Source organism: Rhinatrema bivittatum, chromosome 16 (assembly GCF_901001135.1).
Source record: "Rhinatrema bivittatum chromosome 16, aRhiBiv1.1, whole genome shotgun sequence".
Lineage (NCBI taxonomy): Eukaryota > Metazoa > Chordata > Amphibia > Gymnophiona > Rhinatrematidae > Rhinatrema > Rhinatrema bivittatum.
In genome coordinates, this window is record NC_042630.1 from 13,493,352 (window position 1) to 13,565,440 (window position 72,089).

Sequence of the window (72,089 nt, forward strand, 5' to 3'; positions counted from 1 at the left end):
GGACCAGGTGGATGGCACCCAAGGACCTTCTTAAAAGCTATCTAATTAATATTTGGGGACTTTCAGAATAGTCTATCCTGTCAATTTCTAAAATATTTTACTTGCCCTCTAAAGATGAAGAAATGAGAAAACAGGACCAACTTCAAATATCCTCTGATAATTTAACGGATATATTGGAAAAATCATATGAGACCAAGATAAATTCTAGGGCAACTCCATTGGTGTCCTTTACACAGATATCAGACAGAGACGCTGTTCTTAGATTATTCTTTCGCAACCAGAATCAACAGTTTTACAGTCAACAAATTAGAGTGTTTCCAGATATTGCAAAGAAAATGCAAGAAAGAAGGAAGTCCTTTCTGATGATGAAGAGCAAAGTAATTTCAAGAGGAGCTAAGTTCTTCTTAAGATTTCCATGTCGTTGTATTATAGTATATCAAAATCATAGATATATTATTGCTGAGTCTGAGCAATTACGAGTGTATTGAGATTCCCACTCCTAAAATAATCTCTAAGGGGGTTTGGCAAATGAAATAAGTTATATGTTATAACCACAGTGCTGTAGTTTGATACTTTGTTTACATTTTTTTGAAATCTGCTTTAATATTTGTGTTCCCCCCATTATTCTTATAATATTCGGATAATCAGAATATTCCTAACAAGGTGTAATAATTAGAATGATGTTTCCTTTCTGTATTTTTTTGAAAAACATTGTTTTCAATGTAATTTGATTAAAGTTCAATAAAAATAAAATAAATAAATAAATAAATAAATAAATGTATTGTGAGCAGAAGTGGTCACCACATCTCAAGAAAGATATAACAGAATTAGAAAAGGTACAAAGAAGTGTGACCAAAATGATAAAACTGATGGAACAATTCCCCTATGAAGAAAGACTAAAGAAGCACGGAGCGGCAGTAGCCACAGAGGCATTCACGGAGCGGGATGCCAGTGGCCAGTGGTTGGTGTTCCACCTTCACGGAGCGGAAGGATGAAGGGCTGCCATCTCAAAAAATTAAAAAAAAACAAACAAGCAAACAAAACAGGGGTGGGTAAGGGGCAGGGGTGTGGCCTTCTGGTTGCGGCGGTTGCTACCCCTGATTGAGCTGGATGTTCACTAGGATGGCACTGCTCTCTGCATTGGTGGAGGGGTGGAAGGGAATTGGGGCCGGAGGGTGCTGGAAGCCAATAGAGACGGGTGGGAGGGAGAAAAAGGGGGAAGAAAATGGATAAACTGCGTAGCTTGCTGGGCAGACTGGATGGGCCGTTGGTCTTCTTCTGCCGTCACTTCTATGTTTCTATGTTTCTATGTAAGTTAGGACTCTTCAGGTTGAAGAAGACATGGATGAGGGGAGACATGATAGAGGTCTATAAAATAACGAGTGAAATTGAATAAGTAAATATTAATTCGTTCTTAACGCTTTCAAAATTACAAAGACCATAGGACACACAATGAAGTTACTGGGTAATACATTTAAAACTATTCAGAGATAATATTTTTTTTACTCAACGAATAATTAAGTTCCAGAATTTGCTGCCAGAGGATTTGGTGAAAGCTATTTCTGTAGCTGTGCTTAGAAAAGGTTTGCACAAGTTCCTGAAGGAAAAGTCTATTTACCATGATTAAGGCAGAGTTGCAGAAATCCACTGCTTATTCTTGGGATCAGCAGCTTGGAATCTATCTACCCCTTGGGATCCTGCCATGTACTTGTGACATGGCTTGGCCACTCTTGAAAACAGAATACTCGGCTTGATGAACCTTTGATCTGATCCAGTATGGCAAGCCTTATGTTCTTGTGTTTACTCCTGAAAATATTCAGTTTCATCTACTGAAAAACTACCAAGATATAAAAAATATATTTGAAATTCTATGCATCATTTCACCAGCTTGCAATGAAACACCGGCGGCCTATTTTGCATTGGCCGCCGGTGCGCGCGTAAGTCCCGGGGCTTCGTAAAAGGGGCGAGAGGGGGCGTGTCCAGGGGGGTCACGTCGGCAGGCCAGGGGTGTGTCTGGGGGCGTGTCCAGGGTCAGGGGGCGGTCCAGGGTGGGTCCGGGGGTGTGGCGACGGTTCGGGGGCAGGCCAGGAGGGTGGTCCCGAGTCCCTCGTCACTGCGGCCTATGCCGGGGGATGGGGAGGCGGCGCACACAAGTTAATCCTGCCTCAAGCAGGCGTAACTTGCACAACAAAGGTAGGGGGGGGATTTAGGTAGGGCTGGGGGGTGGGTTAGATAGGGGAAGGGAGGGAACAGAGGCAGGCTGCACGGCTCGGCACGCGCAGGCTGCTGATTTTCCGCAGCCTTGCGTGCGCCGACCCCGGATTTTATAAGATACGCGTGGCTACACGCGTATCTTATAAAATCCGGTGTACTTTTGTTTGCGCCAGTTGCGCGTACTTTTTTAAGATCTACCTCGTTGTTTTTAAACTAGAGTTAATATAAGTTATCAACCAATTCATCTGGGTTTGAATATCTGGCCAGCCCATGTGTACTGACTTGCTAGACAAACTGAAATAATGTGTCTGCTTTTTCTATTTAGAGAGCAATTTTAAATAATGTTGATGTTAAAATATAATTTTCTGGCTACTTGAAAAATTTGCATGAACAACAGAAAATGGCCATAAAAATACAAGAATCAATGACTGGATACGTACACAGGTGGACCTATGAGGATCATTAATAATGGTACTTATTTAGATCAGGCTGTGATAATAGAATCAAAGTAGCAGCTGGGTCTGACTTGTAGACTACTAGTTCTGTAATAACAAGAAGGCCCAGCGGAAATGCAGGCGCTCACGTAGCCAGGTCTGTCTGGCAGACTGTGCAAGGGGCCTCGAATACCAGTTATTCTGGCAATGTCAAAACGTGCAATGCAGACTATTCAGATTATTACTGAGCTTTCTGGTTAGGCATGGGAAGACATTCTCCATGTGCTCCTCCTATCTCATTGTTGTGGTATTGCTCAATGGAAGTTGTATTTTCATGTATGTGATACCCAACATGGACTTAAGAGGTTAAAACAAAATGGTAACAATATTAATTGCTGTGGTAACCCCCTTTTCTAAACCCCTTCATCTATGCTATATGAAATGATAAAGTTAAATCGAATTATAAAAGACACAATTGGTAAAAAACAAAGGTGCTTTGATTGGGAGATTTAAATTTGTTTCTTGAGGACATAGAAACATAGAAATGATGACAGAAAAGGAACAATGGTCCATCCAGTCTGCCCAGTAAGCTTCCCATGGTAGTATCTGCCGCGCCATGCAGGTTACCTCAATGAATCGGTCAGTAGGGGTGTGACTCGTGTGATCGATCATCTTAACGATCGATTTTGGCTGGGGGGGGGAGGGAAATCTGATTGTCGTGTTTTGTTTTGTTTTTTAAATCGTTAAAAATCGTAAATCAGGGGACGGCAGGAAAACCGGCACACCAAAACAACCCTAAAACCCACCCCGACCCTTTAAAACAAATCCCCCACCCTCCCGAACCCCCCCCCCCAAAATGTTTTAAATTACCTGGGGTCCAGTGGGGGGGTCCTGGCGTGATCTCCTCCCACTCTCTGGCCACGGCTGCATTGAGAAATGGCGCCGGTGGCTCTTTGCCCTTATCATGTGACAGGGCAAAGGTAGCGCCAGCGCCATTTTGGTTCCTGGCTCCCAACGTCACGCGTGCGGGAGATCGCTCCCGGACCCCCGCTGGACCCTCAGGGACTATTGGCCAGCTTGGGGGGGCCTCCTGACCCCCACAAGACTTGCCAAAATTCCAGCGGGGGTCCAGGAGCGACCTCCTGCACGCGGGCCGTATTGCCAATCTTCAAAATGGCGCCGGCGCTACCTTTGCCCTCACTATGTCATACGGGTCATACGGGTCATACGGGTCTTTGGAAAGTCTGGTGGGGGTCAGGAGGCCCCCCCAAGCTGGCCAAAAGTCCCTGGGAGTCCAGCAGGGGTCCAGGAGTGATCTCCCGCACGCGTGACATCGGGAGCCAGGAACCAAAATGGCGCCGGCGCTACGTTTGCCCTGTCACATGATAAGGGCAAAGGGCCACCAGCGCCATTTCTCAACGCAGCCGTGGCCAGAGAGCGGGAGGAGATCGTGCCGGGACCCCCCCCCCCCACTGGACCCCAGGTAATTTAAAACATTTTGGGGGGGTTCGGGAGGGTGGGGGATTTGTTTTAAAGGGTCGGGGTGGGTTTTAGTGTTGTTTTGGTGTGCCGGTTTTCCCGCCCCCTATTTAATGATACAATACAAATGCCCCTGACGATAAATCGGGGGCATTTGTATTGTATCGTGCACTCTAACGATTTTGGACGATTTTAAAATTATCTGATGATAATTTTAATCGTTCAAAAACGATTCACATCCCTATCGGTCAGTGCTGCTTGACGGGCTTTGCTTAGGGACTTAGAAGCATCCCTATGTTTTTTCCTTAATATCTACCCCAGACTGTAAAAATGTCATAGTTTATGTTGGTTGTCTCTGAATCCAAATTCCTCTTTCCTTCCAGCCCCCATACCCCTGGCTTTGAAGCAGAGCGTGATGCTGCAGTTGCATCTAAAGCATCAAAGCTTATTGGTTAAGGGTAGCAATCCCATGCCTTCTATTAAGGGTAGTAACTGCTGCTGGGTGCTAGTTACCTCCATGCTCATTAGTTCTATAGACCGAAAAAGCCCTCATTGATTGCTGTGTAAATCCAATTCCTTTTCCCCCCAGTCACTGAAGCAGAAAGCAATGTTGGAGTTATATCAAAAGTATCAAGACTTATAAGTTAAGGGTGATAACCACCCCACCATGCACACTTTCTTCCTCTCCTTTAGGATTTGACCTTAGAACCAGTCCTGTGCTTTTCCCCTTATGTCTGCATAACACTATCCCAAGATCATGGAAGTCGGGGCTCTCAGTTGTCATCTGAATTAAATTCCTCTTTTCCCCCTTTTGCCTAAGCAGGGAGCAATGCGGCAGTTGCATTAAAATATAATTCAAATTTCACTGAAGTCCTGCAAATAACCACAGGGTGTTTCAGTGTTTGAAGTGACAGGGTTCCCGACTGTTGTTTAACTTTATGTAGCATTCTTAAAAGCTAAATAGAGATGCTGCTGGCATTTCTAAGACCTGGCTATTCAAACAAGCGTACCCCCAATAACTTCAGCCCCGCTTCCCTTTAGTCCTGACATGCCAGCTCTTCGAAGTACCTTGTACATATCTCTGTTACAACCTTTGTTATAAACTGGTCTGTGATTGTAGTTGCAATCTTAGACCAGGATTTATCAAAATGCGGTAAATACCGCATGCGATAGCAAAAGGGGTGTGTTTTATGCTACTATAGCATTTATTGCTAATTACTTGTGCAAAGAGCTAAGTTAGTGCAAATTGCAATACCATTTTCAGATTCTGCGATAAGTGCCAGACCTGTTGTATTTCCTACATTCAACCATGAGAGAGAGAGAGAGAGAGAGAGACTGGCCATAATGTCATTCCCATAGGTAGGTATTTGTATCCCTATGGCAGGCCCACCTAGAGATTCGAGGTGGGGTTTAGGTAAGAGTGTAGGGGGTTAGGGGCCACTTTGACATTCTACGTGACACCTACGAACAGAACAGTGGTCTCTAGTGAAGATTTGATGGCCTTCGGAGTAAAGAAACTCACTCCAAGATGAGTTTTGGGCAATGTTCTCTCCACCTAGCTTGATGTTACCCAGGTAGAGAGTCCATCAAGCTAGGTTGAGAGAACCATTATGGCCAGGCTCTCTCTCTCTCTACCCTTCAATTCACCTGAAATAGGCCTTATGGGAGACATCGCAAAGGGCTATGAAATCTTACCGCATGGTCACGGCAGCTATCGCACAGCCTAACTCCTCCTATTTTCTGAATTTGCATTGCACCATACGATATGGTGCTATCGCATGCGTTAAACACGTTTTCGCATGCGGTAAGGGCCTATCGCATGCGTTAACGGGGCTTTTCGAATGTGATAAGCCCTTAACGCATGTGAAAATGCCTTATTGCATTTTGATAAATGACCCCCTCAGTCACAATTATTTCTACCGTGATGGTGGTTGCAATTTTAATTACAACTACAATTATTGTTGAATATTTATTGCCTCTGTTATCTCTTAGTTGTTGATGTTATTACTTGGTTCACTTTCTTCCCTTACTAAGTTTATTGTTCCTATTTATCCTTTGTATCCCCCTCCCCTGTTCAATGTATTTTCCTCCTTGCTGTTACAATGTAAACCGATATGATGTTGTCATGAATATCGGTATAGAAAAGTTTATAAATAAATAAATAAATGTCTTCTATCAGTTCAGCGAGCAACAAGACATAGTGACAGCTGAAATATTGGCTAAAAGGCAAAAACTGAAATAGTTTGGACAGTGTCGGGCAACTGCTTTCGACAATTTGAATTTTGGAACCTCTTGATGGTCCTTTCAAGTTAAGTTCTTTTGCTCACAATATTTAAAATTTCTTTGTATAATATCTAAATGATGGCATAATGAAAATTTCTCAACAAAATGTACTCTAATGACCAATGATTATATTTCCAAGACGAAGTCAGCGTAAGATCACCCAGCAGAATTTCTACAAATTGGTGGAGATCACCGTCTTATATATGATGTTCATTCATGCATTTTTCATTATATGATTTATGTTAGTGTGTCTATGAAATGTAGGTGGATTTTGTATTGTATTTTCAGTTTGGCAGTTTTGGTTGACAACTCTGACAGCTCATTTCTCCTGTTTTGATAGCTTCACCGTTTCCAGCTTTGACGTCGCTACTATTTCCTGCCCGTTGGTTGGCCCCATGTGATCATGTGATCTTGTTTCTGATTGGTTCTGTTTGTTTGGTGCGAAAGCTTCTTAAAATACCTCTTTTTAAATGGTTCCTGTAAGAGCTCCTAATCCTGCTTGAATGCCATAGGAATCTTATTATTTTTGAACATTAGGAGCTTCTTGTAACAATAAAATAATTTTGTTACTAACTTTATCAGTTCTTACTTAAAGGACGGGTAACCTTTTTCTATGCCAACATTTTGTGTAGTGAACTAATGACATACCTTGAATAGTTCCACACTCCAAGTCATCATCCCTAAGGGGTGATAGCAAGAAAAGAGACTCTCTGTTAAGAGTATAGCACACAGTACTCAATACTACTCAAGGCATGGTCTCACCATGGAGCGATACAGAGGCATTATGACATTCTCCACTTTATTCTCCATTCCTTTCCTAATAATTTCAAACATTCGATTTGCTTTTTTTGACCATTGCAGTACACTGAGCCAAAGATTTCAATATATTGTCCACTATGATGCCCAGATCTTTTTACTGGGTGCTAACTCCTAATATTGAACCTACAATGTATTGCTTTTCCCTATATGCATCACTTTGCACTTGTACACAAATTTCATCTCCCCTTTGGATGCTCAGTATTCCAATCTCCAAGATCCTTCTGAAATTTATCACCATCTGCTTGTGATTTAATTACCCTGAATAATGTTTTGTCATCTGAAAATTTGATCACCTCACTCATTGTTCCCCTTTCCAGATCATAAGAAGTTGCCATACTGGTTCAGACAGAGGGTGCATCAAGCCCAGCATCCTGTTCCCAATAATTGCCAATCCAGGTTACAAAATACCTGGAAAGAACCCAAACATTAAATAGATCCCATTCTGCTATGGCCAATAATAGCAGTGGCTATCCCCTAACTCAGGGCAGGATTCATCATTTCTCGTGGAATGATGAATCCCGTGAAAATGGGGGTAGGGGGCGGGGGGCGGGCCTGCGAAAGGCCGCAGCCGTTTGCACCGCGGCAGAGAGATTTCGCCGGCCGCAGTGCGGCCAGCTGCAGCCTTTCACTAAAATAGCGCCACCATAAAAAGTGGTGCTATTCGCTGCGCTACTGCCGGCGAGAATGTTCCTCACATTATCGCCGGCAGCGGTACCGTGGCCGACTCCTCCCCATCCTGGTCATTTACATCCTATCGCACGCGAAAAGGCCTTTAGAAAATAACCCCCTCAATTTGATAAACAGCAGTTCCTACAGGAACTTATCCAAACCTTTTTTAAACCCAGCTACACCAACTGCCCTAATTACATCCTCCAGTAATGAATTCCAGAATCTTAATTGTGCGTTGAGGGAAATTTCTTTTTCTCTAATTTGTTTTAAATACGCTTCTTGCTAACTTCATGGAGTACCCCATATTCCTTCTATTATCTGAAAGAGTAAATAATGAATTCACATTTACCCTATTCCTCTAGTCCTCTAATGATTTTATAGCCCTCTGTCATATCCCCCCTCAGCTCACTCTTCAACAAGCTGAACAGCCCTATCCTCTTTAGTCTTTCCTCGTAGGGGAGCTGTTCCATCCCCTTTATCATTTTGGTTGCCCTTCCTGTACCTTCTCCATCGCAATTATATCTTTTTAGAGATGCAGCGACCAGAATTGTACACAGTATTCAAGGTGCAGTCTTACCTTTTAGCCACATGTTTATCCACAATTTATTAACTCCTTCAAGGAAATGTAGCAGATTTGTGAGGCAAGATATCCCTTGGGCAAATCAACCTTTATTTACACCTGGTAAATGTATTTCAGAGCAATAAATTACCAGAAGACAAAGGTTTTTGCTGCTGTTGACACTTGTTGGTGTGAGCAGAGAACACTGTATGTGTTTGGAAACTTTAAGGCCAAGCAGCAATTTGAGACACATAAGCGTCTATGAGCTCACATGGACGGTAACTTTAAAACGGGCGCGTGGCTGGATGCACTGAAATTTTATATCGTGTGCGCAGGTACGCGCGCATGTTACAAATTAGGCCCGGTATGTGTGCTCTGAATTATTAGCATGCGCCTGCACAGTAGGAAAATGTCGCCTTTGAGACGCACAAATGTGGGAAATTTTATAACGTGTGCGCATCCAGGACATGACCAGTTTTACCAGTTCCTCCACCAGTTTTACCAGTTCCTCCCAAGGTCTTTAGCCTTGGTGCTCCCTGGTTAACCCCCGATCCCTCAAGCACTTCTTCGATGGCTGTAAATAGTTTTATTCAGACTTATACCTGAGCCATAGAAGAAGTAGCTATGCGCTGAAATGGACCTGGATGTGCATCCCACCCCACCCTTTTTTTTTTCCCGATGCAAGATATTTGCGCTCCGGTACTTGTGCCCATATGTGGCTGTTTTTTAAAATCAGGTGGAGACACTCGCATATGCTAGTTGCGAGGGCATCTCCCGGTTTTGCCACGCTTATCACTTTTAAAATTCACCTTTAGTTGCTACAATTTGAGTGAAGAGCTATTTCCTGTGAGGTCCGAGGCCTTGATGTTTCCCCCGTGTAGCTCCTAATGAATGCTCATGACACCCCCACTCACAGGCCAAGTTCTAACTGAGTAATTGAAGTGAGACCCCCCCCCCCAAGAGAAGCAGGAGGAAACATCAAGGCCTCGGACCTCACAGGAAATAGCTCTTCACTCAAATTGTAGCAACTAAAGGTGAATTTTAAAAGTGAGTCTGCTGGTAATGACCTGATCCACAATGTATTTCATGGTAAAATGAGCATGCTATATATGTGGAATCTGATTATTTAATTTAAAAAACCCATTATTCATTTTTTTAATTAGTTCTTGTTCCATATATTCAAAATTAAGCTTCAATACAATTTACCCATTTCACTTTACTAACTCGCTGTCAGTGAGCTTGGGATGTAGAACCTGAATCAATAACAGCTTATTTTCTTCTATTGGAGTTATGACAAAGCACGGGTGATCAAGCCCACTGAAACCTGCAATATGTTTTCCCAGTCAACATATGCCTTATGGCATCCTTAACTTCTCTGTTTCGTAGTGTGTATATGAAAGGATTTAACAATGGAGTGACAATCACATACCAGACAGCTATCAACTTATTCATATCTAGTGAATAGCGCACAGATGGCCTGACATACATGACACTAACTGTCACATAAAATATACTGACTATCAGGAGATGGGAGGCGCAGGTGGAGAAGGCCTTTTGCCTTCCTGTGGCAGAGGAGATGCTTAGTATTGTTAAAATGATGCAGAAGTATGACACTATAGTCAGGCTAAATGAGCTTATCGCTACTGTTACTGCTAAGAGAAAGTTTATCATCTCAATTATCTTTGTATCAGTACAAGAGAGTCTTAGCAAGGGGTCAGCATCACAGAAGAAGTGATTTAGAACATTGGAACCACAGAAGGATAGCCTGAACATCAACGTTACTGGTAATAGCATAGTTAGAAAGCCCACCATCCAGCAGGTGATGACTAATTTCCAGCAGGTTCCACCATTCATGATCACTGCATAACGCAAGGGATTGCATATAGCCAGGTACCGATCAAAAGCCATGCCACCTAGAAGGAGACATTCTGTAGTCCCCAGAGAAAAGAAAAAATACAATTGAATAATGCAGCTGGTGACAAAAATGGATTTACTATGCATGAGAAGGCCTGCCAGCATATTGGGTGTAACCACTGTTGTGTACCATACTTCTAAGAATGCCAAATTACTGATGAAGAAGTACATGGGCTTGTGTAGACGCCAGTTCACTGCTACTGTCAGAATGATGAGAAAGTTGGCCAATAGAGTCAAGGCATAGACCACGGCAAAAACCATAAACAGCAGAACCTCCAGTTTCCGAGGACTGGGAAATCCAAGCAGTAGGAGTACTGTCACTTCTGTGTGGTTGGCGAGGTCCATGGACACTCCATAGCATTCCTGCATATGTGGCAAACCCAAATTAGCAGCAATGAAGCAAGAACTCTGAAAACTACCATCTCTTTATTGAATTGTTCTGCATTTAATGTGATTGAAAGAACACACCAGTCCATTTATTTGTATCATCTTTAAATTCTGAATATTTGGATGATTATATGGTGATAAGATAAGAGGAAAGTAAAACACACCTTAGAATAGAATGCTAGTTCATTTTGTTTTCCAAGTTAAATGAATGAATGTATATTATATGCATCAATTCATTTGATTCTGAACTCCCTACAAAAGTGATCTAATTGAAATCAAATCAATACGGCACCTTCTTTCAATCACACTACACAATTGAGATATTCTGTAATTCTGCATGGAGGTATCTCTGCAACAAAAGTACTATACATCTACATACTTTCTCATTCAGTAATAATGTCCCTATAACTACTGATGGCTCAGTTCTTTCAAATTCAGGAGACGATGGAAGAGGGTGAATTTAAGGAGAAATTTGATGTTTTACACATTCTCCATACAGTTTAGAAATGATTAAAACTGATAGTTTACATATTCAGCAGGTACACACATGTACATTTAACATTTTGCTAAGGTGTGGGCATCATAGGCTCGCCAGATCTAACCTTGACTTGTCCCCCTCATCTGGAATTTCAGAGAGATTCTGCAGATTTCCTAGTTGGTCTTTGGAGACAGAGCTGGGAGCATCTCTCTAGTTCTCTCTCTCTCTCACGGAAATATTGTTATTACTGATTGGGCAAGAATTGACAGTGGCAACCATCTATAGGAGCTGCTTTTTCTTCTTCTACCTTTACTTCCTTCTCCCCTCCACTCTTTCCTCAATCATTTTTACTACATTTTGAATTTCTACTCTTTAGCCTCACATTTCTTTCCATACAATGCCAATATCACCTATATGGGATGGCCTCCTACTCACACCAAGTGCTTTTATTTCTGTTGCTCGTTTACAGCCTTCTACTTGTCTTCATTCACCTCCTTTTCCACCTGTTTTTCTTTCTTTTGTTTTTTCCTCCTATTAGCGCTGCTTTCCTCCTCTACCAACTCAGGAAATTTACCTTCATCTGGAATACGCCCCCACCACCACCTCTGGATATCGCTCTTTCTTCACCATCATCTTTTCCCACCAGCCTTATCTTACACACTTAGGGCTGGATTTACTAATACCACCGGGCTCTTTGAATCCCGGCGGTAACGGGGGGGGGGGGCTGTCCTGCGCTAGCAGGCAGCGATCGCACCTCGCAGTGCGATCGCTGCCGGCGTCGTGCCGAATAACTACACCATAAAAGGTGTACACCATAAAAGGTGTAGTTATTTGGCACAAAACTGGCAGCGATAAAGGTGCTTACCTTTCGCTGTTGGCGTAGTCTTCGCGGCGTGAGTCCCGGTGCGGCCCCGACTCCTCCACTTCCGGGGTTGACTCCACCACGAGCTAGCTATCGCATGCGTGCATAGCTGTAGAAAATAATCCCCTTAATTTTCAAAATGTTATGTATGTAAAAATGAGCAATATAAGCATGTCAGTAACCTCTACTCACATATTCCGTATTTTATAAAAATAAAAAAATACACGTTTTCACTTTTACGTGCACATATAAGCACTATCATATAAAAAAAGATGCAGTCTAGGAGCTTTCTGCAGTTGGACCAATACTTAAAGCATGCAGATTGCTATTATAAAAAACACGTGTACATTTTCCAACTTCTTTGCATATTAGTCACTTGCTAATTATCTGGCGTTGGTGATATTAAACGTGTTTATTGTGCAGTGCTGACTGGGTGAGTGGACTGGGGGAGGGGGGAGTTGAAGCTAAAGAACCAGAAAGGTCTTGATAACCTGGAGAAGGACTGGGCAAACTGCTGTACTAATCTGTAAACTGGCTAATTTCCGGGACGCATGTATGTTTTAGGATTGGTCGACCTATGCGTGTACATAGAGACTTCAGCAAGTAAATGTGTGTGTGTATTTTTAAAATGGGTGTATAAAGTATACATGCTCAGATTACTGAAATAAATGGTTTTCATTGCTTGTCTGTATGTTGACCAACATATGCATATTTTCAAAATTGCGAACATGTTATAAAATACTATGGTAAAACCATACACAGCCACATGCATTCGTCAATACCACTACACACAGTTGTTTGACAGTTATCCACTTAGAATGGCTCACTGTGCTTCCTGTTAGCTTTCCACTCACCCTACATCCCTCCCAAGCTCTTTTAGTTGGCCTAATAACATCTGACTGCATCTCCCTCATCCCTTAACCTAGCTCCCTGGTGGCCCTGTTCAAATCTACAATCACACATAATCCTTCTTCCTGTCCATCTCACAAAATCTTATCACAGAGCTCGAGCCTACACTTTGCTGGAATTCTGAGCAAGATATTCCACATTCAGCACACCTGCTAACCTCTGCACCAAGACACAAAATGTCAAAGAATATTGTTCATATGCATTTGTTTCCTTTTTATTTAAATGTTTATCTTCTTAACTCTAATAAAATAGCTTCCAGTAAATCTGCAGAGCGGAATGTCTTGTTCCTAGGTTGACAAAGGTGATGCAAACCAGCATTTATTAATTTAGATTGCCTTTTCAAAGCCCACTCCAATTTAAAAGGATATTCACTGCAGAATTGTACCTGTGAGCATTATAAATAGAAAGACACCTACTGCCAGCTGAGCACAGAGCTTTCAGCTGAGACAGGACTTTTAAGGACTGGATGAGGAGGGAGGCAGAACCTTCTGCATTTCCTAATATTGTATATCAAAATTTTTCAATAATTAAAACAAAAAAATGTTATATTTATACATAAAATATGTATTCTGCTACAACATCTATTTCTCTTTATCTAGCTCTCTATATCTATCTATTAGAAATATCTATTATGTATTTCTTTTTAATAATTTATACTTTATTGATTTTCAAAATCACACATCAAGTGATATCATTTTCCAAACTTAATATAAGGTAAATACATTGTGCACATCATAATTAACTCAGGTAAATTAAAACATAATAATAATCAAATTTGGCAAAATTTATCCAATAAAGGGAGCCACCTTAATCAAAAAAAAAAATCATCCAAGAAAAAAAAAAAAGATCACAGAAGAGAAAAGGATCATATTTCTTTTTGTATTTCTAACCCATTTCTGTTATTAATGCCTGATTTAACTTTTCTGATTCTTTATCCCTTAAAACATTCTCCATATGAGAAGGTAAGGTAAAGATAAACTTATTCCCTTGATAATTGACAAAACAACGGCAGGGGAACTTTAAATAAAAGGTTGCCCCTAATTCCAGTGTTTTAGCCTTCAACATAAGAAACTGTTTTCTACGACCTTGCGTAGCTTTAGATACATCTCACGGTTTTTTAAGGCTTTTTCAAATACACACTCTTTATCCCTCTCTTTCACAAAGGAAACAAACAGAGTTGTTCTTTTATTTATTAGATCTAAAGAGTCCTCCAAAAATGTTGATATGCCTGGGGACTGTAAATCATCCAGTCCTCCAGGCTTATCAGCCAATCTTACAGGAAAATAGTAAATTTTTTAAATAGAAGGAATTTCATCTTCTTTATAGGCTAAAATTTCTTTTAAATATTTAATAAACATCTCCTGCGGTGACAATAACTTTGTATAAGGAAAATTAACAAAACGTAAACTCTTAATTCGAAGTAAATTTTCCAAATTCTCTATTTCATTGTGCAAAATCATATTATGATTATGTTATGTTACGTTATACTGATCTACCCCTGTTCGATGTAAACCGACCTGATATGGTATTCAACCTTGAAGGTCGGTATAGAAAAATGTTAAATAAATAAATAAATAAATTATCTGACACACGCATAGCCTCAACACTTTGTATATTTTGAACATTAGTTGTTAAATTATTAACCTTAGTTTCTATATCTAATAATTTTTTCCCTTGTTCAGTAATTGTTACTTTATTACGTATTTTTATGTTCCAGACCCCAAATTTATACATCAGCCCCACGGATCCCTCTACTGCAGTATGGAGTTGCTAAAGCCAACCTCAACAAAATACTTACCTTGATTTCTTACAGGGTCAAGAACATGGAATCCTGAGATCTACCCTAGAAGATTCAGAGATGAAGTGTCACTGCCAATATATTTCTATATAATATCTCACCTAGGTCAATAAATCAATGAAGTAGCAATCAAAACTTGAGTTAGATTTGAAATCTCTTCAAGTGCCTACGTTGGTTTTTATAGAGAAGAAAGCCGCAAAATCCCCAAAGCTGTCCCAAACTCTGTATTGTTAATTGGTCCTCATGGTGACTCCAAGTCTCGGAAGAGCATCCCGTAATTATGTTCCCCCTCCCCCAGAAGAGAAACTTAAATATTTCAAAATGGATGAAAAAGTAAAGCTCCAGGGGCAAAGTCCTTACCTGTCTACGTTTCTTGAATCTTCATTTGATAACATTTCCACGAGAGCAAGCCTCCTGTTTACATTTGTATCTGAGCAGGACAGAGATATGATTTTTCAGTTTTGTCAATATAAATCTAGATTGTTTTGTGGCCCACAGATATTTAACACCATACCCCATGTATCATCTGTGCTGCCTTGATGTGAGAAATGACATCAGAGCCTATCCAGTACTCGGTAGCAGTGCTGCTGTGCGGATAAGCAAGGTTGAATTACTGAGCCAGTGCTCTGTTTTCCGAGCCTGATTTTCAAGAACATTTACACGCCTAAAAGAGGATTTTACATGTGTAAATGCACTTTACGCATATAAACGTGCTTTTGAAAATTGTTACAATATATACAATTGAATTGTCAATATAGAGAATAACTTCAAAATATGTGTGCCAATGCCCTTATACTTATGCATGTGCACTCATGCTCATGTATTTTGTATCATGCACACAAATGTGTGCCCACTATATACAATATGCTTAAATCTACCCAACAACATTCTCGCATATCTAGAAGAATCGCAGGGTGTATTTTCAACATAGTAGCGTTTTAGCATTATGACATTATATAGGATATTATACAGTGTGCATATCTCAGACACTCCCGTATGCACTTAAAACCTGCTCCTCTAGTGATATTTAAATTCTTCAAGGAAACTCCTTGAGATTTTGCGACATGAATGCCTAACCATTTCTGACCTAAGCATGAGATAAATAAATTGAAAATATATTCTCTACTTGAGGAACATTTTTTCCTTAACATGATTGAATTCTGAATGTATAGCACCCCCCATTCAAAGGGGTCATCTTCAGAGACTGCTGAAGCTGTTGATAGCGCGCACACATGTATGCTGGGTAGCACTCACACACATATGCCCGCGCGCATGTTATAAAATCTGCCCCTCAGTGTGCAGCTGCCTGACTTGCACTTACCTTTATTTTTGGATTTCTTTCTGTAGATGGAAATTACATCAGACCTGCGATGTGGAAATAAAAGTAGAGTGACAGAATTCATTTTATTGGGATTTGGGTTTCCTGCCAGTTCTGAGCTTCAGATTCTGTCCTTCATCATCCTTTTCCTGATGTACGTATTAACCCTGACTGGGAACACTTTGATCATCGCCTTGGTATACATTGATTCCCACCTTCACACGCCCATGTACTTCTTCCTCAGCAATTTATCTTTCCTGGAGATTGGGTTTGTCACCTGCATTGTCCCCAGGATGCTGCTGGACACCTTGTCAGAGAGGAAATCTATTCCCATTGCTGCTTGCTTTGCACAAGCCTATTTTTACTTCTTCCTAGGAACAACAGAGTTTATTCTCATGGCAGTCATGGCCTAAGATCGCTATGTGGCGATCTGCCGTCCACTGCACTATGAGACCATCATGAGTGGTAGAGTTTGCCTATCGCTTATCCTCATCTGTTGGGGAGGCTCTTTCCTGCTGATTACAATTCCTGCCATTTTTATCATGCAGCTATCATTCTGTGGTCCTAATATCATGGATCATTTCCTCTGTGACACGGCACCTTTGATGGAGATTGCTTGTTCTGATACCCAATCCCTTAAAATGGTTATTTTTATTTTAGCCTAATTAACATTGTTAAGTTCTTTGTTTATTACCTTATTTTCCTATATGCGTATCATTTCCACTATCCTGCGGACCCCATGTACTGGGAGTCACCAGAAAGCCTTCTCCACCTGTGCCTCCCATCTCATTGTTGTGGTATTGATTTATGGAAATTGCATTTTCATGTATGTGATGCCCAACATTAACTCAATAGGTCTAAACAAAATGGTGGCAGTGTTAAAAACTGTGGTAACTCCGTTACTAAACCCCTTCATTTATACTCTAAGAAATGAGAAAGTTAAACAGATCATGAAAGACACATTTGATAAGTCACTGAGGTGTCCTGCCCAGAAGACTTGATCATGGTTCTTGAGGCATTCCCTGATGCTATTATTTTTTCCCCAATATACTATGAAAGCAGCAAACCAATGAATAGAAATGTATTATGTGGAGGGGAGAAACAACATTTGGAAACGTCGTTGGAACAAGAGACAACAAGGACCTCTTTAGCCCTGAGAAGTGTAGGCAGTCAGCCGAATACTTCAGAGAGTCCTTCATACCAGGGCTCCACGGGCAAGAGCGAGAAAATACGGTGTTTGGAGCGAGGGGGGAGAGATCCCTTGGAGTTAGGAGGTAAGGAACCTGATTTACAAGTAATTGTTAATGTTCCTGTAAAACTGCCAGCAAATATCACTCTGGAAGAAATCTGGAAGGCATTAATCACCATGAATAAAGCTATAAATGAATTGACTACTGTTGTAAAGGAAAATATGAATAACGTCCAGGGAATGGAAAATAAGATTTGGGCAGTAGAAACAAGGGTAAACCAGATTGTGACTGAGATAAAAAATATCAAAGAAGTGCAATGCAATCTGAATAAAATCTGAAAACCTGACTTCAAGAAGGATGGAATATATTGAAAATGAGCTAAGAAGACCTAATTTGAGGTTCTTAAACTTCCCAAGGACCAGGTGGATGGCACCCAAGGACCTTCTTAAAAGCTATCTAATTAATATTTGGGGACTTTTGGAATTGTCTAACCCGCCAATTTCTAAAATATTTTACTTGCCCTCTAAAGATGAAGAAAAGAGAAAACAGGACCAACTTCAAATATCCTCTGATAATTTAACGGATATATTGGAAAAATCATATGAGACCAATGTAGATTCTAGGGCAACTCCGTTGGTGTCCTTTACACAGATATCAGACAGAGACGCTGTTCTTAGATTATTCTTTCACAACCAGAATCAACAGTTTTACGGTCAACAAATTAGAGTGTTTCCAGATATTGCAAAGAAAATGCAAGAAAGAAGGAAGTCCTTTCTGATGATGAAGAGCAAAGTAATTTCAAGAGGAGCTAAGTTCTTAAGATTTCCATGTCGTTGTATTATAGTATATCAAAATCATAGATATATTATTGCTGAGTCTGAGCAATTACGAGTGTATTTAGATTCCCACTCCTAAAATAATCTCTAAGGGGGTTTGGCAAATGAAATAAGTTACATGTTATAACTACAGTGCTGTAGTTTGTTTGAATTTTTCTTGAAAACAGCTTTAATATTTGTGTTCCCTCCTATTATTCTTATAATATTCAGATAATTAGAATATTCCTAACATGGTGTAATAATTAGAATGATATTTCATTTCTGTATTTTTCTGAAAAACATTGTTTTCAATGTAATTTGATTAAAGTTCAATAAAAATTAAAAAATTAAAAAAAAAGAAATGCATTGTGTGCAGTTGTGGTCACCACATCTCAGGGAAGACATAACAGAATTAGAAAAGGTACAAAGACGTTCGACCAAAATGATAAAACTGATGGAACAATTCCCCTATGAAGAAAGACTAAAGAGGTTAGGACTCTTCAGCTTGAAGAAGACATGGCTGAGGGGAGATATGATAGAGGACTATAAAATAATGAGTGAAATTGAATAAGTAAATATTAATTAGTTCTTTACTCTTTCAAAATTACAAAGACCATGGGACACACAATGAAGTTACTGGGTAATACATTTAAAACTATTCAGAGATAATGTTTTTTTTATCAACGAATAATTAAGTTCCGGAATTCGTTGCCAGAGGATCCTGTTTTCCCTTAGGTTCTTGTGTCCCTCAAGGATAGGCGCTTTTTGCAGCCTTATTTAACATCTATCTAACACCCCTAGGCCGTATTCTATCTAATCTTGGCATTCATTACAAACTTTATGCAGATGACATACAGTTCTTTTTCCCCTCTCAAGCAGACATGGGCACAAACAGAATTTGTCCTTGTCTCATGTCTAACAACTATCCAAGGATGGCTAAATCGCAACAAACTAGCCCTCAATATTTCCAAAACTGAAATCATTATTGTATCATGTTTTCCAATTTTAAATGTCACCGAATATTTTTCAGTTTAGTTATCAGACAATTTTGTTCTCTCAAAAGATCCATAACCTAGGAGTCACACAGCCCTCACTCAATCCTCCTTTTATAAATGAAGACTTCTTGGACATCTCTAATCTCTTCTTAGTTCGACTGACTTTCGTTCTGTTTTACAATCTCTCTTATTTTCCAGCATTTGACAATTGTGATTCTCTCCTAATTGGTCTTCCCACTTATATTACCCTTTCACTACAAATTATACAAAATTCAGCTGCTAGGCTTTTAACAGGAGCTCCAGTTTGTGACCATATTACTCCCTGTACTGGAATCTCTCCTTATTCTATATTGCATCCAATACAAGCCAGCCATAATAACACATTCCTCTATTTATAATATTCACTCCCCCTGGATCTCATCTGTTTCTTAAAATTCATACTCCTGCCATATCACTAAGATCCTCCTCTCAGTCGCTTCTTTGTATTGTATTTTGCTGTATTTTGATTTACTATTTGTAACTCATAATGTGTGCGTTTTATTGTACCCCGCCCTGAGCATAGGAAGGGTGGGTAATACATGTTTTAAAGTAAAAAAAAAATGGTGTGCTTCTACTGGGAGGTGGATGTTGTCCCCGTTGATAAATGTGGTTAAACAGAGGAGGATGGAAATCACAGACTGGTCACTCTAACCTCGATCCTGGGAAAAATTAATGGAGACCCTCCTGAAGACAATGGTGCTGAAGTGTCTAGCATGTAGTATATTGCAGGACCCCCAATCAAAATAGTTTTACTAGAGAAAGAACGTGTCAAACAAATCTGATCAACTGGGTGTGTTTTATTTCCTTACCTAGAACCCTGAGCACAATAACTATTTTTTCTCTCTGATCCTCCATGAATATCTCATAATATTTTTTATTTCTTATTCTGATCTATGTTTTCAGAAACTGCATCCAGGAATATGGGAAATTTTATCACCTATGAAGCATAGGCAATCATTCACTTAAAATATAAAACTTTATTAAACATTTCATGTATGGTATGTTAGTTACACAGAATAATATAACATAAGGTCAGAATACTTCAAGAATACAAAACAAAAAAAAAAAAAGAAAGAAAGCAAAATAACCTGTCAAAGAACAAACCCATAATAGTCACAGAATGAGGTCCACAAAAAAAGTAAAAGGAGGTAAGAGTGAGAAGAAAAACAGAAAAAAAAAAAATAATAGCACCAAATAAATGATATTATAAACAAAGGAACAAGCTGTCACCCCAAATAGTCTAGCTGATTGCAATGTCAATTTGCATATGAATCAGGGTCATCTGTAGAATCCAAGAGATCACAGAAAATTTAACTAATTGATTGTGTTCCAAGCAAACGTATTCAATATTGCTATAAGTGATGCAGCGTTTAGCAGTGTATTTGGAGGGTGTGAAGACTTGCACGTACTGAGATTTCTGGACTGTGAATCTATTTCTTTTTTGATTTCTGCATGGATTACACCAGATGAATGCAATCCAAGACAGATGTTTTTTGGGTTTTTTTGTAAACAACCCAAAACTTAATTAGGGAAGCCAGGGTTCAAATCCCACTGCTGTTTCTTGTGACCTTGGGCAAGTCATTTTACCCTCCATTGCCTCAGGTTCAGACTTAAACCTAGATTCATCATTTTGCTATAAATATATCAAAAATAGTGACCGTGATAAAAAAAAAAAGGGGGGGCGTGGTTAGGCTAATTTTGCTGATACCGCATTGGAATTTACTGCAACGCATGATAACATTATCGCACCGCATGGGCTGCTGGCTATCTTACTGCCCTCCCAATGAGGCCGCATTTCAGATTATGTCGTTCGTCAGGGAATGTTGCTCCACTTGACCCTATGCTTCATACGGCAGCTGGTGGGTCCTCTCTCCCCCTCAACCACCACCTGGTACCCCTCAACACCATTCCTCTTTGACTGCAACCTCTTTCTTCCTGAACTCCGCCTCCACCTCACCGTCGCATTACCCTTCTCTGTTACCTTTCTTCAACTGTTCGCTCTTTATTTTATTTTTTATTTTTTTGGTGTGACTGCACATGAGTCAATACTAATATGTTTAAAGCAAGTTTCCAGCAGAAGCAACCTGTGATTAACTCGTTTGCAACAGTTGTCCAGTGGCTATGAGTCTGCTGGTAATGACCTGATCCACAATGTATTTCATGGTAAAATGAGCATGCTATATATGTGGAATCTTATTATTTAATTTTAAAAAACCATTATTCATTTTTTTAATTAGTTCTTGTTCCATATATTCAAAATTAAGCTTCAGTACAATTTACCCATTACACTTTGCTAACTCTCTGTCAATGAGCTTGGGATGTAGAACCTGAATCAATAACAGCTTATTTTCTTCTATTGGAGTTATGACAAAGCACGGGTGATCAAGCCCACTGAAACCTGCAATGTGTTTTCCCAGTCAACATATGCCTTATGGCATCCTTAACTTCTCTGTTTCGTAGCGTGTATATAAAAGGATTTAACAATGGAGTGACAATCACATACCAGACAGATATCAACTTATTCATATCTACTGAATAGCGCACAGATGGCCTGACATACATGACACTAACTGTCACATAAAATATACTGACTATCAGGAGATGGGAGGCACAGGTGGAGAAGGCCTTTTGCCTTCCTGTGGCAGAGGAGATTCTTAGTATTGTTATAACGATGCAGAGGTACGACACTATAGTCAGGCTAAATGAGCTTATCACTACTGTTACTGCTAAGAGAAAGTTTATCATCTCGATTATCTTTGTATCAGTACAAGAGAGTCTTAGCAAGGGGTCAGCATCACAGAAGAAGTGATTTAGGGCATTGGAACCACAGAAGGATAGCCGGAACATCAACGTTACTGGAAATAGCATAGTTAGAAAGCCCACCATCCAGCAGGTGAAAGCTAATTTCCAGCAGGTTCCACCGTTCATGATCACTGCATAACGCAAGGGATTGCATATAGCCAGGTACCGATCAAAAGCCATGCCACCTAGAAGGAGACATTCTGTAGACCCCAGAGAAAAGAAGAAATACAATTGAATAATGCAGCTGGTGACAAAAATGGATTTACTATGCATCAGAAGGCCTGCCAGCATATTGGGTGTAACCACTGTTGTGTACCATACTTCTAGGAATGCCAAATTACTGATGAAGAAGTACATGGGCTTGTGTAGACGCCAGTTCACCGCTACTGTCAGAATGATGAGAAAGTTGGCCAATAGAGTCAAGGCATAGACCACGGCAAATACCATAAACAGCAGAACCTCCAGTTTCCGAGGACTGGGAAATCCAAGCAATAGGAGTACTGTCACTTCTGTGTGGTTGGCGAGGTCCATGGACAATCCATAGCATTCCTGCATATGTGGCAAACCCAAATTAGCAGCAATGAACCAAGAACTCTCAAAACTACCATCTCTTTTTTTGAATTGTTCTGCATTTAATGTGGTTGAAAGAAGACACCAGTCCATTTATTTGTATCATCTTTAAATTCTGAATATTTGGATGATTATATGTTTCTGGTGATAAGATAAAAGGAAAGTAAAACACACCGTAGAATAGAATGCTAGTTAATTATGTTTTCCAAGTTAAATGAATGAATGTATATTATATGCATCAATTCATTTGTTTCTGAACTCCCTATAAAAGTGATCTAATTGAAATCAAATCAATATGGCACCTTCTTTCAACCATACTACACAATTGAGATATTCTGTAATTCTGCATGGAGGTATCTCTGCAACAAAAGTACTATACATCTACATACAGTAACTTTCTCATTCAGTAATAATGTCCTTATAACTACTGATGGCTCAGTTCTGTCAAATTCAGGAGACGATGGAAGAGGGTGAATTTAAGGAGAAATTTGATGTTTTACGCATTCTCCATACAGTTTAGAATATGATTAAAACTGATAGTTTACATATTCAGCAGGTACACACATGTACATTTAACATTTTCCGAAGGTGTGGGCATCATAGGCTCGCCAGATCCAACCTTGACTCGTCCCCCTCATCTGGAATTTCAGAGAGATTCTGCAGATTTCCTAGTTGGTCTTTGGAGACAGAGCTGGGAGCATCTCTCTAGTTCTCTCTCTCTCTCACGGAAATATTGTTATTACTGATTGGGCAAGAATTGACAGTGGCAACCATCTATAAGAACTGCTTTTTCTTCTCCTACCTTTACTTCCTTCTCCCCTCCACTCTTTCCTCAATCATTTTTACTACATTTTGAATTTCTACTCTTTAGCCTCACATTTCTTTCCATACAATGCCAATATCACCTATATGGGATGGCCTCCTACTCACCAAGTGCTTTTATTTCTGTTGCTCTTTTACAGCCCTCTACTTGTCTTCATTCACCTCCTTTTCCACCTGTTTTTCTTTTTTTTTGTTTTTTTCCTTCTATTAGCGCTGCTTTCCTCCTCTACCAACTCAGGAAATTTACCTTCATCTGGAATACGCCCCCACCACCACCTCTGGATATCGCTCTTTCTTCTCCATCATCTTTTCCCACCAGTCTTATCTTACACACTTAGGGCTGGATTTACTAATACCGCCAGGCTGGGGAGGGAAAGGGGGGGCGGTCCTGCGCTAGCAGGCAGCAATCACACCTCCGCAGTGCGATCGCTGCCGGCATCACACCGAATAACTACACCATAAAAGGTGTACACCATAAAAGGTGCAGTTATTCGGCGCGAAACTGGCAGCGATAAGGGTGCTTACCTTTCGCTGTTGGCGCGGTCTTCGTGGCGTCAGCCCCGCTGCCGCCCCAACTCCTCCTCAACCGGGGTTGACTCCACCACGAGCTAGCTATCGCATGCGTGCAATTGCTGTGGAAAATTACCCCCTTAATTTTCAAAATGTTATGTATGTAAAAATGAGCAATATAAGCATGTCAGTAACCTCTACTCACGTATTCCGTATTTTATAAAAATAAAAAATACACATTTTCACTTTTACGTGCACATATAAGCACTATCATATAAAAAAAAGATGCAGTCTAGGGGCTTTCTTCAGTTGGATCAATACTTAACGCATGCAGATTGCTATTATAAAAAACACGTGTACATTTTCCAACCTCCTTGCATATTAGTCACTTGCTAATTATCTGGTGTTGGTGATATTAAACGTGTTTATTGTGCAGTGCTGATTGGGTGGGATTTCTGGGCGGACTGGGGGGAGGGGAGTTGAAGCTGAAGAACCAGAAAGGTCTTGATAACCTGGAGAAGTACTGGGCAAACTGCTGTACTAATCTGTAAACTGGCTAATTTCCTCGACGCATGTATGTTTTAAAATTGGTCGACCTATGCGTGTACATAGAGACTTCAGCAAGTAAATGTGTGTGTGTGTGTGTGTGTGTATTTTTAAAATGGGTGTATAAAGTATACATGCTCAGATTACTGAAATAAATGGTTTTCATTGCTTGTCTGTATGTTGAACAACATATGCATATTTTCAAATATGCGAACATGTTATAAAATTCTATGGTAAAACCATACACAGCCACATACATTCGTCAATAGCACTACACACAGTTGTTTGACAGTTATCCACTTAGAATGACTCACTGTGCTTCCTTTTAGCTTTCCACTCACCCTACATCCCTCCCAAGCTCTTTTAGTTGGCCTAATAACATCTGACTGCATCTCCCTAATCCCTTAACCTAGCTCCCTGGTGGCTCTGTTCAAATCTCCAATCACACATAATCCTTCTTCCTGCCCATCTCACAAAATCTTAACACAGTGCTCCAGCCTCCACTTTGCTGGAATTCTGAGCAGGATATTCCACATTCAGCACACCTGCTAACCTCTGCACCAAGACACAAAATGTCAAAGAATATTGTTCAAATGCATCTGTTTCCTTTTTATTTAAATAGTTATCTTCTTAACTCTAATAAAATAGCTTCCAGTAAATCTGCAGAGGGGAATGTCTTGTTCCTAGGTTGACAAAGGTGTTGCAAACCAGCATTTATTAATTTAGATTGCCTTTTCAAAGCCCACTCCAATTTAAAAGGATATTCACTGCAGAATTGTACCTTTGAGCATTATAAATAGAAAGACACCTACTGCCAGCTGAGCACAGAGCTTTCAGCTGAGACAGGACTTTTAAGGACTGGATGAGGAGGGAGGCAGAACCTTCTGCATTTCCTAATATTGTATAATAAATTTTTTTCAATAATTAAAACAAAAAAATGTTATATTTATACATAAAATATGTATTCTGCTACATCTATTTCTCTTTATATAGCTCTCTATATCTATCTATTAGAAATATCTATTATGTATTTTTATGTTGCAGACCCCAAATTTATACATCAGCCCCACGGATCCCTCTACTGCAGTATGGAGTTGCTAAAGCCATCCTCAACAAAATACTTACCTTGATCTCTTACAGGGCTAAGAACATGGAATCCTGAGGTCTACCCTAGAAGATTCAGAGATGAAGTGTCACTGCCAATATATTTCTATACAATATCTCTCCTAGGTCAATAAACCAATGAAGTAGCAGTCAAAACTTGCGTTAGATGTGAAACCTCTTCATGTGCCTACGTTGATTTTTATAGAGAAGAAAGCCGCAAAATCCCCAATGCTGTCCCAAACTCTGTATTGTTAATTGGTCCTCATGGTGATGCCAAGTCTCAGAAGAGCATCCCTTAATTACTTACCCCCTCCCCCAGAAGAGAAACTTAAATATTTCAAAATGGATGAAAAAGTAAAGCTCCAGGGGCAAAGTCCCTCCCTGTCTACGTTTCTTGAATCTTCGTTTGATAACATTTCCACGAGAGCAAGCCTCCGGCTTACATTTGTATCTGAGCAGGACAGAGATATGATTTTTCAGTTTTGTCAATATAAATCTAGATTGTTTTGTGGCCCACAGATATTTAACACCATACCCCATGTATCATCTGTGCTGCCTTGATGTGAGAAATGACATCAGAGCCTGTCCAGTGACTCGGTAGCAGTCCTACTGTGCAGATAAGCAAGGTTTAATTACTGGGCCAGTGTTCTGTTCTCCGAGCCTGATTTTCAAGAACATTTACACGCATAAAAGTGGATTTTACATGTGTAAATGCACTTTACCCATGTAAACGTGCTTTTGAAAATTGTTACAATATATACAATTGAATTGTCAGTAGGGAGAATAACTTTAAAATATGTGTGCAAATACCCTTATACTCATGCATGCGCACTCATGCTCATGTGACATGCACACAAATGTGTGCCCACTATATACAATACGCTTAAATCTATCCAACAACATGCTCGTGTATGTAAAAGAATTGCACGGTGTATTTTCAACATAGTAGCGTTTTAGCATTATGACATTATATAGGACATTATACAGTGCATATATCAGACACTCCCGTATGCACTTACAAAACTGCTCCTCTTGTGATATTTAAATTCTTCAAGGAAACCTCATGAGATTTTTCGACATGAATGCCTAACCATTTCTGATCTATGCATGAGATAAATAAATTGAAAATATATTCTCTGCTTGAGAAACATTTTTTTCCTTAACATAATTGAATTCTGAATGTATAGCATCCCCCATTCAAAGGGTTCATCTTCAGGGACCGCTGAAGCTGTTTGTCACTCAATGAAGTATCTGGAAAATTACGAAGACTGGGGCTGTGGGAAACATAATTACTCACTGGCTGCCAATGTGCAGGCCCAAGATATATTTTTTAGTTTGTTTTCTGGGGTTTTATTATTTGTTTTTCGGTTTGCTTAATGTTTTTTTCATTTCAGATCATTTACCACTCAAAAAACACCCCCATTAAATCCCCCCAAAACAACACAAATAAATCAAAATGCACCTCCCACCCCTCTTTTGACCATCCTCCTGCCATGACAAGCTTTGGAGGTCCTGGTTGAACTCCCTTGGCCCCTCTGACTGGAGGGGCAATTTTGGGGTATTTTCATAAGAGGCCATTTTTGGTTCATTCCATGTGGGGCCAGATTTTCAAAGGGATACGCGCGTACCCCCCGAAAACCTGCCCCAAGCTCCCCCTGCGCGCGCCGAGCCTATGTTGCATAGGCTGCCGGCGTGCGCAAAGCCTCGGGACGCCCATAAGTCCCAGGGCTTTCCTGGGGGGGGCATGTCGGGGGACATGTCGCGGCCTCCAGACCAGCCCCTGGACCAGACCATGGCGTGCCGGCGGCCGGGTAGGCGTAACTTGTGCAACAAAGGTAGGGGGGTTTAGATAGGGCTGGGGGGGTGGGTTAGGGAGGGGAAGGTGCGGGGGGGTGAAAGGAAAGTTCCCTCCGAGGTCGCTCCGAGGGAACAGAGGCAGGCTGCGCGGCTCAGCGCGCGCAGGCTGCCAATTTTGGGCAGCCTTGCGCGCGCCGACCCCGGATTTTAACAGATACGAGCGTATCTATTGAAATCCGGCGTACTTTTGTTTGTGACTGGTACGTACTTTTATAAAATCTACCCCTGTGTGCGCAACTGCCACATCTACTGTGTGAGTGGGGGAATTTTGTAAGATACGCTCGCTGACACCAATGCCCTTTTCCCAGTCCATTACCAGTTTGCCCAGTTAAAGGATAGGACTTCCTCACCCCCTGAGCTAACGAGCCTTTCTTTAATTCTACCTACCCCAAACCTTAAAGCACTGCTGAGTAGCCTAGATTTATTTTGGTTTATCACTTACACCTCCTCCACAGCAAAAGTAAAGTTACACGGTAGGGGACCCTGGCATGTGCTTGTGTGCACAAAGTATTTACACGCACATTTTTGGTTGGGCACCTAGACTCCGCCCACACCCGCCCACCTAGACTCCGCCCACCTAGACTCCACCCACACCCACCTCCCTTTTTTGCCTTTTGCATTTGTGCGCGTACCGGGACAAACGCGCGTACTTGAACGCTTTTTTAAAATCCATGCAGAAGGCGCTGGCCCAACACATGTGCGTACCTCCCAGTTTTGGCGTGCATAGTGCCTTTTATCATCCTCCCCTTAGTTCCTAGACAGAAAATCCATTTCAGTTTAATCTGTACTGCCACAAAACTCAGCAGCAAGTTAAGGAAATGGGCCATGATAAGGTTCTCCAGGGGCCTCGCCTTTGGCTGCTCCTTGAGTTAAGTTGTTTTATACACTGTGTGGCTGCTCGTATCCCCTCCATTCCAAGATTATGACACAGACTCTGAAATTGGGAAGATGATGCTGCAGTGAAACGAGGGGTCCACCACTGCATTTTAGAGTGCGAATGGGTATATGGTTTGTTTTGGTTCTTCTAAATTTCACTGTGGCTTTCCTAGTAAGGGAAGTTAGCTCACAGTTGCAATTAGGACCATGTCATTACTTTCAGCATGCTGGGGTTTAGAAGTGATCTACTTAAACATCAAAGGCAAACACGTGGTGGCTGAGGAGTCATTTGCCATCCCACTTTCTAGTGCTGGACTGTTGGACTGTGCATTCATCCCCAAAGCTGCATTATTCTGTTCAGGCTTGACCTGAACACAAAAGGTCATTTAATTGGGAAAACATCATTCAAACATTATTACATGATGATGGAGTTCAAGGTCCATAAAGCAACAAAAAAGATTTGGGAACACGAGAATAAATTCAATTTTTAATGAGAGTATTGAATCAGGAACACCAAATCTTTCTTAGGAGGTCAAAAACTTTACAGAATTATTTTAGGATCATAGGTGAGGTCCTCAGTAGGAAAATCAGTGGAGTTCCGCAGTGTATATCAATTTTGCTTACAGTTGTTTCACAGATTACCAAATTGGATTACAGGACCTGAGGTAGAGTCAAGGAGGATTGGGCACTTCTTGAGGTAATGGAAGCTGTGGTGGATCTATCATCCACCTACGATACTGATGGAAGACACATGTTCCTTCCTCCAGAAACCTCTTGTCTATTGCTCCTCCCTTTCTTCCAATATCCCATCTCTGTCTCCCTAACAGAAATTGCTCCTGACATTTCCTTTAATTTCCTGTTATAAAGTTCTACAATATTTTACCTTGTGAAATCTTTAAAATCATAATATTTTCCCAATAAAAAAAAAGAGATATTTAAAAAGCTTTTCATTAATAATATATACAGCATTAAAATGTTATGTCACGTCCAACATTGTCTAAATGAAGGAAGCTCCAGGATTTCATCCCCCAAGGAGCTTACATGCTGAACATTTCATACTGGCAGTTTTCGTGACCTGTCATTACCACATTATTTTTGGTGTTAATAGCAGGACGTGAGCTCAGTTTGGGACGTCTGCACTAAGTGGCGCTGTTGGTTCATGCGTTCATGCAGTGCTATGTCTGACCATTCATTTTCTGCTTTAAGGTTCCCAAGAGGAGATAGGGTATGACAGTTCCGAAAGGTGAGTGCTTTTATAATTAGTTTCCAGAGACTGCCAGCTGTTACAGGAAAGTTAATAAACCGTTCTTTTTTTTTTTTTCTGCCCCCCCCCCCCCCCCATGGCAAATTTCAAAGGGAAAATATGCTCATACTTTTCCTTTTGAAATTTGGTGCAACCTGTAAGCAAAAAAGAAGTACCCTGGACTTTGCACCAAAGTGGGCACTTTTAAAATTATCCCCTTGGAAGCAAATTTCCAAATCTGAGCCAGCAACTATGCGGCTAAAATCAGGGGGTGATGTGGGCACAAAGGCTGAATCTGCCAAAGTGGATTTTCATCCTGCTAAGAATACGTGCAAACTTTCACAACACATGCATGCTTAAGCCATAATAATAAAAAAAAAAAGGCATATACAGAGTCAGGGAAGAAAGTTGTGTGCATGAATTGAAGTTTCAAGCATATACGTGCAGTCAAGCTGTGTACTTTACACTTTTATTGAAGACAACTGAAAGTATGAATGCATTTTTTAATTACGTAACCATCCAATCTTCAGACACAAACTATGCTATGAACAGTTTAAATTTCAAGATCAGAAGTATAAAAAGTGTTTACATGCTTTGCCAGTTAGGTGGCTTGTTGAAAATTTACTTGATAATATAGGAGGCAATTTTCAAAACAATGTAGGCACTTAAAGCTGGGTTTTACACATGTAAGTGGGCTTTAGAATTTTGCTATGATATATGCTACTGAATTGTCAATAGGTTTTACGCATGCAAGTTCACTTATGCTCATTAAACTTATTGGCAAGTCAATGGAAAATTATATGTAGCAATTTTCAGAAGACCACATAAGAAATTTAAGTAAAATTTCCTGAGAATTGATGCAGATTCACTGATTTCCAGAGATACGCATTGGATAACAAAATTAGTTTATCAAGCCAACTTCCATGAACCCACTAAATTTTGAAGGGTTTACCAACTTAGTTCACAAGCTTTTCTTTTTAACCTTTTGTTTGTCTCATGCAGATACTCTCTTTGCCACCCAGTGACTTCCTCAGTGCTCTCTTCACTTCCTTATTCTTCAGGGTGTAGATCGCAGGGTTTAGCAGGGGCGTTATTACACAATACAGTAGGGAAAGAATTTTGTCACTCTCTGCAGAATGACTTGATTTGGGACGCAGGTACATGAAGAGGGCGGTTCCAAAGAACAAGGATACAGAGGTCAGGTGGGAGGCACAGGTGGAGAAAGCTTTCTGCCTCCCCACCGCAGAACGTATGCGCAAGATGGTGGCAAGGATTTGGGCATAAGAGAACAAAATTAACAAGCAAGGCATTAGCAACACAAATACCCCTGCCAGAAAAATGGTAACCTCATTGCCATAAGTGTCTCCACATGCCAGTTTCAGTAGGGGCGGGAAATCACAAAAGAAATGATTAATTACATTGGAACCACAGAATGGTAAACTGAAGATGAAAATAGTCTGTCCAAATGCCACCAGAATGCCTATAATCCATGAAGTGGCAGCCAACTCAATGCAAAGCTTCCATCTCATAATGACAGTATAATGCAGGGGACTACTTATGGCAATATACCGATCATATGCCATGACTGCCAGTAGGAAACAGTCTGTAGTCCCCAGAAAGCTAAAGAAATACAATTGCACTGCACAACCGATGAGTGACAGACTTCGATCCTTCACTAGAAAGTTCACCAACATCTTCGGAACTGTGGTAGAGATGTAGCAGAGTTCCAAGAAGGATAAGTTCCTAAGGAAGAAATACATGGGGGTATAAAGCTGTGTGTCCACTGTTGCAATGAGGATGATGATGGTATTTCCCAGCAGGGTCATAACATAGATGACCAAGAAGAGGGCAAAGAGGAAAAGCTGCAGCAGCGAAGATAAGTCTGAGAATCCCTGGAGGACAAATTCAGTCACTAAAGTCTGGTTTCTCTGAGCAGCTGCCTTGGAGAATTTCATCTGCAAGGAATATTGATACATAATTTAACCACAGTAAAATAATAGCATAGTGGACATCATCAGATAAAGACCAATGGCTCAATCAGTCTGCCCCATTTCCTCTGCCTACACTACTCAATCTCTGACCATCCCTCCTTATTTGATTTTAGTATCACCCTCAGCCCTAAAGAAAATCTCCCAGATATAATGTATAAACCTGACCAGATGCATCAAACTTGGGTGTTCTATCTGTGTTATTTAACTTGTCACCTCTTCTGATTATATCTTTGAACTTCTCAAATCCCTAATGGTGATGTTTCATATTCAACCTTGACCTGAGAGTTTGATGGAGCCATACCACTGTTTCATGTACTTTGATCATGTGGTTGATCCATGATTTCCTTATCTCACCATCACCACTGTTTCAATACCGTACCAGATGCATATATTATACATGGATCCATCAGAAGCATGGATGGATACTTCCAAGCACAAAACTCAGACTACTGCAGTTCATCAGTTCTGTAATTTGTCTTGTATTCTTCTTTGAAATTAGATTATATTCCAAACCATTATTCCATATCTGTCTCAAGAATGCCTAGATTAAGTCATGGTTTTGGTTACTACTGTCTCTGCTGGTAGGCTGTTCCAGATATCCACCAACCCTTCTGTAAAAAAAAATATTTCCCCATATTCACTCTAAACCTTCCTCCCTCCAACCTCATATCATGACTCCCTTCTCTGTGAATTTCCTTTTTTTAATGTAAAATGCCACCTTCTTATTCATTATTGAAGCTTGGTAAATATTTGAATGTTCCTGTTATCCCCCTTCCCAGCTATCATATCCCCAATATTCCCTTCCTCACAATTAGAGAATGGTCAGTATGAGATATAGTCAGTTACATTCTATATGTAGGCAGTCAAGGTAATACCCAGAATATCAATGGCCAACAATTGGAGGCAATGCATACCACCCCTATACATTTTCAAAATGTTACTCTTGTATTTAAGTACAAACAAAAAGAATAATAATATCTAAATTGGCATCAAATGAAACACAGCAACTCTTTTGATGTTGCATGTTATACTGCCAACTTATTGTTAATGAATGTATCGTATCAGGAAGATTTAGGAACAGGTGCAATTTTCTTGTAAAAATAGGATTAAAAATATGCAAAACCTTGCCAGTCAAGTTTGCTTACACAATTATGTATTATACCTCATTAGCAACTGATGTCCTGCAACTATTGGAAGGGAACAAAATTCCATTAAAAAATCCATGCAAAGAAAAGCCTCTTGAAAAAAAATATCAATGACCTATTACCCATCCAGTGCTCAAATTTAGCACGCTTGGTCAAAAATCCCCAGCACATTTTGCAGAACATTTTTGTCTGCACAATTTTTCAATTTTTTTGCAGAGCTTTTTTTTTTTCTTCCCCTGAAGCAGAAATAAATTAAATGATTTGGGCAGAAGGAAAATAAATAAGATTTGAGGAAGCAGGGTCCCGGGATTTTCCTTCCTTTATTGTTCTATTTTTCCCAACATGCAAATGAAATCTTCATATTTTTTGGTGTCATGAAAAATATTGAAATGCTAATATTATATAACATGCTCAACAACAAATGCTTAATTTTATCTTATGTGAAATCTTTGTCAAATGCATGGTCCACACTGCTTTTTCTTTTCATCCACTTACAAACTGAGTTTACTCGTTGCCTTTTCAGCTTATTTATAAAAATATTCTCTAGAGATTTATCTGTAAAATGCAAAGATTTCTGCATGAATCTTTGAAACTTTAAGCCATTTTCCATAGACATAAAATTGTAGAAACCCTTCCGGAAAGACATCTATTATTCCAATTTAGGACATTAAAAAAAACCCAGTTGTTGAAAACATTTTCAAAGTGACACAATATGAGAATAATTTTCATAGACATTTACTACCCAATCAGATTCTGTAGGAAAAGTTACCACATTAGAGCAATTTTGAATATCCCACATAGCTACAGTATCTGCAGGTTCTTTTTATGTGCCTACATCCAAGATATATATTTCTAAGGAAAGCTACTTTGGGTGGTTTCTTGCTACAAATTAGGTATAAGAATGTGTGCAAAAAGTGGACATATATTTTTCACCTGCTATTTGTGCAGGCAGTCTATTAAGGGTTAAACAGCATGCATAGGTTTGAAAATAAAATACATATATGTATATTTATCTATATAAATTGCCAAAATGTATAGCCAGGCATTCCAAGTATAAATTGATCATCAACCATCAAAATAATGAACAGTGGGGTGAAATTAAGGAACACAAGGGGTTTGGTGCGATTTGGGTTCATCAGGATAGGAAGAGAGACTTGAATATGTAATTGGAGTGCTGGACTGGATGAAGAAAGGATCAATCCAGCCATAAAGACTAGTTTTCATAATTACTATCAAATTATTTCCCTAATAATTATCTAATATAATTATTTTCAAAGCATTGCAATCACCAAATAATTTATTTTTTTAAGCCCAACATAGTCTGCAAGTTATTCAGTATGCAAGCAACAATTCCAGCACCTTCTATGTGTACCCTGCCGTTCCCCAACACGTCTGGTGTGCTCAATGCTATCTTCAACATACTCTGCATACACCCTGCATCCCAAAAGCACATCCTTTGGATCAGGGGTGGACTGGACAGTCAGGAAATAGGGCAATGTCCGAGGGCCTACAGCATTCTTCCCTAGCCTCAGATAAGTGGTTAGGTGCAAATGACTCATTTTGCCTGGGAACCCAGATCATTGCCATTCCACACCTGCCTTTGGATTTCAGACTCCATATCTATTTGAAAAGAGGCATAACTTCCCCCTGATATATTGCTGGAGTAGATGTAGAAGGATAGACATGTCAGAGATTATATAGATATATAAGATGGAGAGACTGGTTACTCACAGCGATGTGGATCATTCCACATATCCAAGTTTATACTGGCAGATGGCTGAGGTGGTTGGTACTTCATACATGATTAAGAAAACATAGGGATATTAATAGTTTCATTATGGAATCTGGAAGATCACCTGAAGGGAGAGAACTTCAGGTGATAAGGTGAGCCAAATAAGGAAAATAGGTAAATATTCCAAGCCTAAAGAGGACAACTCCTAAAACTGCGGTTCCACGGACTTGATAATAAACCAGGCATGATGGTTCAGACAGCCAGAGGATCTAAATATATCACAGTGATCAAAAATCAGCAAGGGATCAGACATTGCAGAGTGAAGAGTAAATGAGGCCTTCAGAGACATCTACAACGATAATGCCTGGAAACCCACGAGGTATAGATTATTTGTATTCCCACACTGCAGTGCCTGCCATGGCCCAGGATAAGTTAGAGTAGATAGACAGATAGACCTTTAGCGATAAAAGATATTTCTAAAGGAGCTTAAGATAATGGCAACTCTAGGTCCAGACAGATTGGGAGTGGACTCTTATATGCATCTAAACACCCACATTGAAAAACCCTACTAAAGACGCACGAGGATGTACGCACAAAAACATTTTGACTAATATTCACTAATTTGGCCTACATGGTGGCCAAATTTACCTAGAGAGGGCTGAGGTTTTGAATGCCCTGGTTCATAGAGACTTACGTCTTTATTAAATTTAGACATGAGAATCCTTGCAAAGTTTATTACAAATAGACTTAAGCCTATAATGCTTTCAATAATAGGTGCGGATCGAGTGGAGTTTCGGTGGGGTGGCAATCTGTTGTGGCAATCTCATAATTCATATGAGAGGCAAAAAAGGAAAGGGGAAATCTATGGCTGCTAATTTGGATCATGGAAAGAACTTGATAAGATGATATCCCTAGGCAATTAATCTCACCATTCCTGGTAATGCACTCTTGGGCACAGTAAAAATAGTGTGCTAGGCAGGAAAGTCTCACTGTGAATAGTACATTGATCGTTCTATCCATTTATATGGACTGGCAAATATTTCCCACACATGGAAATGAAGGAGCATTTTGTGCAATTAAGAACTGAGATAGCTTTCACCAAAATTCATGGAATGCGTACTCATAGAAACATAGAAATGATAGCAGAAAAGAACCAAAATGGTCCATCTAGCCTGCCCAGAAAGATTATTATGGTAGTATCTGCCATGCTGTGAGGTTACCCCATGTTTCTCTAAAGGTTAGCAACTGCTGCTCCGGGTAGTTATCTCCAAACCTTATGATAACCCATAAAAATTTACTGCTATCAACATTTTTACTGGGCGGTGAGAACTTGTACTTTACGTATTCTGTCATATGTCTGTGTATTTTTTTGACAAATTTGTATATTTTGGATATCTGTTTTTTTTTTGGCTATTTCTGGTAGGACCAACAGAACAAGATCGCTTATGTGGTTTCTTTATCTCTGCAACTTACATAATACCGTCCGTGCTAAACATGAACGTGACAGCAGATAAGGACCTGTGTTTATCGTGCGTAAGTCTTGAATTCTGCCGCTCTTCCGACTGCCACCAGCTCTGAGCAAAGGTCAAGTGAATGACTGGCCACAGGTCACACAGCGAAGGGGTAAGACAGAGGAAATGAATTGAAAGCTCTGTTATTAAAGATAAGGTCCAGCGGAACCACTAGGCGGGGGCCAGGACACCAGGGGCAACAGCAAGAGCCAGCGACACCCCCCCCCCCCCCCCCCGTCCGTCCGTCCGTCCCATATTGGACCAGCATCCTCCTCCTAATGTTATGAAAAGGTTTTTCTTCCCCTGAACACTTGCCCCACGCACGATCCACCCCGGGCTCTTCTGCCTTCCTCTATCCAGCATGTATTTCTCCTCCTCCCTTAGCTGTGGTGCTATTAAGGTGTGGGTGGAATGGAATGGGGTCAGGAGGGTCAGACGTTTCCTCCATGGGGGATTGACCGAGTTATGAGTATTGACAGGGAAGGCGGTTATTCCACTTCCTTAACCCACTCCTTTCCTATTCGGCAGCAGCCACGCCTTCAGGCTGTCCCTGGCCCCTTCCCCCCCCCCCCCCCACTGCTGAAATCAGAGGGGCAGTGGGAGCCTCCGCTCATGGCAACGGTTCTGGGGTGGCTGCCTCATTCTTGTTGGAAGCAGCCCCCTGCAAGGTGGAACTCACAGGGGCAGCTGCCGCATTTTCTATCCGAGGCGGCCCCCATGTGAGCCGGTATTTGCAGGGGTAGCTCCCGCAGCTGTACCTGAGTGAGGGGCAGTTCTCTTTGGAGCGGTGAGTGGAGAAGCTGCACCCTCGCCAGCGCTCTGGCATGCCTTGTTGATTTTATTTTGTGGCTTTCTTTGGCACAATAGAGGTGTTTGAGCCTTGGTTGGTCTTGGGGACCTCTGAGATGATGTTGGAGAAGAAACCCGTTATGCTAGGGTGGGGGGGGGGGGGCAGCTGCAATTGTGATGATGGAGAGGGCATGCCTGGGTGGTGTCAACTGGGCAAGTGTTCAGCCCGACTGAACTTTACCCTACATTTACTATTTATAACTCTGGAAATAGATGTGTTTCAGTTCTCCTTATAGGAGATTACTTGTTGATTTTTTTTTGGGGGGGGGGGGTTTAGATTCCTAATTTAGTGAGGCTAAACCTTTCTCCCCCCCCCCCAAAACACCTCTTTTCTATTTTACCTTTCTGCCCCCCCATATTATCTGTTATCTTGTTTCAATGTAAACTGCCCACTGAGGTGTCAGTTTGATTTCCTTGTAAACCGGTGTGATATGTATATTATACAGGAACATCGGTATATAAAAACTAAAAATAAATAAATAAATATATATATATATATAGATTACAGGAAGACTTGTATTCAAGATTATGTAATGTAATGTTTATTATATTGTTTTTATTAATGAAAAGCTTTTACAGGTTAGTTATAATCATTTCTTATATAAATATAATTTGCATTATAATAATCTTCTGCTCAGTTGTTAAATGTTATTAAAAGCACCAAAAAGCAATATCCCAATCAGTTCTTTTCCTTTGTCTTCCCGGGGGTATAATAAATGTAATAAGGTAGTTGCACACCTCAGCAAGGATGCCAGCCTTCTCCAGGTTCCCGGGTCTCCCGCACCCCTTTAAAGACATGTTTCTCACCGTGCCTGGCGTGGGAATGACCCTTACCTCATGGTGCCAGGACACATATTTTCCTTTGTCTTCCCGGGGGTATAATAAATGTAATAAGGTAGTTGCACACCTCAGCAAGGATGCCAGCCTTCTCCAGGCTCCTGGGTCTCCCGCACCCCTTTATAGACATGTTCCTCACCGTGCCTGGCGTGGGAACGACCCTTACCTCATGGTGCCAGGACACATATTTTCCTTTGTCCTGTCAATAGCACATCACTCCCACCCTTGCATCCCCCTTTGATTGTTATTCTCATCATCGTTTATTTCCAACGTATGCATAATTTCCTCTTTTCCCTTATACAAAAGGTACCAAAGTTCATAGTGAATCACAAATGCCTGCGCGTGGGTATATTTTATTACCTCCCCTCCGTTACATCTCCCTGCCCAGCATCTGCCTCCCTGTATGGCGTTCTCGCTTCAGTATTGTCAAAACTAACCCATCGCTCACAGGGGCCCCTGCGCGTGTCCTCCACCTTGCCAGGTTCCCTCTTGGTGACTACTTGAAGGGAAGAGTGACTATTCACGTCCATATTTCTTGCTTCTCACGCCCACGAATAGTACTTGCTAAAACAAGCACCACTGTGGAAGTCGGGCAAGGGTTAAAGGGTCATTTCTCCGGGCATGTCTTGATATACTATCTCCTCGCAGGTCCTAGCAGTGGTGGTAGGGATGCTAGAACCTTGGCTCCCAGAGGTACAGGTGGATTTTTGGGGTGGGGTGGGGGGGGGGGGTTGTAGCTACTGAGATATTGGTAGCAGCTGCACATGAGGGGGGCTACTGAGGAAGGAGGGTCAAGATCGGTAGATTTGCTTGCTTTTCTTGCCTTGGGGCATACCTTGTGGGTATGCTCCACCTCTTGGCACAAGAAGCATCTCACCTCCACTGTGCTATAATATATGGTACGCAGGGCCCCCCCCCCCCCCCTCGTGTGGGATGATAAAAGAGCTGGCCACCTCCTCCATTCCTTTAGGCAGCTTCGTGGTCACCTGCAGTGCGTAGGACAGGTCATGGTGTACAGTCCTGTTCTTGCACCCCAGGGCTATCATAGTGAAGGGAGAGTGGACATCACCCCAGTTACCCCCATTAACACTGTCTCAGGTATGTAGGGTGATACATTTGGTTCCTGGGACCTGCAAAGGCTCAGTTGGTATGAAGACATTCTCCACCATTTTGCCATAAAAAGTTACTACATGCATGGCAGGCAGCATGTGGAAGACAAACACTATTTTTCCATGCATCCTGCTTTCCACAATGGCTGCAGGACTCACCACCTCAGCCAGTGCCAATACTTGGTCCTCAATGCCATGGTTTCCCCTCCTATTGCTGGAACCTTGACCCTCATGCCTCTGGGTTAGTCTGTGGAAGGAGGTAGGTGATGTATCTTATTGGGGGAGGGGTCCTGGCTGCTGCGCTCACCCTCCATTCCCTACAGCAGAGCCTCTAGCTTCTGTGCCTGACACCATGGTTTGACTGCGGCAGAGGTTGATGAGGTGACAGGGGTAAGAGCTGGGACTCTGGACATTACCTTTCCTGTGAGCTGCTGCCACCTGAACTGTTTTAGTGTTTTCCACTGCAGCAGGGACACCACTTGTGGGTCTGCCCAGCGATGCAGCCACCTCTGAGGTGGAAGGAGTGGGTCTTGCTGGCTAGAATGGCTGCCTCAGTGGTGGAAAGAGCTGAGGCAGGAATATTATCTGCAGCGGCTGATGATGTGCCCCGGTGGTTGACAGTACTGGGTAAGGAGCATTGTGCATGCCCTGCAGCGGTAGAAGTGACTTTATTACCCACTACTGGGGTAGAAACTGCATTTTGCAGGGGTGCAGTGATAGAAGATACTGGGGGGGAGGGAGCAGCTGAAAGCTGATGTTGTTGCTGAAGCTTTATGGATACCAGCCAGAAAGACACAGCTGTTTTGCTGTGGCATAGCCTTCCAGTTGGCACCTTTCTCAATCCCTCCACCTTAGGTCCTGTTTGAGTATGCTTCTTCCCTTTGCCAAGGCTGGTCTTTCTTTTGAGGTATAAGACAGTGGGGACTGGGGATGAAGCAGCCTCTTATAAAATTAAAGGGGGTGATGAGTTATTAAAAGTTTTTTTTTTATTTAAACAAATATGACAATAAATAAAATATATGTGAAAATGCAGCATATCAAGTAACCTGTGCTCTGAAATAAACAGAAGGAAGTTCACAGGAAGTGAGTAGTGAAAAGAAACTAAAATATAAAAAACTCACTCAAAATGCTTGGCTCATTGGTTACTCCTGGAAGAGCTGCAGCAGGGATTTGATTAGAGCTCAGCTGGGTTGCAGAGCTTCCAACCCAGCTGAGCTGCTGATTTGAGTCCCGCTCCTGCAACTCCAGCAGCCTCTGTAATTAAACAAAGAAAATAAAATATAAGAGGAGCTGCTCTTTTAAATCATAAAACTAAAATAAAATTTTTAAAAAAGGCAATTATGAGGGAAGGGTTGAAATTAAATAACTAAATCAAACAAAACAGTTAGTGAAAGAGACTGAAAGGCAGAGCACAAAAGACTATAAAACTTTAATTCAAACCAATAAGAAAGAAAATGTACCTTAGGATTTACCCTGACTAAAATCAAACTCACTCTAAAACTAAAGCCCTGAAAAACACTGTCCCTACCTAAAATAAAACTCGTTCTGAAAAGTATTCCTATTAAAAATAAAAGTATGTGATGGGGGGAGGGGAGAGAGACTGCAGTCAGTTTACAGGGCAAGGCAGAGGAGCTGCTTTCTACCAAACAAACAAATGAAATAAAAGTCTAAATAAATGAAATGAACTCTAACTAAAAGTGAGGACTAATGCCTGACCACAAACTTAACTAAAATATGTCAAAATTAGTAGGCTAACTAAATGAAAGTATATGAAAATAAAGGTTTTATTCTCTATGCAGCAAGAGCTAGATTCAAAGACAGCCTCTCTCTAGGAGGTAAAACCAGGTCTGTTTTAGATTAGCCCCAGGCTGTTGCCACCTAGTGGTGGTATCAGAGCAATACATCAAATTTTGGTCCTCTTAAGGTAGACCAATCTAAAGTAAAATTCAACATAAACCAGTATAATGTGCCTGTATCTCAAAAATGGAATACAGTGCGCAAGAAAAAAAATATAAAATTTCAATTGTAAAGCATAATCCGGGAGGGGCAGTGTGTCAGCAGAACACACTATTCAGTGCCCACTGGCTGGCAAAGGAGTCCACCTAGCCAATAGACACCACGACACAGAACTCTGCTCAGAGGTGGGAGCGCACCAATGCCCGGAATAGGATTTCACAGTCCTTAACCAATAAGCCTTCGTACTGTTGATGCAACTCCATCATTGTTCTCTGCTTCAACAGCAGGGGGGAAAAGAGGAATTGGATTCAGACAACGAACGAACAAGGACATTGAACTGTACAGTCTGGGAAAACAAATAAGCACTTTACCACGACGCCGTTTCTGATGCGGCAGTCACTACCCTTAACCAATAAGGCCTTAATACTTTACGTTTGATGCAGCTCCAACATTGTTCTCTGCTTCAACAGCGGGTGGTGGTGAGAAATTGGGCTCAATCAGTAACCAACAAGGGCCCTGACCTTGGCAGTTCTGGGAAACTGATAAGTAGTATGGGAGCTTTCTGGGCAGACTGGATGGGCCATTTGGTCCTTTTCTGCCATCATTTCTATGTTTCCATATTTCTATGTTTCTAAACCCCCTGATTTATAGCTTGAGAAGTAAAAAGTTAAATGTGGCTCTGAAAAAAAGCCATAAAGTGGAAGTCAGCATTGTCAGCCAATAAAATCTTTTGTAAGTCTGTCTTAAACTCGCAATTTTGTAAAGGCTTTGGTTACTTATGAGGTCAGACATGAGAGTATACTGTATTAAGGGATTCTTATAGACTGGATGGGGCTCTACTGAGTATCGTTGATCTAGGTGTAATTCATTAAGTAATGCAGACAACTGAAGAAACAGTACATAAAATACGGGGAAGAGGAAGGACCAAGTCTTGGTTTCCACACCTATCCTCGTGGCAATACCTGACCAAGAAGGAAGAGGGCTTAAGTGCTTAATAAAAACGCACAGTTGCCATTAATTTGGGGGTCACCTGAACTGGTTGAGGCTTATCAGTTTTGGTATTAACTTTGGCCTTTGTTAGAAGGTAGGGATTAGAAGTTGGATAAAGGCTGCATGAGATCATGGTCTAATCAGTCTAATGGAAAGGTGGGGGCCTGGGAAGGACAATGGAAAGGAAAGCCAGGCAGCCTTCATGGAGCGGCTGTTACCACGGGACCTTAGGATGGGATGGCCCCCAAATCTGTACACGGTACTACAGGTTAGATCTTGCTAATGACCAATTCCAGCTCTATATTACAGATGGTGGCAGTAACATGAGAAGGAAGGAGACAGATGGGGGCTATGAGGGAATCCAGGGCCGGTGCAAGGGGATTAGGGGGCCCTAGGCGAGCCTTCTCCCTTGCGCCTCCCCCCCCCCCCCCCCCGTAGCGTCGCCACCCCCGGTCTCGGCCCCGACTCCTACATCGTTCTCGATCACGCCCATCCGGCTGTGTGGTTTTCTGAGTCGCGAACAGGTTGGGCACTGCTCGCGACCCGCCAAATCTCCACTCCTCTTTGCCGCTGCTTGCGACCCCCATATGGCTCATGCCCAGTGGCGTAACAAGGGTCTCCGGCACCCGGGGGCTAATCATGTGTGTGCCTTTCCAGCATCCCCCCCCCCCCCCCCCTTAATCCTTCTTGTGCTAATGCTTAAGGTCACAGAAAATCAGTGGCGTCTCTAGACAGAAGAATTTTCTTGGGGGGGAGGGGAGCCAAAATGACATTTCTTCATCACACCCACCTCTATAGCATGGATCCTGCTTTAAAACTGGTTACAAAAAAAAAAAAAAGTGTTAATAAAAATGTCCAAAGGGTCTTCTGTGTAATTTTAAAAAGCTGGCCAGTTTCACACTATAAAATTATTTGATAGCCTTATTCAACTAATTCTGTATGGCTATGAGAGTGAAGTCTGGAATATATAGGAAGGGACAGAATGTCAATATAAATCCTGCACCTCCAGTTCTGTAACTCTGTGCATCCACTGAAATTCCCCCAAACAATGGAGCTTGGATGTTTCCCTTACAGCTCATCATACTAAAAGATATTTTCAAATTCTGGTGTCACCTCACAGTAACAGCAGCACAAACACCTTCCACTGCCAGGCACATTGTGAACTAACACAAAACCCCGCAAAAAAGACACTCAAAATCTATACTGCAATCCCATCGTAACATAACAGTAATAACACCAAGGACTCAAACAACAATAACCCTACCTGTGAAAAAGCAAGGGTAAATATTACACTGGGTCCTAGAATACTAATACACCACCTACTGAGGAAACAAAACAAACCCGATTGCTATAGATCCCTATACAGACACTACATGCTAGCAGAATATCTCAGCATGGTCACACACACAGAGCAGAGACTGACCCTCACCAGATACAGAATACAAAATAAAGGAGCACAAATTAGAAAAACCTGAAATGGAAACCCCAAGAAGCCAGACTCTGTGTATTAATAATGGAAAAACAGAACCACCATTCCTCATAAAACAAATAAATCAAGAAATATAAAGCATCAGTTGTAATAGTAAAACCATAATAAAAGAATATTTTAAAACTACTGATAAATAGAATTTCTATTAATTAAAATCATATACATTTTTTACAATTTCCCAAACACCAATAAAATATTTCAAAACAGCACATATATCAAATAACATCCAATAATTAAAACTAATAAGCATTTTTAAAAGCCCTTGCTGTCCCCTTCTGTGGGAGCTCTTGATTTCCAGTCACCCTGATATTGTCAAGGATTAGGAGGTTATCCTCTCTCTCTCACACATACTCACATGTCCATTCTCTCTCACACATACACTGTCACATACATACATATTCATGCTCTTATACCCACCATAACCTCTCGCTCTCAGAGACACTGACACACTCTCAGGCTCTAAGACACTCTCTCCCCCTCCACACCCCCCCCCCCCCCACACACACACACACACACAAACTCTTACTCCCCTGCTCTCTCTCATACAATCATTCATACACTCTGACTCCCACACACACAGGCTCTCTCTCACTCCCACATGCTGTCTTACTCAAGCACAGGCTCTCAGTGTCACATGTTCTCTCTCATACAATCATTCATACACTCAGTCTCTCACTGCACATGCAGTCTGACTCTCACACACACACAGGCTGTCTCTCATACAATCATTCATACACACAGTCTCTCACTGGCACATGCTGTTTGACTCTCACACACACAGGCTTTCTCTCACTCCCTCATGCTGTCTTGCTCAAGCACAGGCTCTCACTGTCACATGCTATCTCTCTTACACACACAGAGGCTCTCACATGCTGTCTCTGCAAACATTCAGGTCCTCACTCCCACACACAGTCTCTCAACTAACTCTCACACACAATCTCTCAACTCATCTCATACACGTACACATGCACACTCTATAGATCCTCAGCCTCTCACCTCTGGGCCTCCTCTTCACGGGTCGCCACAGGATGGGCTCTGCAGAGGCCCTGGTCTTCTCGGGCCGCTTGCAATGTGGGATTCGTGGCGGCCCGTAAGCACTGCTCCTCTTCTGCACGCAGCTGATGCTCCTCCTCCTTCCTGCCTACGCAGCTCCGGCAACATTTTTCTTCCGGGGCCGCGCGGGCAGGAAGGAGGAGGAGCACCTGCAGGTTTAGACGCGACCTTTTTTTTCGGGCCCTGGTGACGTGAGCTCCACCACGGCCCTGCCGATCTATGCCCGCGTGTACTTTTGTTCGCGCACCAGGCGCAAACAAAAGTATGCCGGATTTTATAAGATATGTGCGTAGCCACGCGTATCTTATAAAATCCGGGGTCGGCGCGCACAAGGGTGTGCACATTTGTGCACCTTGCGCGCGCTGCCAGTTCCCTCCGAAATCGGAGCGGCATCAGAACTTTCCTTCAGCCTCCCCCTACCTTCCCCTCCCTTCCCCTACCTAACCCACCCCCCCCCCCCCCACCAGCCCTATCTACACACCCCCCTACCTTTATCGCAAAAGTTACGCCTGCCCCAGGCAGGCGTAACTCTCGCACGCTGGCTAGCCGCCACCGCGCGATTCCCCGGCCCGAGAGAGATTTCAGAGGCCTCGGCCATGTCCCCAAAATGCCACCGGGCCAGAACCAAGCCCGTGGCCACGCCCTCGGAACGCCCCAGAATGTTGCGTCGCCACGACATGCCCTCCCAGGAAAGCCCCGGGACTTATGCGTGTCCCGGGGCTTGCGCGCGCTGCCGAGCCTATGCAAAATAGGCTCGGCACGCGCAGGGGGGGTTTTGAAAGGGTTACACACATAACTTATGCACGTAACCCTTTTAAAATCTACCCCACTGTCTTTTCTAGCCCAAATTAACAACTTAAGGAAGCTTACAATAAGTCCAAAACCACATAATATATATCTAAAATATAAAATATTTGTCTATATACATATGTGATCATCTGAGATACAGCTTAAGTTTAACCAGACAAATAATTTTATCATCTCTTGACAGTGAAAGCTGTAACAGTGGAATATTTTCATAAACAAGATCATTGATAGAAGCTGTTTATAATTTGAGGTGACATTTTAGCTGCATTTTACTTTGCTAGTTCCATGACCAAATTGTGAAGTTCAGTGCTAGATTGCATGACGGTCACACACATTATAGTGCATGTTTTTTATTTCTAGTATTGTTGCAATATAGAATTTGGCTTATTTTATCTACAATAGTCTTAAAATTCAGAAGACAATTAACAAGGTCTGTGTGTCCAGGGATCAGATCCCCAATGGAACTCTTCAGATATTTAAGCTCTCCTAGCTCTTCAGACTGTTTATACCAGAGATGCAGAATCCGTTGGTCAGGAAAGTAAGTGACGGGATCAGAATTTTCCTTTAGACTCTCATATCTCTCAGATACAGTTTGGAAATGCTCTTATTGTGAATGTCTTTTTCATCTTATTATTTGGATAATTGTAAGCCTGGAGTCAGGACAGATCATTTCTTCTGCCTCAAGTGCACCTATACGGGTGGCTTCTTATAAATCCCCTCCCTTTACCCACATTAAACATTAGAACCAGGTCAGGTTGAAAGAGGCAGGATCTGAAGTGATTCTAATGGAGCCAGCTCTTCCCCAGCAAATCATTAACAGAAGATCTGCACATGTCAGGCCCTTAAAAAAAAAAAAAATCAAAGGGGAGGAACGCATCTCTTGGTTATCGCAATTACTTTTAATCACCTGAAAACCAAGTTCATAGGTGCAAAATAAAGGTCTCAAAATGTAAAGAGAAAAATCATTTTAGATTTTTAAATAGAAGTCTGCAGGAAAAAAAATGGAGGGGTTGTAGCTGATATTTGTCTCAAATCTTTTAACCTTAAAGAATAATCTCTCTGTTCTCTGCCTCCCACTGAAAGTCTATTTTACAAATTACACCCAGAGTAAATTTAAAGTAGTTCTTATCTATCAGCCTCAACTCAGCCTTACTCAATCTGGTCGGTAATATCAAGTAATAACTGGTTGGAGGTGCACATTTACTCTTACTTGGCGAGTTTAATGTGCGTGCTGATGAGCCTCTTAAACCAGCTGAATCCAGGATTCTTTCATCCATGACAGATTTATCACTAACTCAATAGATCTCTCAACCCATTCACAAAGACAGTCTCATGTGAGACCTCATTTTTTTTCATCTGCTAATAAGTGACCATTTAAGAGTATGACTGTATAATTATGCAACTGTGTAATACATGTTTCCAAATGTATATATCTCGCCTATCACCTTTCAACTCCACCTCATGTGACTGTTTCATAGGGATGTGTGATCATTTGAAGCAACATAGGAGAAGTCAGTGGCATTTCCTATGGCAGCTTGTTCCATTTTCTTAAAAAAATATATAGAAAAAGGAATGAAAATGCAAATTTTTTTTTGTTCGGTATAATTTTTGTTCTCTCCCAATGGGCATTTTTAAATTTATTTTTTTATTTTTATTTGTACAGTTTTTATATACCGTTGTACAGAAACAAGTTTCTATCATTACGGTTTACATTCCAATTAAAAAATAAAACATAAAATATAAATAAGTAGAATACATAATTAGAATACAAATTACAAAAACAGGATTAATAAAATAAATAAGACTAAAATATAACTACATTCATTACTAAAAAGTAAAAGTAAAAGCTAGAAAAAGTAAAAAATTAGAAGGGTCTTTTCATTCGGAGACAGCTTTGAATGCCTGTTGGAAGTACCATGTTTTTAGCTCTTTTCTGAACTTTCTCAAATCCGGTTGTAATCTAAGGTTCTGTGGTAAAGTGTTCCAAAGTTTCGGACCTGCGACTGAGATAGCTCGGTCTCTCACCTCACTTAAGTGGGCAGATTTCACTGTAGGAACTGCAAGGAGACCCTTATTTGCGGACCTTAATTCCCGTTGAGGGACATGAAGTCTGATTGACATGTTCAACCAGTCAGTCTTTTCTCCATATAAAATCTTATGTATGGTACATAACATTTTATGTTTTATTCTAAAAATTACCGGCAGCCAATGAAGGCTTTGCAAGACTGGGGTTATGTGGTCTCTTTTTTTAGTGTTTGTTAAAAGCCGGGCGGCAGAATTCTGGAGAACCTGTAAGGGGTCAGTGGTAGATTTTGGCAGACCTAACAAGGTAGAATTACAGTAATCAATTCCATTGAATAGCATGGCCTGGAGCACATGTCTAAAATTATTCCAAGAGATGAGTGGTTTTAATCATCTCAGCATCCGCAGTTTAGCAAAACCTTCATTGACTTTTTTTGCTATATGAGCTTTCATATTCAATTCAAAATCCATAATGAGTCCTAAGTTCCTTGCTCTATCATTTAATGTAAAACTTGTGTTGTTATTTAAAATAACTACTTTCTGTTCTAAATTAACATTTTTCCTATCTGAAACCATAAACACAGATTTGTCCATATTTAAAATCAGGTTCATTTGAACTAAAAGTTGCTCGATTATCTTCAAATATATCTGTACCATTTTAAAAGTATTTTGTAAATTATTTTCTACTGGAAATAAAATCTGAATATCATCTGCGTAAATGAAATAAATTAAGCAAAGACCGGGTAAAAGATGACACAGAGGTAATAAATAAATATTAAAAAGGTAGCAGATAGGGTTGACCCCTGAGTAACTCCTGTATTTAATTTTACATTATCTGAGGTGGCGTTTTTAATTTTTACCATAAATGTTCTACCCTCTAAAAAAAGATGAAAACCATTTTAAAGTCTTATTAACTAAACCTATTTCATGGAGTTTCATTAAAAGAATCTCGTGATCTACCATGTCAAAGGTGGCTGAAAGATCTAACATTACAACTAGGTACTTTTGGCCTCGGTCAAATCCCCTCAGTAAAGTATCAGATAAGGACAGTAACAATGTTTCGGTGCTATGTAATCTACGGAATCCGTGTTGTGCTGGGTATAATATTTCGTTCTTTGCTAGATGATCAGTAAGTTGTTTATTTACAACCTTTTCAATTAGTTTTTCTAAAAACGGTAAATTTGAGATAGGTCTATAATTCTTAAGATTTGTCGAGTCTAAATGTTTCTGTCTCACTGATGCATTCTCCCATCCGTCCAGTTTCCAAAAAATCCCAGTTTACCCGCAGCGATAGTGTCCAAACAGGGGCAGCAATAATCCCCGGCAGCTCCTGCCCCGACAGTGGGAGTCAGCCGGCGCCATTTTGATTTGCCGCACAGGCAGGGAAGGAGCAACCGGGAATCACTCCTGCCCCTGTTTGGATGCTCTCATTGTGGGGGAGACTGAAGGGAATCCGAGAAGGTCCAGGGTGGTTCTTAGAAAACCAGGGAGGCTTTTGTTTTGGTTTTTTTTTAATCAGACAAAAGCAGGATTTAATTTAAAACAGTGCACACTCAAAGTGAAACTCCTCCCACCCAGGCAATGACCAAGATCTACTGTGCAATTGTTACAGTGTTAACTCTTTGAGTGTGTAACTCTGTTACTGTACAAGAGGCAAGTGCAGATAAATTTTTGTTTCACTGTGTTTTCATTTTATTCGTGGGTGTTTCCATTACAATTGGGGTTGTTTTTTTTTGGGGGGGGGGGAACTCGCTTCCTTTCATTTCTCTGATTTAGTGCATTTTTCAATCCTTTTGTTTTGTTTCTGTGCCATTTTCAAATTATTTCACCTTCCTACTGCACAACTGTGAATGTGTTTATCTGCCACTCTATGACTCTGCAATTAACTGTGATTCCTTTCATTTGACAGAAATTCTTTATCATTTTAATCAATTCTTTTCCTTGTTTCCTATCTTAGCACACAATGATGAATGATTACATGGAAATGGGGAATCACAGCGGTGCTGTGACAGAATTCCTGATTCTGGGGTTCTCGGAGTTCCCAGAGCTGCAGCTCCCTCTCTTCACGCTCTTCTTATTCCTCTACCTGATGGCCGTGCTGGGGAACCTCCTCGTTATCTGCGTTGTATGCGCCGACCGGCACCTGCACACCCCCATGTATTTCTTCCTGGCCAACTTGTCTGCCTTAGATATCTGCTCTTTCACCGCAGTTGTTCCAAAATTGCTGGCAGTCCTAACAAGAAGCAATAAGATATCTTTCAGGGAATGCATTCTGCAGATGTACCTTTGTTTGGCTTGTATATGTACAGAATATAATCTTCTTACTGCCATGGCGTATGATCGTTATGTTGCGATATGCAATCCCCTGCGTTACGCCATCATCATGAATAAGAGGGTCTGTGCTCTTTTGGCAGCCGTCTCATGGGTAACAGGCTTAATAGAAGCACTGCCACATACTATCGCTACATCCCAGTTTTCTTTCTGTGACTCCAATGTAATCAATCACATCTTCTGTGACATCTCAGCATTGCTAGAACTTTCATGCTCAGACACCTCTGTTTTTTCGACTATAAATTTTGTAGAAGTATGGTTTACAGGCTTTATCCCATTTCTCCTAATCCTGACATCCTACATCTTTATCATCTCCAACGTCCTAAAAATCCGTTCTTCAGAGGGGAAGAGCAAGGCCTTCTCCACCTGCTCCTCCCACCTGACAGTTATCATTCTGGCATATGGGACTATTACAGGAGTTTATTTCCAGCCCAGGTCAGGGGATTCTGTGAAGTCAAACAAGTTGGTTACCACACTGTATATAGCTGTTCTCCCACTGTTAAACCCTCTGATTTATAGCTTGAGGAGCAAAGAGTTAAATGTGGCCCTCAAAAAAGCCCTAAGCAAGAAATCAACTTGAACACTGTGAGCCACTAAATATTTCTCAAAGTCCAACTCAAATAAACTCTTTTGTAGAGGTTTCTATTACTTTTTTAGTTCAAACAAGGGAATATAGTGAGGTGCTGATATAAGCCAGTGGGGATATTCTGACTGACCTTGATGTATTTAATTTAGTTATGCAGAGAGTGCAAAAAGGGTAAAGTAAGTATTTACTGACCCCCAACTGCAGGCACTACCTCCCTAACAAGGAAAGGGGCTTAAATGCTAATTAAATAAATAGGGGCCACTAGTTTGTGGATAGCTGAGTTTCATGGGGCTTTTCAGTTTTTAAATTAACCTAGGCCTCTTGTTCTGAGTTCAGATCGTGCACACTCACATTCTGCCTGGGGGCTCTGACGCAGGGCCTAATCTCACTGGGGACTACACTGGGAGTTACCTGACAGGCTTATCATGTGCATGCACACAGGACCACCGCGGGGGGTTGGGGGGGGGGGCTTATCCAATGTAAACGTGAACGATTACTTGGATTATACCTGGGGGCTTGAACCCAGAAGCTTATTCCCCACACAAATAGTCACATTCACACTTTGAGTCAGTGCATCACAGTTCCATGTATTTAGGAAAGAAGATAGAATATAAAATAAATTAAATCACATAATAGAGAAGCCTAAGCTGCAGATAACAATTACTGTTAGACAGACAGACAGATAGATAGATAGATAGATAGATAGATATAGATAGATATAGATAGATATAGATAGATAGATAGATAGATATAGATAGATAGATAGATAGAGATAGATAGATAGATATAGATAGATAGATAGATATAGATAGATATAGATAGATAGATAGATAGATAGATATAGATAGATAGATAGATATAGATAGATATAGATAGATATAGATAGATAGATAGATAGTTAGGTATAGATAGATAGATAGATAGATAGATATAGATAGATAGATAGATAGATATAGATAGATAGATAGATAGGTATAGATAGATAGATAGATAGATAGAGAGATAGATAGAAAACCCAGACCACTTTTTGGGTTACTAATAGGTCCTCTAACAGCCTAATGCAGTTAGGAAAATAATTAGTGGAGTATCCATTCATGGACAACCCTCCCACTAGTGGAGGTGTAATGGATACCTTTGGTTCTGAGGTTTTATAGCAGAGCTGTGCAATAGGCTCTGGGGGCAGTATTATTTGGAAGTCAGAGAGAGAGGTTGTATTTTCCTAAGTTAGATTTTGGGCCTACCTGGAGCCTCAGAAACCCTCCGAGACCCCTCCAGGAGAGGCCAAAGGGGCTCTGCTGCTGTACTCTCCCCACGAGGTGCAGAGTGGCTGCGCTGGGACTATTTTGAGATTCCAAACTTTTATTTAAATCCCCAAATAGTCCAGGAGCAGCACAGGACAGGGGAACCCTAAGCTGAAGACGCCCAGTGTTTGGGGAAGATCTGCCCAACAAAGGTGGTGAATGGTTGCAGCAGATTCCTGCAGTTATCTAATTTGGGGAAGAAGATTTGTTTTCCAACATCAAGGGAACTGGCAAGATCTGCAGTTCTCAAGGATTCCTACCACCGGGGATCCCGCCAGAAGATTAATCTAACTGTGAGAAAAAGATCCACATTAAAGGGAAGACACCCATCCAGCTCCTACCAAAGCCCTGAGGGACAGAGACGTTAATCCTGTGCTAAGATAGATTTTTGTGCCATCAGGAGGGGTTTTCTCATCCATCAAAGGGGGCCTAGACCCCTGAGGGACCACTGCACAATCTAATCCAGGAGTGTGGATGGGTTCCTGGCCTAAGAGAGACTAATGCACAGATAGAGGAGAAAAGAGCTTGTAACTGGAAAACGTACAGCAGAGACTGTGATGTGCGATTTATCGTATTTAATTGTGCCATTCAATGAAACTCTATCAGTAAAGCATTATTTTGGACACTGCCTACGTGGGCCGAGTGTGGCTTGTTTGGCAAATAATGCACAGCTCACAGCAGGATGAGTGAGCCTCAACACAACATACAAGTCACCCCATACTGGGACCAGAAAGGATCCTTTCCACCCCTAGTCCAAGGGACCTACATCTTGGGATAGGAGGAAAAGTAAAAGCTAGCCAGGGTCCCTCCCCCAAAGAACTTACATTTAACTTTATGTCCCCCTCCAAACTCGATTTGCACGCTAAGGAGAGGAGATATATATATATATATATATATATATATATATATATAAGAATGTATTAAGGTCACACACTAATTAGTTGTATTAATATGAATTATAGTGCACGTTTTCACTCTCCCAGGTTTTAATTTCTAGTATTGTTGCTATATAGAATTTGGCATATTTTGTCTACAATAGTCTTAAAATTCAGAAGACAATTAACAAGGTCTGTGTGTCCAGGGATCAGATCCCAAATGGGAACTCTTCAGATATTTAAGCTCTCCTAGCTCTTCAGACTCTTCATACCAGAGATGCAGAATCCATTGGTCAGGAAAGTAAGTAGCGGGATCAGAATTTTCCTTCAGACTCTCATATCTCTCAGATACAGTTTGGAAATGCTCTTATTGTGAATGTCTTTTTCATCTTATTATTTGAATAATTGTCTGCCTGGAGTCAGGATAGATCATTTCTTCTGCCTCAAGTGCACCTATACGGGTGGCCTCTTATAAATCCCCTCCCTTTACCCCCATTAAACATTAGAACCAGGTCAGGTTGAAAGAGGCAGGATCTGAAGTGATTCTAATGGACCCAGCTCTTCCGGAGCAAATCATTAACAGAAGATCTGCACATGTCAGCCCCTTAAAAAAAAAAAAAATCAAAGGGGAGGAACGCATCTCTTGGTTATGGCAATTACTTTTAATCACCTGAAAACCAAGTTGATAGGTAGCAAAAAAAAAGTCACAAAAAGGAAAAAAAATAAAATCCTTCTAGATTCCTAAATTGAAGTCAGTAGGAAAAAAAATGGAGGGGTTGTAGCTGATATTTGTCTCAAATCTTTTAACCTTAAAGAATAATCTCTCTGTTCTCTGCCTCCCACTGAAAGTTTATTTTACAAATTACACCCAGAGTAAAGTTAAAGTAGTTCTTATCTATCAGCCTCAAATCAGCCTTACTCAATCTGGTCGGTAGTATCAGGTAATAACTGGTTGGAGGCGCACATTTACTCTAACTTGGCGATTTTAATGTGCCTGCTGATGAGCCTCTTAAGCCAGCTGAATCCAGGATTCTTTCATCCATGACATTTCAGCACTAACTCAATAGATCTCTCAACCCATTCACAAAGACAGTCTCATTTTTTTTCATCTGCTAATAAGTGACCATTTAAGAGAATGACTGTATAATTATGCAACTGTGTAATACATGTTTCCAAATGTGTATATCTCGCCTATCACCTTTCAACTCCACCTAGGATGTGCGATCATTTGAAATGACATAGGAGAGGTCAGTGGCATTTCCTATGGCAGCTTGTTCCATTTTCTTAAACAAAACTATAGAAAAAGGAATGAAAATGCAAATTTTGTTTTGTTCTGTTTAATTTTTGTTCTCTCCCAATGGGCATTTTTAAATTTATTTTTTTATTTTTATTTGTACAGTTTTTATATACCGTTGTACAGAAACAAGTTTCTATCATTACGGTTTACATTCCAATTAAAACATAAAATATAAATAATTAGAATACAGAATTAGAATAAAAATGACAAAAACAGGATTAATACTAAAAAGTAAAAGTAAAATCTAGAAAAAGTAAAAAATTAAAAGAGTCTTTTCATTCGGAGACAGCTTTGAATGCCTGTTGGAAGTACCATGTTTTTAGCTCTTTTCTGAACTTTCTCAAATCTGGTTGTAATCTCAGGTTCTGTGGTAAAGTGTTCCAAAGTTTCGGACCTGCGACTGAGATAGCTCGGTCTCTCACCTCACTTAAGTGGGCAGATTTCACTGTAGGAACTGTAAGGAGACCCTTTTTTGCGGACCTTACTTCCCGTTGAGGGACATGAAGTCTGATTGACATGTTCAACCAGTCAGTCTTTTCTCCATATAAAATCTTATGTATGGTACATAACATTTTATGTTTTATTCTAAAAATTACCGGCAGCCAATGAAGGCTTTGCAAGACTGGGGTTATGTGGTCTCTTTTTTTAGTGTTTGTTAAAAGCCGGGCGGCAGAATTCTGGAGAACCTGTAAGGGGTCAGTGGTAGATTTCGGCAGACCTAACAAGGTAGAAGTACAGTAATCAATTCCATTGAATAGCATGGCCTGGAGCACATGTCTAAAATTATTCCAAGAGATGAGTGGTTTTAATCGTCTCAGCATCCGCAGTTTAGCAAAACCTTCATTGACTTTTTTTGCTATATGAGCTTTCATATTCAATTCAAAATCCATAATGAGTCCTAAGTTCCTTGCTGTATCATTTAATGTAAAACTTGTGTTGTTATTTAAAATATCTACTTTCTGTTCTAAATTAACATTTTTCCTATCTAAAACCATAAACACAGATTTGTCCATATTTAAAATCAGGTTCATTTGAACTAAAAGTTGCTCGATTATCTTCAAATATATCTGTACCATTTTAAAAGTGTTTTGTAAATTATTTTCTACTGGAAATAAAACCTGAATATCATCTGCGTAAATGAAATAAATTAAGCTAAAACCGGGTAAAAGATGACACAGAGGTAATAAATAAATATTTAAAAGGGTAGCGGATTGGGTTGACCCCTGAGGAACTCCTGTATTTAATTTTACATTATCTGAGGTGGCGTTTTTCATTTTTACCATAAATGTTCTACCCTCTAAAAAAGACAAAAACCATTTTAAAGTCTTATTAACTAAACCTATTTTATGGAGTCTCATTAAAAGAATCTCGTGATCTACCGTGTCAAAGGCGGCTGAAAGATCTAACATTACAAGGAGATACCTTTGGCCTCGGTCAAATCCCCTCAATAAAGTATCAGATAAGGACAGTAACAATGTTTCGGTGCTATGTAATCTACGGAATCCGTGTTGTGCTGGGTATAATATTTTGTTATTTTGTAGATGATCAGTAAGTTCTTTATTTACAACCTTTTCAATTAGTTTTGCTAAAAACGGTAAATTTGAGATAGGTCTATAATTCTTAAGATTTGTTGAGTCTAAATGTTTCTGTCTCACTGACGCATTCTCACATCCGTCCAGTTTCCAAAAAGCCCAGTTTGCCCGCAGCGATAGTGTCCAAAAAGGGGCAGGAACAATCCCCGGCAGATCCTGCCCCGACAGTGGGAGTCAGCCGGCACCATTTTGATTTGCTGCACAGACAGGGAAGGAGCAACCGGGAATCACTCCTGCCCATGTTTGGATGCTCTCATTGTGGGGGAGCTGGAAGGGAATCCGAGAAGGTCCAGGGTGGTTCTTAGAAAACCAGGGAGGCTTTTAGTTTGTTTTTTTTAATCAGACCGGAGCAGGATTTAATTTAAAATAGTGGACACTCAAAGTTAAAGTCCTCCCAACCAGGCAATGGCCACACTCTACTGTAAAATTGTTACAGTGTTAACTGTGTGAGTGTGTAACTCTGTTACTGTACAAGAGGCGAGTGCAGATAAATTTTTTTTTCACTGTGTTTTCATTTTATTCGTGGATGTTTCCATTACAATTGGGTTTTTTTGGGGGGGTGACTCGCTTCCTTTCGTTTCTCTGATTTAGTGCATTTTTCAATCCTTTTCTTTTGTTTCTGTGCCATTTTCAAACTATTTCACCTTCCTACTGCACAACTGTGAATGTGTTTATCTGCCACTCTATGACTCTGCAATTAACTGTGATTCCTTTCACTTTATCATTTTAATCAATTCTTTTTCTAGTTTCCTATCTCAGCACACAATGATGAATGAATACATGGAAATGGGGAATCACAGTGGTGCTGTGACAGAATTCCTGATTCTGGGGTTCTCAGAGTTCCCAGAGCTGCAGCTCCCTCTCTTCACGCTCTTCTTATTCCTCTACCTGATGGCCGTGCTGGGAAACCTCCTCGTCATCTGCATAGTATGCGCTGATCGGCACCTGCACACCCCCATGTATTTCTTCTTGGCCAACTTGTCTGCCTTAGATATCTGCTCTTTCACCTCAGTTGTTCCAAAATTGCTGGCAGTCCTAACAAGCAGCAGTAAGATATCTTTCAGGGAATGCATTCTGCAGATGTACTGCTATATAATGTGCTTATGTACAGAATATAATCTTCTTACTGCCATGGCTTATGATCGTTATGTTGCGATATGCAATCCCCTGCGTTACACTATCATCATGAATAAGAGGGTCTGTGCTCTTTTGGCAGCCGTCTCATGGGTAACAGGCTTAATAGAAGCACTGCCACATACTATCGCTACATCCCAGTTTTCTTTCTGTGACTCCAATGTAATCAATCACATCTTCTGTGACATCTCAGCATTGCTGGAACTTTCATGCTCAGACACCTCTGTTTTTTCGATTATAAATTTTGCAGAAGTATGGTTTACAGGCTTTATCCCATTATTCCTAACCCTGACATCCTACATCTTTATCATCTCCAACGTCCTAAAAATCCATTCTACAGAGGGGAAGAGCAAGGCCTTCTCCACCTGCTTCTCCCACCTGACAGTCATCATTCTGGCATATGGGAGTATTATAGGAGTTTATTTGCAGCCCAGATCAGGGGATTCTGTGAAGTCAAACAAGTTGGTTACCACATTGTATATAGCTGTTCTCCCACTGTTAAACCCTCTGATTTATAGCTTGAGGAGCAAAGAGTTAAATGTGGCCCTCAAAAAAGCCCTAAGCAAGAAATCAACTTGAACACTGTGAGCCACTAAATATTTCTCAAAGTCCAACTCATATAAACTGTTTTTGTAGAGGTTTCTATTACTTTTTTAGTTCAAACAAGGGAAGATATGGTCCGGATTTTCAAAGCCCTTTGCGCGCCGGCCCCATTTTATAAATACCCGGTGACGTGCATAAAGCCCCGGGACGCGTCTGTGTCCCTTGGGGCTTTACTAAAGGGGCAGTCCAGGGGTGAGGCGAGGGCGGAGCCTGAGGCCTCTGGCACAGCGGTCATTTGCTGCTGTGTCGGAGGATCGCGTGCCGGCATGCTGCCGGCGCACAACCTGCACCTTCCTCCAGGCAGGCACAAAAGGTATAATAAAACTTGGGGGGGGGGTAGAGTAGGGCTAGGGGGGTAAAATTTAGGGGAAGGAGTGGGAAGGTTAGTTTAGGGAGAAGGGAAGTTCCCTCACAGGCCGTTCCGATTTCGAAGCTGCCTGGGAGGGAACATGGGAAGCCCGAGGGCGTTGGCGCACGCAGGGGGCACAGTTGTGCACACCCTTGCGTGCGCTGACCCCAGATTTTATAACATGCGCATGCCTGCACATATCGGGTTTGCATGTGTGCGTGCCGTGTAGCGCACGTACATTTGAAAATTTACCCCATAGTGAGGTGCTGATATAAGCCAGTGGGGATATTCTGACTGACCTTGATCTTGATACATTTAATTTAGTTATGCAGATAGATATAGAAGTAGAGTGCAAAGGGTGAAGTAAAGTTTTACTGGCCCCCAACCACACATATCCTCACCCACCCACACACATGCATCTACAGAACTGGCAAGTTATAAAATCAGGCGTACCTCTTAAAATCTATCCCTATATGAGGAGAGGCTTATGAGATTGTACTGAATGTCTGGGTGTGTGCCACCCCCATTATAATTTTGTAATGACAGTACTTAGTTCCAGCAAGCAATGGGTGAATCTAGGTCCTAGGGAGGAGGGAACATCAAACTTTTAGAGAACATAAGAAATTGCCATGCTGGGTCAGACCAAGGGTCCATCGAGCCCAGCATCCTGTTTCCAACAAAGGCCAAAACTAGGCCACAAGAACCTGGCAATTACCCAAACACCTAGAAGAGCCCATGCTACTGATGTAATTAATAGCAGTGGCTATTCCCTAAGTAAACTTGATTAATAGCTGTTAATGGACATCTCCTCCAAGAACTTATCCAAACCTTTTTTGAACCCAACTACACTAACCACATCCTCTGGCAACAAATTCCAGAGCTTTATTGTGCATTGAGTGAAAAAGAATTTTCTCCCATTAGTCTTAAATGTGCTACTTGCTAACTTCATGGAGTGCCCTCTCGTCCTTCTATTATTCAAAAGTGTAAATAACCGATTCACATCTTCTCGTTCAAGACCTCTTATGATCTTAAAGACCTCTATCATATCCCCCCTCAGCCGTCTCTTCCCCAAGCTGAACAGCCCTAATCTCTTCAGCCTTTCCTCATAGGAGAGCTGTTCCATGCCCTTTATCATTTGGTTGCCCTTCTCTGTACCTTCTCCATCGCAATTATATCTTTTTTTAGATGCGGCGACCAGAATTGTACACAGTATTCAAGGTGCGGTCTCACCATGGAGCGATACAGAGGCATTATGACATTTTCCGTTCTATTAACCATTCCCTTCCTAATAATTCCTAACATTCTATTTGCTTTTTTGACTGCTGCAGCACACTGAGTCGACGATTTTAAAGTATTATCCACTATGATGCCTAGATCTTTTTCCTGGGTGGTAGCTCCTAAAATGGAACCCAACATTGTGTAATTACAGCAAGGGTTATTTTTCCCTATGTGCATCTGCTTGCACTTATCCACATTAAAAAAAAAAGAGGTGGATATTAATCTTATGGTTGAATCAATGTAAAACTGTTTCAGCAGAATTAAAGAATTAACAAGCAACATGGCTTTAAGGAAAACACAATATAAGTTTCTGGAACGTGCACATATGTCCCCACTCAGGGCGTTTAGAGCTAAAATAGATTCGGATATATGTGTAAGGAAGAGCAAAGAACCTTGAGACATATATTCTGGTGATGTTTGCATATAAACGTATGGGGGGAATTCTCTTATGGAAAGTGATGCGGCATCAAAACTGAAGATTAAAGGCAAGGGTCCAAAGTCATTCGTTAGGAACGGCTTCTTAATTGGCAAAAAAGGGGAGACAGAATCGCCATCTTTTTGGCACTGGCATAATGTATGCCAAGTAAAGTAGGTGGGAAACCCATATCACCTATAGAATCATACGCATCCCGGCGGTTCACTTTAAGGCTTCTCCGAGACCCTGCTTTCTCTGACCGACTGATGGCTGTGTACCAGCCTTTATGTCAGCATTGCAGCGCGATCTGTTCCCTCCCGACGCAGTTAAACGAAACACGGCCCGTGTCGGGGGGGGGGACGACGACCGTGAACTCCACTCACTGAGACGTTGTCGCTCTTAAGCGAAGAAAGCATAACATTTTGAACTTATAAAGTTTGTGGACTTGAACTTTTCTTCCAAATCGTTACTATTGGTGTACTGGAATAATGTGTTAAATTCCATTATGGCGATGGAGAGTCTTGTGCATGGCACAGTTAATTGGTGTAAACAAATGTTTATGGAAATTTGGGAACCCCAGCTTGCACCAAGGGCTCACAGTGAGATCCTTCATTATTCATAAGTAAAACAGAAATTAAATTCATGTAATGCCGTGGATTAATTAAGTTGGGGGATGGTTATGTGGGGGAGAGAAAGATAAGAGATAAGTTAATGCTGTGTTAAACATTACGGAAGGGTTAAGGTAAGATATTTTGTTAGTAAGAATAACCGTATTTGTACTTGTTTGAAGTGTTAAAATTGTTGTATAGGAGGATTTCGTTGTACATCGCTATGACTTATAATTAGAAGAGTTATTTAACAAAACAATGAAATTTGTGTGTCATTTGAAGAAAGGGAGGGAATGTTGGTGTATTTTTATTAAAGAAAAAATGTGTCCATCCCCCTTTCCCCCTGAAAAGTGTAAATCAGGCTTTTAAAAGTTCTTAGTCAGAACTACTGAGACTTTTATTTATTAACGTGATTGGGTTTTATTATTTTATTTTTACTTGTTAATTTTTATGTCTTGCCATTGTGCAGCTTTTCGTTTTCAGTATTGTTCATCATTATTAGTTAAAATTGTTGTATAGGAGGATTTCGTTGTACATTGCTATGACTTATAATTAGAAGAGCTATTTAAAAAAACAATAAACTAAATACAATTTGGCAGATTTAGTTCTTCCAAACTTTGTATGGCACTAGATCCTTGGGGGGGGGGGGGGGGGAAACATGGGACTTTTCCAGGTTAGAAAGTTTTTGAGTAGTTTGAGGGAGCGTGGGAGGGAGGCAATGTAGGCAGTATTTCACATGAAATGTGTATGTCGTCCCACTCTCATAAGTTTTGAGATGGACAGCCCTAGCTGCACCAAGCTCTTGGGCTGATTTAGTAAAGTGCACCCAGCCTAGCATGGTTGGGCATACAAGACTAGCGCTATCCTAACAAAGGTGAACCCCATGACACCCAATGCATGCAAATTCCATTTAGGTGAGGACATTAACTATTTACTGCCGGATGCAGGAAAGCACTGAGCACCCAAGGCACATTTTCCAACGCGAGGAGTTTTACTCCAGCTCCAGAGGTTAACTTGCATTCCAGGGCTCGTGAGAAACATTCCAAAATATGGTCCTCTGTGTTGCGATAAACGTGTCCTCCTCCTTAGTATTATCCCGGCTCTTGAATTTAATGCTTGCGGTGGCTAAAAGTAAATGTATATTGATTTGCTCAAAAAAAGAAGCGCGCATTACTTCCGATCACGCAATTTATATGCCCATAGCAACGGATGCCTGCCTAATATAATATACTCCAGCACCGAAATCAGCACCTCAGCAAAATAACCAAAAGAAGCCATATCAAATCGGACGCTCGTGTTGAGCGCCCGCTGGAATTGTGGGTGCCCGAAACTTTACGATCTTCCATAGCGTGCCCATTCTTATGCTACCCCTCATTTCAATATTGCGTCGGGGTGCACAGGGGATGTAGCTGCGCATGCTTTAGCAAAACGGGTGCTCAATAAAAGCAGTGGTTTTCAGCGTGCATCTTACTGCATCGGCCTGTCTGTGTGGGGCTAGATCCTCAAAGGGACATTTCCTACTCTGGAAGGTTAGGTAGTCCTTTGGGGGGGTTGTCAGAGAGGGGGAACATTTGTCAGTTTTGTTATGAGAAATGTATGGGACCTTGAACCAGGGCTATGTAGAGGTTTTAGCATTTCTCATTCTTTGTCTCTTCCCCTAAGACCGCAATGACCTCTCGGTTTCTCCCCAGATGTCAATCTCGGACACTGAAATTACTGGACATCAGTTTAGAAAGCAGCATATATTAACTAATTTAATGGATGGAAAACCCAGAGTTTTAATACAACGGGAACAGCTGTGCAAGCTTTTTTATTCTCTTGTCCTCAGAATTACGATAGGCACTGTCTTTTTCAAGCACAAATGAACAACCCGAGGAAGCTTACAATAAATCCAAAAACACAGAGGGCCAGATCTTAAAATCGATGCCCGATCTGATAACACGCGCATGCTGCTGTACGCATGTAATAAAATCAAGGCTCGGCGCACGGAAGGGAGTGCACAGATGAGCACCTTGCGCGCGCCGAGCCCGAGAGGAGCCCCGATAGCGTAACTTGCATGTGCCGGCACACTGTGCCGGAGTACTCGACCCCGCCCCTGTACCGCCACCACGCCCCCGGCCACACTCCGGACCGCCCCCGAACCGCCACCATGCCCCCGAATCACTGCCATGCCCCCGGCCACACCCATGGACCAGCCCTTTTTGCAAGCCCCGGGGCTTGCACGCGACGCCGAGCCTATGCAAAATAGGCTCGGCGTCACGTGCAACGGCAGATTTTCTCGGGTTACGTGTGTATGTAACGCGCGTAGCCTTTGAAAATCTGCCACATAATATATAGTTAAAATATAAATATTTGTCTGTGCACACTTGTGATCTTCTGAGAAACAGCTTAAGTGACACCAGGCTAATAATTTTATCATGTCATGACAGTGGAAGCTTCAACAGTGGAATCTTTTCATAAACAAGATAAGTGATAGAAGAGACAAGTAATAGAAGCAGTTTATAATTTGAGGTGATATTTTAGTTGCATTTTATTTACTCTGCAGTTCCACTACCAAATTGTGCAGTCCAGTGCTAGACAGTATGAAGATCACACATTTTATAGTTGTATTGATATGAACTACAGTGCACGTTTTCCCTCTCCCAGGTTTTTTTATTTGTAGTATTGTTACAATATAAAATCTCTTTATATTTATCTCTTTAAAATTCTCTGATCCCGTTATTTGGCAACAATATAAAATATGGCATGTTTCAACTACACTGGTCTTAAAATACAGATGACAATTAACAAGGTCTGTGTGTCCAGGGATCAGATCCCCAATGGGAACTCTTCAGATATTTAAGCTCTCCTAGCTCTTCAGACTGTTCATACCAGAGATGCAGAATCCATTGGTCAGGAAAGTAAGTGACGGGATCAGAATTTTCCTTCAGACTCTCATATCTCTCAGATACAGTTTGGAAATGCTCTTATTGTGAATGTCTTTTTCGTCTTATTATTTGGATAATTCTAAGCCTGGAGTCAGGACAGATCATTTCTTCTGCTTCAAGTGCACCTATATGGGTGGCCTCTTATAAATCCCCTCCCTTTACCCCCATTAAACATTAGAACCAGGTCAGGTTGAAAGAGGCAGGATCTGAAGTGATTCTAATGGAGCCAGCTCTTCCCCAGCAAATCATTAACAGAAGATCAGCACATGTCAGCCCCTTAAAAAAAAAAAAAATCAAAGGGGAGGAACGCATCTCTTGGTTATGGCAATTACTTTTAATCACCTGAAAACCAAGTTCATAGATAGCAAAATAAAGGTCACAAAATGTAAAGAGAAAAATCATTTTAAATTTTTAAATAGAAGTCGGCAGGAAAAAAAATGGAGGGGTTGTAGCTGTTATTTCTCTAAATCTTTTAAACTTAAAGAATAATCTCTCTGTTCTCTGCCTCCCACTGAAAGTTTATTTTACAAATTACACCCCCAGAGTAAATTTAATGTAGTTCTTATCTATCAGTCTCAACTCATCCTTACTCAATCTGGTCGGTAGTATCAAGTAATATCTGGTTGGAGGTGCACATTTACTCTTACTTGGCGATGTTAATGTGCCTGCTGATGAGCCTCTTAAACCAGCTGAATCCAGGATTCTTTCATCCATGACATTTTAGCACTAACTCAATAGATCTCTCAACCCATTCACAAGACGGTCTCATGTGAGACCTCATTTTTTTTCATCTGCTAATAAGTGACCATTTAAGAGAATGACTGTGTAATTATGCAACTGTGTAATACGTTTCTAAATGTGTATATCTCACCTATCACCTTTCAACTCCACCTCATGTGACTGTTTCTTAGGGATGTGCGATCATTTGAAATGACATAGGAGAGGTCAGTGGCATTTCCTATGGCAGCTTGTTCCATTTTCTTAAACAAAACTATAGAAAAAGGAATGAAAATGCAATTTTTTTTTTGTTCTGTTTAATTTTTGTTCTCTCCTAATGGGCATTTTTAAATTAACCTCTCGTATCCATCCAGTTTCCAAAAATCCCAGTTTACCCACAGTGATAGTGTCCAAACAGGGGCAGGAACAATCCCCAGTAGCTTCTGCCCCGACAGTGGGAGTCAGCCGGCGCCATTTTGATTTGCCGCACAGGCAGGGAAGGAGCAACCGGGAATCACTCCTGCCCCTGTTTGGATGCTCTCATTGTGGGGGAGACTGAAGGGAATCCGAGAAGGTCCAGGGTGGTTCTTAGAAAACCAGGGAGGCTTTTGGTTTTGGTTTTTTTTAATCAGACAAAAACAGAATTTAATTTAAAATAGTGGACACTCAAAGTGAAACTCCTCCCACCCAGGCAATGGCCACCTTCTACTGTGCAATTGTTACAGTGTTAACTGTGTGAGTGTGTAACTCTGTTACTGTACAAGAGGCGAGTGCAGATAAATTTTTGTTTCACTGTGAGGTAGATTTTATAAATGTACGCAAGCGTGTACTTTTGTTCATGCACCAGACGCGAACAAAAGTACGCTGGATTTTATAAGATACGCACGTAGCCGCGCGTATCTTATAAAATCCGGGGTCGGCGCGCGCAAGGGGGTGCACATTGGTGCAACTTGCGCGCGCCGAGCCCAGCACGCGCTGCCTGTTCCCTCCGAGAACGCTCCAATTTCGGAGCGGTCTCGGAGGGAACCTTCCTTCACCCTCCCTTCCCCTACCTAACCCACCCCCCCCCCCCCGACCCTATCTAAACCCCCCCTACCTTTGTTGGCAGATTTACGCCTGCTGAAAGTAGACGTAAATCTGCGTGTGCCAGCAGCCTGCTGGCGCGCCATCACCCGACCCGGGGGCTGGTCCGGAGGCCTTGACCATGACCCTGCCCCGAACCGCCCCTGACCCCGGTCCCGCCCCGGACACACCCCCTCCCCGCCCCTTTTACGAAGCCCCTGGGACTTATGCGCGTCCCGGGGCTGGGCGCGCGCGGGGGCCTATGCAAAATAGGCGCGCGAGGGTGCTGCGCACGTAAATCCGTCCGGATTTACGCATGCAGGACATTTAAAATCCAGCCCTGTGTTTTCATTTTATTCGTGGATGTTTCCATTACTATTGTTTTGGGGGGGGAACTCGCTGCCTTTCATTTCTCTGATTTAGCTCGTTTTTCAATCGTTTTCTTTTGTTTCTGTGCCATTTTCAAACTATTTCACCTACCTACTGCACAACTGTGAATGTGTTTATCTGCCACTCTATGAGTCTGTAATTAACTGTGATTCCTTTCACTTTGACAGAAATTCTTTATCATTTTAATCAATTCTTTTTCTAGTTTTCTATCTCAGCACACAATGATGAATGAATACATGGAAATGGGAAATCACAGCCATGTGACAGAATTCTTGATTCTGGGGTTCTCGGAGTTCCCAGAGCTGCAGCTCCCTCTCTTCATGCTCTTCTTATTCCTCTACCTGATGGCCGTGCTGGGGAACCTCCTCGTTATCTGCATAGTATGCGCCAATCGGCACCTTCACACACCCATGTATTTCTTCTTGGCCAACTTGTCTGCCTTAGATATCTGCTCTTTCACCTCAGTTGTTCCAAAATTGCTGGCAGTCCTAACAAGCGGCAGTAAGATATCTTTCAGGGAATGCATTCTGCAGATGTACTGCTATATAATGTGCTTATGTACAGAATATAATCTTCTTACTGCCATGGCTTATGATCGTTATGTTGCGATATGCAATCCGCTGCGTTACACTATCATCATGAATAAGAGGGTCTGTGCTCTTCTGGCAGCCGTCTCATGGGTAGCAGGCTTCATAGAAGCACTGCCACAAACAATAGCTACATCCCAGTTTTCTTTCTGTGACTCCAATGTAATCAATCACGTCTTCTGTGACATCTCAGCATTGCTGGAACTTTCATGCTCAGACACCTCTGTTTTTTGGACTATAAATTTTGCAGAATTATGGTTTACAGGCTTTATCCCATTACTCCTAACCCTGACATCCTACATCTTTATCATCTCCAATGTCCTAAAAATCCGTTCTACAGAGGGGAAGAGCAAGGCCTTCTCCACCTGCTCCTCCCACCTGACAGTCATCATTCTGGCATATGGGACTATTACAGGAGTTTATTTGCAGCCCAGGTCAGGGGATTCTGCGAAGTCAAACAAGTTGGTTACCACATTGTATATAGCTGTTCTCCCACTGTTAAACCCTCTGATTTATAGTTTGAGGAGCAAAGAGTTAAATGTAGCCCTCAAAAAAGCCCTAAGCAAGAAATCAACTTGAACACTGTGATCCACTAAATATTTTTCAAAGTCCAACTTGAATAAACTATTTTTGTAGAGGTCTCTATTACTTTTTTTTAATTATTTATATTTTATTCATTTATATATATTTCATGACATTACAGTCATTAACAATACAGATATCCATTATCCATTATAATAAGAGTACATCACTATTATCGGTCATCTAGTCTTTATAGAAAAAAAAAGAAATACTAAAACTTTAGACTTTAGATATCATAGTTACCATGAAATCAAAACAGATATCCAACATTTATTTAGGAAAATAATTAGTGGAGTATTCATTCATGGACAGCCCTCCTTCTGGTGGAGGTGTAATGCATACCCTTGAGTCCTGAGGTTTTATAGACGAGCTCTGCAATAGGATCTGCAGGCAGTATTATTTGGAAGTCAGAGAGAGAGGATGTGTATTTTCCTAACTTAGATTTTGGGCCTACCTGGAGCCTCAGAAACCCTCCGAGACCCCTCCAGGACAGGCAAAAGGGGCTCTGCTTCTGTACTCTCCCCACGAGGTGCAGAGTGCTGCGCTGGGACTATTTTGAGATTACAAACTTTTATTTAAATCCCCAAATAGTCCAGGAGCAGCACTCTGCACTGGTCAGGGGAACCCTAAGCTGAAGACGCCCAGTGTTTGGGGAAGATCCCCAGACGCCCAGTGTTTGGGGAAGATCTGCCCAACAAAGGTGGTGACCCGTTGCAGCAGAGTCCTGCAGTTATCTAATTTGGGGAAGAAGATTTGTTTTCCAACATCAAGGGAACTGGCAAGATCTGCAGTTCTCAAGGATTCCTACCATCAATGATCCCACCAGAAGATTAATCTAACTGTGAGAAAAAGATCCACATTAAAGGGAAGACACCCATCCAGCTCCTACCAAAGCCCTGAGGGACAGAGACGTTAATCCTGTGCTAAGATAGATTTTTGTGCCATCAGGAGGGGTTTTCTCATCCATCAAAGGGGGCCTAGACCCCCGAGGGACCACTGCACAATCTAATCCAGGAGTGTGGATGGGTTCCTGGCCTAAGAGAGACTAATGCACAGATAGAGGAGAAAAGAGCTTGTAACTGGAAAAAGTACAGCAGAGACTGTGATGTGCGATTTATTGTATTTAATTGTGCCATTCAATGAAACTGTATCAGTAAAGCATTATTTTGGACACTGCCTACGTGGTCCGAGTGTGGGTTTTTTGGCAAATAATGCACAGCTCACGCGCATGTTATAAAATCCAGGCTCGGTGCACGCAAGGGGGTGCACCTTGCACGCGCCAAGCCCGAGGGGAGCCCCGATGGCTGTCCCTGCTCCCTCCAAGGCCGCTCCAAGGCAGCCTGCCGACACGCGAACCCCCGAAATGGCCTGAACAGAGGAGGGCTCGGGACACGCCCCCGGACCGCCCCTGACCCCCGTACACGCCCCCGGACCGCCATCACGCCCCCGGACCCTCCCCCAGGAAAGCCCCAGGACTTACGCATGTCCCGGGGTTTGCACGCATCGCCGAGCCTATGCAAATAGGCTCGGCACGCGCAGGGGCATATTTTCTCAGGTTACGCACATATTGTATGCGCGTAGCCTTTGAAAATCTGCCCCAATTTTGTTAGATAAGCAAGTAGTAGGAGGTTGTATTGATGACCAATAGATATTCTCTCTCTCTCAGTCTCTAGTATTGTTTTATTTAACATGATTATAGTAAAGCTCCCCCAATTATGGGTTATGTAATGGAGATGTAAAAGATTATGGTAACTATTAATTTGAAATGTAATAACATCTGTATTACTTCTTGATATTTTTGTTTAAAAATTTAAATGAAAATTCAATAAAGAATAAATTGAAAAAAAAAATATATAGTTGCACTGGAGAAAATCCAGAGAATGGCGACCAAAATGATGGCTGCCCTATGATGGAAGGCTAAGTTAGGGCTCTTCAGTTTGGAGAAGAGACGACTGAGAGGGGATATGATAGAGGTCTACAAAATCATGAAAGGATTTGAAAAAGTTAATGCAAATTGGTTATTTACTCTGTCAGATAATAGAAGGACTAGGGGGCATTCCATGAAGTTAGCAAGTAGCTCATTTAAAATGAATCAAAGAAAATTTGTTTTCACTCAGCACATAGTTAAGCTCTGGATTTCATTGCCAGAGGATTTGGTTACAGCAGTTAGTATAACTGGGTTTAAAAAAGGTTTGGATAAGTTCCTAGAGGAAAAATTCATAAACTTCTATTAATTAATAAGTAATAGTAGCTTGAGATTTATTTAATGTTTGGGTACTTGCCAGGTTCTTATGGCCTGGATTGGCCACTGTTGGAAACAGGATGCTGGGCTTGATGGACCCTTGGTCTGGGCCCAGTATGGTAGTTCTTTTGTTCTTAATATAGTAAGCTTTTCATGGAGGCCAGATAGAGACATTCTGAGTGACACTGATCTGGATATATTTAATTTAGTGATGCAGGCAGTACCTCCCTAGCAAGGCAAGGGACTCGGGCGCTAATGAATTAGATGGGTGTCATTAGTTTGGGGGCAGCTGCACTTATTGGGGCTTTTCAGTTCTTAAGTTATTCTAAAACCCTACTAAGATGAAAGTGTTGGGATTTGATAAAGGTTACAGGAGATATTATGACTTACTCAGGGACATGTGTAAAGCAGAACCCAGGAAAGATATTAGAAATTGATTCCTGGAAGCGAACAAATAGCGATTGTTCTTATAAGACTTCATGAGGTTTGGACCCATAGATCTGTACGCAATACCCAAAGCAAGATCTCACTACTAAACTATTCTAAAGTAATAATATCCCCATTCTAATGCTAATGATACCACTTCCAAGGAATGGAGGAGTAACAGCCTACTGTAAACCAGGGAAGCTAGAATTCAAATCCCAGTACTGCACCGTGTGACCCTGGGCAAGTCACTTTTCCCTCCATTGCTTCAAATGCAACGTTAGGCTTAGATTCATCAAAATACTTAAATAAAGCAGACACATGGCACATTAGCATCCTGTGTGGAGCAGGATGCTAACAGAGATATTTTCTAGTTTGCAAAGTTAGGTAGTCCTTTGGGGGTTGCCAGAGAGTTTTGTTATGAGAAATGTATGGGACCTTGAAACATAGGCCTGGATTCACCATTCTATCGCAGAATGGTGAATCCAGCTAAAATGGTGGGCGGGCCTGCGAAAGCCGGCAGCCTTCGCACCACCGCGGTGTTTTCACTACCAACCTTCGCACCCAATAGTGCCACCATGAAAGGTGGCGCTACTGGCGATGATAACGTTACTAACCTTATCGCCGCCAGCGAAGACACCATCAAGTCTGCCTCCTCACCGCCCTGACTCCTCCCCTCGCCGCCCCGACTCTGCCCCCAGCATGCTATCGCATGTGAAAATGACCCCCATAGCTATCTGGTTCTCATTCTTTGTCTATTCCCCAAAGACTGAAACGACCTCTCAGTTTCTCCCTAGAGGTCATATCAAACACTGAAATTAATGGACATCAGTTTAGGAAGCAGCCTATATTAATTTATAAAACCGGGACAGCTGTACAAGCATTTTTATTTTCTTGTCTTCAGTCTTACAGTATGTATTGTCTTTTCTAGCCCAAATGAACAACTTAAGAAAGTTTACAATACGTCCAAAACCACATAATAAATATTTAAAATATAAAATATTTGTCTGTGTACACTTGTGACCATCTGAGAAACAGCTTTAGTTTAACCAGGCAAATTATTTTTTCATCTCTTGACAGTGAAAGCTTTAACAGTGGAATATTTTCATAAACAAGTGATAGAAGCTGTTTATAATTTGAGGTGACATTTTAGCTGAATTTTACTTTGCTAGTTCCATGACCAAATTCTGAAATTCAGTTCTAGAATGTATGAAGGTCACACACTAATTAGTTGTATTAATCTGAATTATAATGCACGTTGTCACTCTCCCAGGTTTTAATTTCTAGTATTGTTGCAATATAGAATTTGGCATATTTTGTCTACAATAGTCTTAAAATTCAGAAGACAATTAGCAAGGTCTGTGTGTCCAGGGATCAGATCCCAAATGGGAACTCTTCACATATTTAAGCTCTCCTAGCTCTTCAGACTGTTTATACCAGAGATGCAGAATCCATTGGTCAGGAAAGTAAGTGACGGGATCAGAATTTTCCTTCAGACTCTTACATCTCTCAGATACAGTTTGGAAATGCTCTTATTGTGAATGTCTTTTTCATCTTATTATTTGGATAATTGTAAGCCTGGAGTCAGGATAGATCATTTCTTCTGCCTCAAGTGCACCTATACGGGTGGCCTCTTATAAATCCCCTCCCTTTACCCCCATTAAACATTAGAACCAGGTCAGGTTGAAAGAGGCAGGATCTGAAGTGATTCTAATGGACCCAGCTCTTCCCCAGCAAATCATTAATAGAACATCAGCACATGTCAGCCCCTTAAAAAAAAATCAAAGGGGAGGAACGCATCTCTTGGTTATGGCAATTACTTTTAATCACCTGAAAACCAAGTTCATAGGTGCAAAATAAAGGTCACAAAATGTAAAGAGAAAAATCATTTTAGATTTTTAAATAGAAGTCAGCAGGAAAAAAAATGGAGGGGTTGTAGCTGTTATTTGTCTCAAATCTTTTAACCTTAAAGAATTATCTCTGTTCTCTTCCTCCCACTGAAAGTTTATTTTTATAATTACACCCCCAGAGTAAATTTAATGTAGTTCTTATCTATCAGCCTCATCCAGTAACTAACTCAGCCTTACTCCATCTCGTCAGTATTATCAAGGAATGCAAGGTTGGAGGTGCACATTTATTCCTACTTGACGATTTTAATATGCGTGCTGACGAACCTCTTAAGCCAGTTCAATCCAGGATTTTTTCAGCCATGACAGAATTATCACTGATTCAATGGATTTCTTAATCCACTCGCAAAGACAGTCACACATTATTAACAGTGTGTTATCACAGCAGTCCATTAAATTATTACCTTTCATCTGGACTGATCATTCAATGATTCTTTTCGCTTTCAATTATGAATTCTGACCAACCCAAATTTAAGACTCCTGTAGGAGGACTGAAAATCTTGAATTTTCAGAGATGGACAACAATATTAATTTCCTTGGTGACTTTTTTGTCACAATCAAATCTTACCCTGGAACATGGTTTCAGAAAATGCGTGCGGTAAAGTAGCTCCCCTCTCTTATCGCACTCATAAAACCTCTATTGGGAATGCCTCATTTCATTCAGGTTTTTGAACCCTCAAACGAAAAAATGAGGCAGTTGGAAAAAAGTTTTGTAAGGATACATCAGTAACGTATTCAAGAAAGCTGATAACACAGCCTAGGTAGAGAGTGCATTGTACAAATCAACTCCTCTTGTACATTTCATTAATTGAAATGACAGAAAATCTTCAGTGATGTGTGCTAAGCAGATTACAAAGTATTTGTAGTGATTAATATAATAGTAACAACATAACACAAAATTAAAAAAAAAAAAAACCAGACAGAACACAAAATTTAACATTAATAACATTTTCAAACTTCAACACCATTACAGAACCACTTGACAAAAATATTTAAAAAAAAAAAAAAAAGTTGTTTTAAACAAATGGGCCATTAAAAGTTTGTCATCCATAACTCATAAAGCATCAGGCAGGGCATTCCATTAAAGGGGCCCTTTACAAGAAAAGCCCAATTATGTGTTTCAGTTAAGCGAGTATCTCTAACAGAGGAAATATCTTAAATAAAAAAGCCCCAGAAGACTGTAGGAATAGTAACTTTCAAACCGGCGTGTGGGCACATGTGTGTGTGCGTTTGTTGGCCCGTTCATCTACAGAGCTGACAAGAGCCATTTCCCAGGAGGGAGATTTTATTGTCCATTCCTAGTTTGTAATCCTTGACTCTACCCATTGAAATCGGAACTGCAGGTACCAGAATCCATCTGGGTGCAGTCGTCAGAAACTCAGGACTGGCTTAAAATCTTCCTCCTGAACACTGGGTAAATCGGCATTTCCAGATCTCCAGCTCTGTAATTGCAGAACTCTGATTCCATTTTTCTCTTGTATTCAGTTCATACACACTTTCTTACTAATTTTATTCAATTCTTTCTCTTCTTTCACATTCCAGCAAACAAAAGCATCTGAATACAGGGAAGCAGGAAATCGCAGCAGTGCTGTGACAGAATTCCTGCTTCTGGGATTCTCGGAGTTCTCAGAGCTGCAGCTCCCTCTCTTCACTCTCTTTCTATTCCTCTACCTGATGGCCGTGCTGGGGAACCTCCTCGTTATCTGCATTGTATGTGCTGATCGACACCTGCACACCCCCATGTATTTCTTCTTGGCCAACTTGTCTGCCTTAGATATCTGCTCTTTCACCGCAGTTGTTCCAAAATTGCTGGCAGTCCTAACAAGCAGCAGTAAGATATCTTTCAGGGAATGCATTCTGCAGATGTACCTTTATTTGGCTTGTATATGTACAGAATTTA

The 72,089-nt window shown here is 41.2% G+C and overlaps 6 protein-coding genes and 1 pseudogene across 6 annotated transcripts; 4 read left to right on the forward strand and 3 right to left on the reverse strand.

The window, feature by feature from the left end:
• Positions 1-9,765: 9,765 nt before the first annotated feature.
• On the reverse strand, positions 9,766-10,716 carry LOC115077384 (olfactory receptor 6B1-like). The gene has a single exon (XM_029579674.1). The coding sequence runs from the start codon at positions 10,714-10,716 to the stop codon at positions 9,766-9,768; it is 951 nt and encodes a 316-aa protein (XP_029435534.1).
• Positions 10,717-16,152: 5,436 nt separating this feature from the next.
• On the forward strand, positions 16,153-17,124 carry LOC115077385 (annotated as a pseudogene).
• A 4,420-nt stretch (positions 17,125-21,544) lies between these two features.
• Positions 21,545-22,495, reverse strand: LOC115077386 (olfactory receptor 6B1-like). The gene has a single exon (XM_029579675.1). It carries the CDS (start codon positions 22,493-22,495, stop codon positions 21,545-21,547), a length of 951 nt encoding a protein of 316 aa, XP_029435535.1.
• Positions 22,496-30,052: 7,557 nt separating this feature from the next.
• LOC115078095 (olfactory receptor 10A4-like) lies at positions 30,053-40,440 on the reverse strand. Its single transcript, XM_029580736.1, has 3 exons — positions 40,127-40,440; positions 39,788-39,920; positions 30,053-31,447 (listed from the first exon to the last, which is right to left on the reverse strand). Exon 3 carries the CDS (start codon positions 31,445-31,447, stop codon positions 30,470-30,472), a length of 978 nt encoding a protein of 325 aa, XP_029436596.1. The 5' UTR covers positions 39,788-39,920; positions 40,127-40,440; the 3' UTR covers positions 30,053-30,469.
• Positions 40,441-48,946: 8,506 nt separating this feature from the next.
• On the forward strand, positions 48,947-49,894 carry LOC115077387 (olfactory receptor 1F12-like). The gene has a single exon (XM_029579676.1). The coding sequence runs from the start codon at positions 48,947-48,949 to the stop codon at positions 49,892-49,894; it is 948 nt and encodes a 315-aa protein (XP_029435536.1).
• A 5,836-nt stretch (positions 49,895-55,730) lies between these two features.
• LOC115077388 (olfactory receptor 5B21-like) lies at positions 55,731-56,678 on the forward strand. Its single transcript, XM_029579677.1, has one exon. The coding sequence runs from the start codon at positions 55,731-55,733 to the stop codon at positions 56,676-56,678; it is 948 nt and encodes a 315-aa protein (XP_029435537.1).
• A 7,991-nt stretch (positions 56,679-64,669) lies between these two features.
• LOC115077389 (olfactory receptor 150-like) lies at positions 64,670-65,614 on the forward strand. The gene has a single exon (XM_029579678.1). It carries the CDS (start codon positions 64,670-64,672, stop codon positions 65,612-65,614), a length of 945 nt encoding a protein of 314 aa, XP_029435538.1.
• Positions 65,615-72,089: the final 6,475 nt, after the last annotated feature.

What these genes read in the sequence shown, in the direction of transcription:
- LOC115077384 (XM_029579674.1), bottom strand. Translation starts at nt 10,716, where the DNA reads ATGGACCTCGCCAACCACACAGAAGTGACAGTACTCCTACTGCTTGGA.
- LOC115077386 (XM_029579675.1), bottom strand. Translation starts at nt 22,495, where the DNA reads ATGGACCTCGCCAACCACACAGAAGTGACAGTACTCCTATTGCTTGGA.
- LOC115078095 (XM_029580736.1), bottom strand. Translation starts at nt 31,447, where the DNA reads ATGAAATTCTCCAAGGCAGCTGCTCAGAGAAACCAGACTTTAGTGACT.
- LOC115077387 (XM_029579676.1), top strand. Translation starts at nt 48,947, where the DNA reads ATGATGAATGATTACATGGAAATGGGGAATCACAGCGGTGCTGTGACA.
- LOC115077388 (XM_029579677.1), top strand. Translation starts at nt 55,731, where the DNA reads ATGATGAATGAATACATGGAAATGGGGAATCACAGTGGTGCTGTGACA.
- LOC115077389 (XM_029579678.1), top strand. Translation starts at nt 64,670, where the DNA reads ATGATGAATGAATACATGGAAATGGGAAATCACAGCCATGTGACAGAA.